The sequence below is a fragment of the Ranitomeya variabilis genome, chromosome 1, assembly GCF_051348905.1.
Source record: "Ranitomeya variabilis isolate aRanVar5 chromosome 1, aRanVar5.hap1, whole genome shotgun sequence".
Taxonomy (NCBI): Eukaryota; Metazoa; Chordata; class Amphibia; order Anura; family Dendrobatidae; genus Ranitomeya; species Ranitomeya variabilis.
The window spans coordinates 1,145,565,751-1,145,637,839 of NC_135232.1; positions in this window are offsets into that span (position 1 = coordinate 1,145,565,751).

Below are 72,089 nucleotides of genomic sequence, written 5' to 3' on the forward strand. Positions count from 1 at the left end.
ATACATGAATCTCTTTCCTTTGACTCGTAGTTAGGGATGCCAGAGTGTAACAACGTGGTATGTGGATCTTATCCAAGGCGCAAATAGATTCTCTCCACGACTTCCATTTTAGTTGTTTGTCCGCAGGGAGTGGTATATCCCAGTCCTTAATGCACTCTGAGAGTTGTCTCAGCAGGAGCTTGCCTTGTATAGTCAGGGGTGCGACAAACCCAAGTGGATCATATAGACTGTTCACCACTGACAGAACCCCACGCTTAGTAAATGGTTTTTCTGCACCATTAACCTGAAAGCTGAAGGAGTCCTTTAGCAAATTCCACCTCAGGCCTAGGCTTCTCTGTACTGGTGGATTGTCTGAGCCTAGGTTCAAGTCCCTAAATTCTGCGGCATGATCATTAGGGTGAAAGGCCTTCATGACAACAGCACTATTGGAGGCAATTTTATGCAATCTTAAATGAGCTTTAGAAAGCATACCTTGTGTCCGTTTGAGCAGATCTATGGCTTCCTCCGCGGTAGGCAGGGATTTAAGACCGTCGTCCACGTAGAAGTCCTTTTCAACGGACTGTTGGGCATCCTTCCCGAACTCTGCAGCACCATCGGAGGCGGTCCTACGTAGTCCGTACGTAGCGACTGCAGGAGAAGGACTGTTTCCGAAAACGTGCACCTTCATGCGGTATTCGATCATTTCCTTGTTGGTGTCGTTGTCTCGGTGCCATAGAAAACGGAGATAATTTCTGTGATCTTGTTGCACGATGAAACAATGGAACATTTGTTCGATGTCCGTGGTAATGGCGACAGGTTCCTTTCTGAATCTCATGAGCACTCCCACCAGGTTATTAGTCAGGTTCGGACCAGTGAGGAGAACGTCATTCAGAGATACGCCGTCATGTTTGGCGCTTGAATCGAACACCACTCTGATTTGTTTCGGCTTTCTTGGATGATACACTCCAAAGGAAGGTAGATACCAGCATTCTTCATCAGCTTGCAATGGTGGAGCTGGCTCTGCGTGATCATTGCGAAATATCTTGTCCATAAAAGCTATGAAATGTTCCTTCATTTCAGGCTTGTTCTTTAATGTTCTCTGCAGTGAGATGAATCTAGATAAGGCCTGTTCTCTGTTAGGAAGCCTGGTCCTTGAAGCCTTGAAGGGTAAGGGAGCAACCCAGCGGTCAGATTCGTTTTTGAAGAATCCACTGTCCATGATTTTAAGAAACTCCTTGTCTTCTATGGATAAGGCGACTTTGTTATCATCTTTTGTTGTGTGAAACACTGTTCTCCCTAAGTCATCACCGTAGGGAGTGGGAATGATGTCAGGCTCCTGGATGCAATCAGAGAACCTTTCTTTCACTTCGTAGTGATGAAGGCATGGCTTAAAGTGAGTTGCGCGACCATTTTGGAGCACATACGTTTTACAGGCGTTGACTTCGGATGCCTTATGACTCCTATCCAGACATACATCGCCCACGATTACCCAGCCTAGGTCGAGTCTTTGGGCGTATGGAGCATCATCTGGGCCGTTGCATTGTTGGCGTACCTTGTGGACCTTCAGAATGTCCCTTCCGAGTAGGATTAGAATATCAGCATTCATGTCCAGAGGAGGAATTTCATTAGTCAGGTGCCTCAAGTGGCGATGATGAAGTGCGGCTTCCGGAGTGGGAATCTCCTCCCTGTTATCAGGTATCTGGTCACATTCAATTATGGTTGGCAAGGGTATATGCACGTTTCCCTTGATTGAAGAGACTATGTACCCAGAGGCTCTCCTGCCAGAAGTCTCAATACGACCAGAGCAGGTGTTGAGGGTGTATGGAGTCGTTTGTCCCTTTATGTTGAAGATCTCAAAGAATTTGGGCCTTGCTAGAGATCGGTTACTTTGCTCATCTATTATGGCATACATTTTAGAGGCCTTGTCGGGTTGTCCTTCTGGATAGACCTTAACCAGACATACCTTGGCACAGCATTTAGGAACAATCCCTTCTCCACATACCTCAGTACATGAGGAGGAAACAGCAGTTGCAGTTGGGTCAGGGACTTGTGGCTCCCCGCCATGCTTTTGAGCAGGGTTGTATGCTGCAGAAGGTTGTGAGTTGTGTGGAGCTGGCGTGGGATGCATGGCTGTGACGTGTTTATCACTGCTGCATTCAGTGAACTTAATGGCGGCCTTACAGTCCTTAGCGAGGTGGTCTGAGGAGGTGCAACACTTATAACATATCCCTAGCTCCTAGAGGGTGTCTTTACGCTCCTGCAGAGTTCTTGCTCTGAATCCATGGCATTCTTTAAGTGGGTGAGGCCTTTTGTGGATAGGGCACATACGGTTACTGTCCATGACTTTAGGAGCAACATTATTTGTTTTAGTGAAGGCAGGTGTAGTAAGTGGAACGTCAGTCTTTCTCACAGATACTGTGTTCCTTGAATCTCTACGTTTGGCAATGTTATCATACCTTGTAGATGATGATGATGCTGGTGGAGTAGGCTCAGTGAAGTCGAAGCTGGGATCATTCTTCTTCCGAGCTTGGTCACTGATGAACCTGGAAAAATATGAAAAGGGGGGAAAGGACACATCATACTGCCTTTTATACCATGAGCCGTGGTCTGCCCATTTATCCTGCATGCCGTGTGGCAACTTGGACACTATTGGATTAACGCCATGAGCAGTATCTAGGTAGCTCAGTCCTGAAAGACGTGGGTCTAATTTTGCCAATTCTATTTCTTTTAGCAGGTCGCTCAAATCTTGAAGTTTTCTATTGTCCTTGTTAGTTATCTTTGGGAAGGTTTGCAGTCTTTTAAATAAGGAACTTTCTATTGCTTCTGAGCTGCCGTAGGTTTGTTCCAGTCTCCCCCAGGCTGCAATAAGACCTGCATCTGAATAGTCCACATGAACTGCCCTTATTGTCTTTATGCGCTCTGCTGATTCAGGGCCTAACCAGTTAACAAGCAAATCCAGTTGTTCCTTGCCTGTGAGATTAAGGTCTTGGATCACTGCTTGGAAGGTGGATTTCCAGGCTCTATAATTCTCAGCACGATCATCAAACTTTGAGAGACTAATGTTTATTAACTCCTGGCGAATCATGTATCTGGCGAAGTCAGACATGTCCGATCTCCCGGTCATTGTTGCAGGATGAACTTGTGGTATCCGTAGGGAATGTAAGTTCTCTGACTTATATGACTGCGACAAATCAGGATGAAATGATGTGGCATAAGGGTTAAACTGCGGTTTAGTCTCTAAAGGTTCTGTTGGCTGTTGCCTAAAGTGTGGGTTAGTGCTGGAAGTTACCTTGTCGGCAGTAGGTGGCGACATTTTTTGACTTGCGGGCACATCCGTCTTAGAAACTGGAGGTGGCGCTGGTGCAGATGTTGAATGTCTTAGCACGTAGTCAGTAGTGCGATCAGCTGCGTCCTCCATTTCTTCTGGAATAAGACAGTCCGAATTATCATCTTGTCCCAGTGCTTGTTCAAGGACCTTCAGTTTAACAAGGGCTGTTGCTTCTTCCCTTTCTGCTTGGAGTATTTTTAATTTCCTTTGAGCTTCCACTTCCACTTCAGCCTCCCTCTTAGCAAAGGAGCTTTTTACTCTAGCTTCTTCTGCAGCCGCACGGATCTCCAGTAGCTTGTTGGACAATGTTGACTTCCTGGAGTGAGATGATCTGGAAGACCGAGCTGTGATTTTGGTCGATGTTGTGCGATGTGACCTAACCTCTTGGAGGTGAGCGATGCGGAGTTCTGCTTTATCCTGAGCATCTCGGACTAATGAGGTCTTTTCTTGGAGAAGAGTTTCCCTTTCAGTTAGTTCTGCTGGGGCATCTTCCATGTCACAGTTACTCAGGAATGTGATGTACTTTACAGACAGTCTCTGGTAGCGATCATAGGCGGCAGATAAACTCTTCAATGTGGCGGTTAAACCTGCGGCGTCACTGTGATAGCGTGCAAGAGCTGCTAAATAGTGATCCACTCTGCCTCATAAATGTTCTAGGTTATCATGGAACTCGTCTCTAGTAGTCTCAAAGTTCTCTCTGGCCTTTTGTGTCGGCTTGGTTACACGTCTGGGTCGTACGTCCTGCTCTGCAGTAAGTGTGGACTCTGCTCCTGCAGCATCTATGGTGTCGGGAACCTGATGTGCTTCGCTTGCAGATGGGTCCACGGTGCCCTTTGTGGACATGTTTTAGCTAAGATGGCGGACGGTTAAGACTTGCTAGCAGACAATGCATATGCACACAGACACTGTAGACTTAGGTCTCTTGTTACTATTCTGCCACCGATATACGTGGGTGAGATGCGTCTGAGGGATGTGATCACAAATCGCTATATAAACAATGGCGGACAGCGTTACTCACTAACTGTGCTCCTAGTCCTTATCAGCTACGCTTGGTGATCCGGAAGGATGATGCAGTGATAAATTCAACAGGTTTTATTTACAGTACCTTGGTGAGATGAGATGAGAGTGAGGACTGTAGGTTACAGCTGTTACAGAATCACCAGATAGAGATAATAGAAGCTTCAGGTTAGAGGTAACAAGAGAATCCTTTCTCCAGCTCTGCAGCACATGTGAGATCTAAGATGGCACAGAGTACAAAACAGGAAAAGAAGGAAGAAGATAGGAGGAGCTAAAGACAGAAAGGTGTTGTGGGAAAGTACCATAACATATTACAGTGTGATACAGCGCAATGGCCAGTAGATGGCAGCAAAGTACAACAAATACAATAAATGGTAGAACTGAGTATATTACCATTACATAAATGTCCATGTATGGCTGAAAGTCTATCTAAATAAACTGAACAGCACAACTAAAATATCCCGTATATTGGCACTTCTCCGTGCTGTCATTAAAGGCTGCTCTGATAGGCATTTCCGTAACACTGGGTCAGTTAATAAAACCGACCAGTGTTTCTTCATGATGGATCGCATAAGATCCCATTTGTGATTGTATGTGGATACAAATCTAGGTTGACCGTCCCACTCTTTTCTCTTTTTGTTCCCATTTTTTCCACCAGCCAATAGTTCATCTTTTAGTTTTTTTGGCTCTTACATATCCCTTCCTAATGGAGCGACCACTATACCCTCTTTGTCTAAATCGCTCCCCAAGGTCCACAGCCTGCCTCTCAAATGAGAAATCTGAGGTGCAAATCCTTCGAGCCCGAAGGAACTGCCCCACGGGGATGGCTCTTATCGTGGAGGGTGGATGCGACGATGTGGAGTGCAAGAGGGCATTGACCGCGGTTTTCTTTCTGTACATATCCGTATAAATGAGGCCATTTTCTTGCACTTTTAACGCGATATCGAGAAAGGAAATTTCACTTTGATACATATAGGTGAGTCTGATATTGGAATCGTTGTGATTCAAGCCCACCATAAAATCTTGCAACTCAAAGACAGGGCCATGCCAGATGAACAGAACATCGTCGATATAACGATACCAACCGAGGATTTGGGGGGCGGCCTGTGCCCCGCCACAAAAAACGTCTCTCTCCCAAAAGCCCAAAAATAAATTAGCATACGAAGGTGCACAGGCCGCCCCCATCGCAGTGCCCTGTCTCTGAAGAAAATAACGATCTTTGAAAACAAAAAAATTGTGGGTTAAAATAAAATCCAAAAGTTCCAATATCAGCTCACGCAAATCCGGCTCCAAACTGCTTGCCTCAAGAAAAAACCTGGTCGCCCTCATGCCATCCACATGCCGAATACTAGTGTATAAAGATTCGACATCCACTGTGACCAGCAGCATATCTCTCTCCACGACAAGGCCATCAACCCGTTTCAAGAAGTCCGTAGTGTCCCTGACATAGGAGGGCAACGTCTCAACCTGTGGACGAAGGTAGTGTTCAATGAATTTACATGTCATATCACAAAGCCCCCCTATGCCAGAGACAATCGAACGCCCTGGTGGAGAGACAGGATCTTTGTGGACCTTGGTGAGGAGATAGAAGGTGGGTACTACTGGGTTCAGTGGAAGTAGTCCCCCCCAAGACCTTTTTGGTTATTATCCCCCTTTCAAAAGCCAACTCCAAAATAGTCTGAAGCTGGCTCTGGAATTTAGACAGGGGTTTTTATGCTAATTGGGTGTATGTCTCTTTATTTCTAAGCTGTCTAAAAGCTTCCTTTTCGTACCTCTCCACAGGCCAGATGACGACATTTCCCCCCTTGTCTGCAGGTTTTATAACTACATCATCCCACCTCTTAATTTCATACAGAGCTTGTCTCTGCTCCTTACTCAGGTTGTCTCTTTTTTTGTAGTTATTAATCCTTTTAAAATCTTCTGTCACCAATTTAGTGAAGATTTCAACCTGAGGGCACAAGGACAAGGAGGGAAAGGTGGTACAACTGGCTGCAATATTGGGTGGAGAGGTACTTACCCGAGTTAGATTGGACTCCTGCTCCAATTCTTCCAAATTTTGTAAGGCCTCTAATTCGACTGGATCCATAGTCTCCAACGAAGGGGAAGACCGTAGATGTAGTTTTTTAAGGACGACCTTCCGTGAAAACAGTTGGAGATCTTTTAAGGCTACAAAAAAAATCAAAATTATTAGAAGGAGAAAAAGATAAACCCAGCTCCAATACCTCTTTTTGTGGTCCAGAGAGATCATGTGCAGACAGATTAATTACCTCCAAATTGCTGGATTTTGATTTTTTATCCGCATGAGGTGAAGTAGTAATCTTCCGCTTGTTGTTGGACCTTCCATTTCTCCAATCATTAGTTCTCACATGATCTCTTATTCCAAAAGGATTTTGAGCTATCCAAACTCGATGTTCTCTCCTCAGCTGAAGACACTGATGACACAGATGTGGAGCGACTCCTTGGGACATTTTTATTGTATAGGGTGCGTTTCTGCCACCTATATACCCGATCCTGTTGTTGATCACCCAGATCACGTTGATATTTTTTTGTTTTATTCTGGACCAGTTCTGTCTCCCATTTTTTCAGGGCTAAATCAATTTCATTTTTAAATTTTACCACCATTTCTCCCGTAAGGCATTTATTTAGTTCATCCTGAATTCTCTTAAGCTCCACATCTAATTCAATCAGCTGTTTCTCATTAGATTTAGATAAAAGTTCCATGAATTTTTTTGAGCATAGAGATGCGGCGTCTTCCCATTGTTTAATGAAATCAGAGTCATTCACAGCAAAAGAGGGAAATACTTGAACTCTTAGGCCTCTAGGGATGAGACCACAACTCAAATATCGTTCTAGAAACGCTCTATTCCACCATAGACGAGTACGTCACTGTCCAGTTTATATATATATATATATATATATATATATATATATATATATATATATATATATATATATATATATATTTGATGTTTAATGTGATTTTATTATACATCGGATGTTTTTTCGATTAATAAAAGTAATTTATATATTTCTTAAAGTGGACTTGTACTCCGTTTTTTTCTGAGTTTATGTGATATGTAGGTGGAGTGTCCTTATATATGCCATGTGATCTCCTTAAACGTTCTGGTAGAAAACACATGATTATGAGCATGTGTGGGAGATCTAATATATTAGTATCCATTGTGGGATGTTTTTATTGTATCTGCTTCTATGTTTTCATAGCAACCACTGTGGAACAAATGGACTTTCTTGAACGCGAAAAAGCGTGGCTCACTCAGCTGGATAGTGTTCAGTGAGGGATCTGGGAGCACTGCTAATTTTAAATCTGGAGACATAAGTATCTTGACATCTAAATATAAGGAACTACTAAATAGACGTACTTGTCTATGGTGGAATAGAGCGTTTCTAGAACGATATTTGAGTTGTGGTCTCATCCCTAGAGGCCTAAGGCCATGTGCACACGTTAAGTTTTTTTCGCGTTTTTTCGCTATAAAAACGTGATAAAAACGCGAAAAAAACGCTTACATATGCCTCCTATTATTTTAAGTGTATTCCGCATTTTTTGTGCAAATGTAGCCTTTTTTTCCGCGAAAAAATCGCATCGCGGAAAAAAAAGCAACATGTTCATTAAAATGCGGAATTGCAGGGGATTCCGCACACCTAGGGGTCCATTGATCTGCTTACTTCCCGCACGGGGCTGTGCCCACGATGCGGGAAGTAAGCAGATTATGTGCGGTTGGTACCCAGGGTGGAGGAGAGGAGACTCTCCTCCACGCACTGGGCACCATATAAGTGGTCAAAAAATAAGAATTAAAATAAAAAATAGTCCTATACTCAGCCTCGATGTCTTCCCGCCTCCACTGCATGCTGTCGATTCGGTTCCTGTAGCTGGTGTGCGGTGAAAGACCTGCCGATGACGTCACTGTCCTGTGATTGGTCGTGAGCGGTCATGTGACCGCTCACGTGACTGTGACGTCACGGAAGGTCCTGTGCGCACAGACCAGCTATAGGAAGAGGAACAGACGCCGCTGAGGAGATGTCTGGGTGAGTATAAGCATTTTTTTATTTTTTTTATTATTTTTAAACATTCTATCTTTTACTATAGATGCTGCAAAAGCTGCATCTATAGTAAAAAGTTGGTCACACTTGTCAAACGCTATGTTTGACAAGTGTGACCAACCTGTCAGTCAGTTTTCCAAGCGATGCTACAGATCGCTTGGAAAAGTTTAGCATTCTGCAAGCTAATTACGCTTGCAGAATGCTAAAAAAACGTGAAAAAAACGGAAAAAAAACGCAAAAAAAAAATATGCGGATTTCTTGCAGAAAATTTCCGGTTTTCTTCAGGAAATTTCTGCAAGAAATCCTGAACGTGTGCACCCTAAGAGTTCAAGTATTTCCCTCTTTTGCTGTGAATGACTCTGATTTCATTAAACAATGGGAAGACGCCGCATCTCTATGCTCAAAAAAATTCATGGAACTTTTATCTAAATCTAATGAGAAACAGCTGATTGAATTAGATGTGGAGCTTAAGAGAATTCAGGATGAACTAAATAAATGCCTTACGGGAGAAATGGTGGTAAAATTTAAAAATGAAATTGATTTAGCCCTGAAAAAATGGGAGACAGAACTGGTCCAGAATAAAACAAAAAAATATCAACGTGATCTGGGTGATCAACAACAGGATCGGGTATATAGGTGGCAGAAACGCACCCTATACAATAAAAATGTCCCAAGGAGTCGCTCCACATCTGTGTCATCAGTGTCTTCAGCTGAGGAGAGAACATCGAGTTTGGATAGCTCAAAATCCTTTTGGAATAAGAGAGATCATGTGAGAACTAATGATTGGAGAAATGGAAGGTCCAACAACAAGCGGAAGATTACTACTTCACCTCATGCGGATAAAAAATCAAAATCCAGCAATTTGGAGGTAATTAATCTGTCTTCACATGATCCCTCTGGACCACAAAAAGAGGTATTGGAGCTGGGTTTATCGTTTTCTCCTTCTAATAATTTTGATTTTTTTTTTGTAGCCTTAAAAGATCTCCAACTGTTTTCACGGAAGGTCGTCCTTAAAAAACTACATCTACGGTCTTCCCCTTCGTTGGAGACTATGGATCCAGTCGAATTAGAGGCCTTACAAAATTTGGAAGAATTGGAGCAGGAGTCCAATCTAACTCAGGTAAGTACCTCTCCACCCAATATTGCAGCCAGTTGTACCACCTTTCCCTCCTTGTCCTTGTGCCCTCAGGTTGAAATCTTCACTAAATTGGTGACAGAAGATTTTAAAAGGATTAATAACTACAAAAAAAGAGACAACCTGAGTAAGGAGCAGAGACAAGCTCTGTATGAAATTAAGAGGTGGGATGATGTAGTTATAAAACCTGCAGACAAGGGGGGAAATGTCATCATCTGGCCTGTGGAGAGGTACGAAAAGGAAGCTTTTAGACAGCTTAGAAATAAAGAGACATACACCCAATTAGCACAAAATCCCCTGTCTAAATTCCAGAGCCAGCTTCAGACTATTGTGGAGTTGGCTTTTGAAAGGGGGATAATAACCAAAAAGGTCTTGGGGGGACTACTTCCACTGAACCCAGTAGTACCCACCTTCTATCTCCTCCCCAAGGTCCACAAAGATCCTGTCTCTCCACCAGGGCGTCCGATTGTCTCTGGCATAGGGGGGCTTTGTGATATGACATGTAAATTCATTGAACACTACCTTCGTCCACAGGTTGAGACGTTGCCCTCCTATGTCAGGGACACTACAGACGTCTTGAAACGGGTTGATGGCCTTGTCGTGGAGAGAGATATGCTGCTGGTCACAGCGGATGTCGAATCTTTATACACTAGTATTCGGCATGTGGATGGCATGAGGGCGACCAGGTTTTTTCTTGAGGCAAGCAATTTGGAGCCGGATTTGCGTGAGCTGATATTGGAACTTTTGGATTTTATTTTAACCCACAATTTTTTTGTTTTCAAAGATCGTTATTTTCTTCAGAGACAGGGCACTGCGATAGGGGCGGCCTGTGCGCCTTCGTATGCTAATTTATTTTTGGGCTTTTGGGAGAGAGACGTTTTTTGTGGCGGGGCACAGGCCGCCCCCCAAATCCTCGGTTGGTATCGTTATATCGACGATGTTCTGTTCATCTGGCATGGCCCTGTCTCTGAGTTGCAAGATTTTATGGTGGGCTTGAATCACAACGATTCCAATATCAGACTCACCTATATGTATCAAAGTGAAATTTCCTTTCTCGATATCGCGTTAAAAGTGCAAGAAAATGGCCTCATTTATACGGATATGTACAGAAAGGAAACCGCGGTCAATGCCCTCTTGCACTCCACATCATCGCATCCACCCTCCATGATAAGAGCCATCCCCATGGGGCAGTTCCTTCGGGCTCGAAGGATTTGCACCTCAGATTTCTCATTTGAGAGGCAGGCTGTGGACCTTGGGGAGCGATTTAGACAAAGAGGGTATAGTGGTCGCTCCATTAGGAAGGGATATGTAAGAGCCAAAAAAACTAAAAGATGAACTATTGGCTGGTGGAAAAAATGGGAACAAAAAGAGAAAAGAGTGGGACGGTCAACCTAGATTTGTATCCACATACAATCACAAATGGGATCTTATGCGATCCATCATGAAGAAACACTGGTCGGTTTTATTAACTGACCCAGTGTTACGGAAATGCCTATCAGAGCAGCCTTTAATGACAGCACGGAGAAGTGCCAATATACGGGATATTTTAGTGCATAGGCACTATGTGGCCAAGACTCCCAGTATTTTTGGAGTTGGACAACAGAAAAATGGATTTTTCCCGTGCGGGAGCTGCATGGCATGTAGGAATTTGGTTAGATCCACATCTTTCACTTCATCAGATGGCAAAAACTTTGAAATAAGGAAACATATTACTTGCAGTACGGCCGGTGTGGTATACTACGCGGTATGCACGTGCAAACTAATATATGTTGGATTAACGTCCCGTGAACTACGAATTCGTGTACGAGAACACGTGCGGGACATCATGGGTGCTCGGGTGGAAGATGTGGATAATTTAAAACCAATACCTAGGCATTTCCGTTTACATCATGATTGTAACCCCAAACATTTAAAAATCTGGGGGATTGATAGGGTACATACAGGCATCAGAGGAGGAGATCTGAAACGCCGTCTCGCACAATGTGAGTGTAGATGGATTACTTTGTTGAACACCATTGCTCCATTAGGGCTCAATGAGAGTCTGAGCTTTAGTTCCTATTTATGATAATTTTGTGTCTCCTGAATTCTGTATATGTTCTTTTTAATTGTGTGTTGTGTTGTTATTAATTTCCTTCTATTTTTGTCATTTAGTCATGATCTTGCCTTCCATCGCATTTGTGCAAATATTCTGTGGTGTCCGGAGTGAATATGTTGGATCCAGATATGACGTCGATCTCTGTTAGGAGTCGTTTCATTAGGTCGCGGACATTATGGGCTGTGTGGTCTATGGAGAACTGAAATCCCTCTGATTGGCAATATATATATGAGCACTTATTTTACTACCGGATATGGTGTTTGTTATGATCTGGTTTTATGGGGTTTATTACACATTAATATATATAGTGGGATATATATTTATCACATTTATCATATGTGTATTATATACATTTCTTTCACTTTATTATAATTGTAGTTGATTTTTCCTGTTCTCACTTTTTCCCTTTCCCCTCCCCCCCCCTTTTTTCTATTTATGAATACACGTTTGTATTATTTTGTTTATCACATGCCAATCTATTGGGGGTATTGCATACTGCGTATTGAGGTATGCATATAACAGATCGCCACACAGCACTAACCATAACGGGTAGATATCTTTGCAGTATTGTCGCTGGAAGTATCTGACAGCTTTTTCCCTAGTGCGCATGTCCGTTGTGGTCCGTACTTCGGGGCATCATGGGCGGCGCCTTTTTAGTGACGTCTGCGGTTCAGTGGAGTCACATGTACGCGACTGCAATTCCCGGCGTGATCAGCATGCAACATGCGCCGCAATTAGGGACACATGGATTCGGACTCCGGATACAATAAAAACCAGTCTAATTCAATGCACTGCACCGCCCCCTGATGAAGCCGATGCGAATTGCGCGTTGGGGCTCCGGTGGTATTCCCTGCGTCTCTGCTAGAATGGGTAAGAGGGACCTAACCAGGCACAGTATGGTACCAATTTGAAATAGACTCTATAAGGGGATCCCTGTAAATTTAATATAGTGACCAGTCTGGGTTTTCTCCCTCTGCCGTGACAATGCACTAATAGCACTTTACAAGCCCAAATTAGCAGAGGTAATTTGGGGATACTATCGCAGTGACTTTTTTCAGTGTTTTTTCCTAGCTTTCCTCACTGTCCAGTTTATATATTTGATGTTTAATGTGATTTTATTATACATCGGATGTTTCGATTAATAAAAGTAATTTATATATTTCTTAAAGTGGACTTGAACTCCGTTTTTTTCTGAGTTTATGTGACATCTGGAAGATGCGCCTATTCTAGCACTTGGCCACTCTCTTCCCACTCCCGTGTAGCGGTGGGATATGGGATAATGAAGGGTTAATGTCACCTTGCTATTGTAAGGTGACATTAAGCCAGATTAATAATGGAGAGGCGTCAATTATGACACCTATCCATTATTAATCCAATAGTACGAAACGGTTAATAAAACACACACACATTATTTAAACGTATTTTAATGAAATAAAGACACATGTTGTAATATTTTATTATACTGGTAATCCACCTGAAGACCCTCTTTCTGTAAAAAAGGTAAAAAAAAAAATCTTCCAGATGTGCCTTTTCTGGGGTGGCTGGGGGCAGATGTTTGTAGCCAGGGGGGGCAATAACCATGGACCCTCTCTAGGCTATTAATATCTGCCCTCAGTCACTGGCTTTACCACTCTGGCGGAGAAAATTGCACGGGAGCCCACGCCAATTTTTTCCGCGATTTAACCCTTTATTTTACAAGCTACAGCGCGCAAATTTTGCACATACACACTACTAACATTAGTAGTGTGGAATATGCAAAAAAAGGATATGAGATGGTTTACTGTATGTAATCATGTCTCATATCCTGTCGGGTTTGTGAAGGAGAAAGAAAAAGCCGGCAATTGAATTACCAGCTCTCCACATATCTTGCGCTGAAATAAAAATATATATATAATACACACACACACACACACACACACACACACACACACACACACACACACACACACACACACACACACACACACATATATTTAACGAACATTTGAGCACAAAAATCCATTAGATGTCGGTTTTGCAAGCCTGCAAGAAAATATCGCAGTACGGATGCACTGCGGATTACATACGGAGGATGCCATGCGCAAAATACGCTGCCACACCCTGCCTACGGATGACATACGGATCACTATTTTGGGAACATTTCTGCGTATTACGGCCGCAAAATACGGACCGTATTTACATACGCTGAGTATGACGCGGGCCTAACTTTAACTTAACTTTTGGCAGATATCTTGGATGGGTTGGGTCCATTCATTCTCATCAGATTGGTATGAGTCTGAAGTGGGCTCAGTGTGGAGAAGGCGCATCATGGGGTGGGACCGGAGACCAGCACTAATTGCCCAAAGGACCTCTTAGAAACGCAAAGTTCAATAGACAGGATTACGAATTTCTACTCACTGCATCCACTCGGTGCTCTGCATTCTCCTGAGCTGTGGTCTTCTAGGAGGTCTTTGTTTAGCGACTGGTATGGGGCCTCAGAACTGGGTGACCCACTGATCTGCTCAGAATGTGTGTAAAACCATAAAAGTATCCCAAAAGTTTAGATACTCCTTTAAAATGGATATCTCAAGCTTTAAAGTTATTCCCTATGCACAGGATGGGTAATAACTTTCCGCTCACTGGGGCCATGTGCTGTGGTTCTCAACGATCCTGAGGACCAGAAATCTGAAGAGCCCCGGTTGAACAGAGCAGAGGCATAAGCACTATTCCTCCATTCATTCTAATGGGAACGCCAAAGATCAACAGAGCGCTGCGCTCCGTAACCTACAGCACTACTATTAAGGCCTCTTTCACACGTCCAGATAATTCTGGTACCGGAGAAATCGGTACCGGAGTTGTCCGTGTGCTCACTTGGCACATCAGTGTGGCACACGGGCGGCATCCGTGTGCCGCCTGAGGACCACATGGACCGTGCAGGAGACAGCGCTACACTAAGCGCTGTCCCCCCTGCTCTGGTGCTGAAGGCGGCATTCATCTCTTCCCCCCGCAGGAGAGAAGAGATGAAAGATCAAGTTTTTGTTTTTTTTTCCTTTTTGTTAAAAATAAAGTTGCTGGGACCTCCCGCCTCCCATCCCCAGTGCGCCGCCTGGCCCCTTGCAGAAGAAATACTCACCCAGCTCCCGCGATGTCTCCACTCTCCTCTCAGCGCAGGCAGACTGTCCTGTGTGAGCGGTCACGTGGGACCGCTCATTACAGTGAGGAATATGCGCATATTTCTCACTGTAATGAGCGGTCCCACGTGACCGCTCACACAGGACAGGCTGCCTGCGCTGAGAGGAGACATCGCGGGAGCCGGGTGAGTATTTCTTCTGCAAGGGGCCGGGCGGCGCACTGGGAATGGGAGGCGGGAGGTCCCAGCAACTTTATTTTTAACAAAAAGGAAAAAAAAAAACTTGATCTTTCATCTCTTCTCTCCTGCGGGGAGAAGAGATGAATGCCGCCTTCAGCACCACAGCGGGGGGGGACAGCGCTTAGTGTAGCGCTGTCTCTCCTGCGGGCGGTACGTGCACACGGAGGAGAGTGCACACTGTTCTCCGTGTGCAGGACGTATTGCTGTACGTGCTGCCGGAGAAACACGGACATGTTTTGCACACGGACACACGGTCCGTGAAAACACGGAGACATGTGCATAGACCCATTCATTTGAATGGGTCTACGTGTGTCAGTGTCTCCGGTACGTGAGAAAACTGTCAGTCCACGTACCGGAGACACTGACGTGTGAAAGAGGCCTCAGAATGAATGGAGCGGTTGTGGATGATCGACCACTGATCCAGTTCTCGAACACTGTAGTCTGACCACTCGCAGTGCAGATAACTTTTCAATTTAAAACATCTTAAAGAAGCATTAATGCAGTTGTGTCTAAAACTACAAATCTGCAGTTTGTTTTAGCCCCAGATTTAACATTTTCATTCTGGGAAATGGGTAAGTTAAAAATGGCAAGAAATAGCAGCATGCCACGCAGCTGCTATGGGGCGCGTGAGTCAATGGGCCCACTCAATGCCATCGGAGCAGCAGCAGGCGACAGGAGGAAGAAGCCGGCTGCTGCGGCTAAAGCCTGTGCCCCCTGCTAAAGAGAAATAAATATTCGCTCTTCCTCATGCCCCATGGGCGTGGAGAGGGGTGAATATTCATTTCACTTTAATAGCGGGCTGCCGCCAACACTGCCCGCTATCAGGGCTGCAGATCAGGGCCCCCGCTCCCCTTGGAGCCCCCAGCCCATGCGGCCACTATTGGGCACGTAAGTCAGGGGGGCCTGGATCCAGCTCCTACCCTCAGTGCGCACTGCATTCAACTATATCGGCATCATGCATCATAGAAGCCAATACAGTTGAAAGCAATAATGGATGAGAGCATCATAACAGCAGGTACACGGCAAAGTGACGTAATTGCGCACCGGCAGTGTCAGAGGCAGAGGGAAATGATGGAAGAGGGAGCGTCAGATGACGCTCTCTCCTCCATTATTGCTTTATATATAAATATTTCAGTGAGTGAGTCTTGGTGGCCATAAGACTGTAGGACTGCAGGGCTAGATGATATTCTGAGAGTCTACTTTATATTCCATGGGGGGCTGCATTATACACTGAGGGGGCAGCATTACACTATATGGGGGGCTGCATTATACTCTGAAATGCTTTTTCATTATATATCCTATCATCAAGACGGTAAACTTGAATCCCTATTAGCCATTTATTCTAACACCCTACCAGGCTAGCCTACTTGACCACTAGCAGATCCCAGATTAACTACATCCAACAAACACCCTGGCATTTTTGTATAGCCACCATGCCACTTATCCCATACTATACTGCTGTACTCGCCACATTGTCCACCAGTCAAACTCGCTTATGAGCTGTAATATGTACACATTTCTAGATGTGTTCTTCATATTTTGAATATATTCTGTACATCCTGTGATACTTTAGTGTGGTGACTATTGTAAATAAATAATTCACTTTTTGCATTCACCCATGTGTGGCTGTTTTTTCCTAATTCTATACTGAGTGGGCTGCATTATACCCTATGAGGAGGCGACATTATATTCTGTGGGGGAGCTACCCCAACCCCTGCTAAATAATTAAGACGTGCACTACCTTATATTATACCCTGATATTAGCATGTGTTACTGCACAATTGGTGGTCTTGTATTTATTTCTATGTAGCTACTACATAGTGGCCCACAAGAATGACTCTCTGGTGGGCCCAAGGTGCTCCAGTCCAACACTGCTCGGGAGGGACAGAGCGCTATTGCCTATAGCTCTGCCCCTACCGAGTCTTGCCATACGACTAAGCAGTACTGTTATACAGGAGGCATCCTGGAGCGCAGAATTGTCTATAATGGTTTGCGGACTCCATATACAGAGCCCCTAGATGCTAGAGCATAATTCCCCCCACCCCATCAAGTGACCGCATCTGGGAAATTATACACCTTTAGGAATTTATCTAAAGATGTAGTGACGCTTTTGACGCCATGGGTGTTTTCCAGAAGCAAGCAGCAGTGGATGTGACCGGTACATTATGCCCAGCTCATGTACCTGTAAATTAGGCGGGTTGTCATTGCTACAGAAATGCCAAACATGTGGACATCAACAGTGGTTTAGGCACACTGGGGCTCAGAATGGAGGAGGTATTTAGATTCAGGAGCGCAGAGTTTGTTGAATTTCTTTTGGCGGGTGAGGAGCCATTTTGCTTTTCCAGAGCCTTTGTGCTACCAGTAATGGGGAAGCCCCCTATATTTCTGAAACGGTTGACAGATATAAGTGGGGATTGCTTTTTTTGTGGTTTGAGTTGAATCTTTTATTGGAAACATTTTACATATCATTCGGGATCACATTTATCTGGCGCTCTACGCTGAGCACTTGTTACGGATTTTCCCTTTTAAATCTGAGTGATGTAATTCAGATGAAACCCCCAAGGGATCCATTCACTATGAGGCAGCAGAGTTACTTTTTACTCTGTCTGGCCTCTGTTCAGCGGTGTCCGTCTTTTCAGAAGTGAACAAAACTCTGACCGACTGCACTTTTATGCAATCCTAAACTGATGGACTTCGCTGGATCACAGGTCCTATGGCATCCACAGTGCCTCCATCTGTCTCATTATAGGGAATCTTCAGCCAGAGGTTCTGTCTGAATCACATATTTCAGAGATTTACACAGAAATCCCGGTGTAAGTGCGCAGCGCAGAGTACAGGATAAATGTGCGCCGAGCCTAAAGGTACCGTCACATTAAGCGACGCTGCAGCGATAGCGACAGCGATGCCGATCGCTGCAGCGTCGCTGTTTGGTCGCTGGAGAGCTGTCACACAGACCGCTCTCCAGCGACCAACGATGCCGAGGTCCCCGGGTAACCAGGGTAAGCATCGGGTTGCTAAGCGCAGGGCCGCGCTTAGTAACCCGATGTTTACCCTGGTTACCAGCGTAAAAGTTAAAAAAACAAACAGCACATACTCACCAGCGCGTCCCCCAGCCTCTGCTTCCTGACACTGACTGAGCTCCGGCCCTAACAGCAGAGCGGTGACGTCACCGCTGTGCTTTCACTTTCAGTTTAGGGCCAGCGCTCAGTCAGTGTCAGGAAGCAGAGGCTGGGGGACGCGCTGGTGAGTATGTGCTGTTTGTTTTTTTAACTTTTACGCTGGTAACCAGGGTAAACATCGGGTTACTAAGCGCGGCCCTGCGCTTAGTAACCCGATGTTTACCCTGGTTACCAGTGTAAAATATCGCTGGTATCCTTGCTTTTGCTGTCAAACACGGCGATACACGGCGACCTAGCGACCAAATAAAGTGCAGACCTTCTAGCAGCGACCAGCAATTTCACAGCGGGATCCAGATCGCTGCTGCGTGTCAAATACAGCGATATCGCTATCCAGGTCGCTGCAACGTCACGGATCGCTGGCGATATCGCCTAGTGTGACGGTACCTTTACTGCGATCTTTGGGAGCCAGAATAAACAAATCAACAACATGTGAAGAATTGGTTTTATTTTTTTACACCATGCCTCGTGTGCTATAAGTGATTAGGCAACTTTATTCTTGGGTCCGTGCGATTACAGCAATACCAGATTTATATTGGCTTTTTGTTTGGCTGCTGTCACACACACTGAAAGACATTTTCTAAAAAAGAGGGAAAAAAAGTTTTTGCATCGCCATATTTTGAGTTATAATTTGTCAAATTGGTTTTTGTTTGTACCTTTTTCAGGCTCATGAGAAAATCTTGATCGCTTATCTATTCCTAATTTTGTGAGACAGAATAAACAACAAAAAATTCAGGAATTGGTTTGTTTTGGTTTTTTTTAATTCTGTTCCGCGTATGGTAAAATTGATAAGGCAACTTTATTTTTTGGGTCAGTACGATTACAGTGATATCCCTTTTTTACATTTAAGTTTTGCTTTTACACAAAAATGCTTTTATTGAAAGTTTGCCCACTAGCAAATATGGGCCTGGTCACAGGAAAAAATGTCGAAGCCAGGTAGCAAAGTCAAAAGGAATAGACTAGAGGGGCCTGTAGGGTGATACACAACCGCTATTCGCAGGGACAAGGACCAGGAAAATCTTAGTGTGGACCTCAAAACAAGGGAAGATAAGTCTGGGTATTGGTGGATAACCTGAAAAGCACATTTTGTTGTAAGGAGCAAACTCCTTCACCTGGTCTGTTCTCAGGCCTGTGGGTATGTAAAAAAATGTAGGGAACCAAACTCCTTGTGCTTCCTCCCTCCACTAACTGGATTGATCTGCCCAACATTGTGAATTACGTGTGTGGTTCTACCATTATTCCATAGCATCATGCCCGCTGCCTTGGGTCATTCTTGATTCTGAGCTTTAATTCACCCCCCCACATGCAATCACCGGACTCGCTCTTGTTATCTGCACCTTGAATTCTAGAAATGTTTTTGATCTTTTCTTACCTTCGACTTTGCAAACACTTACTGTTGCTCTTATTTTTTTCTCGTCTGGACTGTTGTAACTCTCTACTAATCGGCCTCCCTCTTACCAAACTCTCCGTGCTCCAACCTGTCTTGAATGCTGCAGCCAGGATCATATTCCTCACCAACCGTTACACCGATGCCTCTACCTTGTACCAGTCATTGCACGGGTTACCCATCCACTCTAGAGTTCAGTATAAACTTATCACTCTCACCCACAAAGTGCTCCACGGTTCAGCTCCACCCTACATCTCCTCCCTCGTCTGTCTACCACCCTACCCGTGCCCTCCGTTCTGCTAATGACCTGAGGTCAACATCCTCAGTAATCAGAACATCCCACTCCCGTCTCCAAGACCTCTCACGTGCTGCGCCAATTCTTTGGAATGCACTACCCAGGATAACTTGATTAATCCCCAATACTGACAGTTTTAAGCGTGCCCTGAAAACGCATTTCTTCAGACTGGCCTACCGCCTCATCACAATTATTTAACAATCCCTGTGTTAAATAAACGCCCATTCAAAATTTTCTTCCTAACCAGGACCTTCGTATCATGTCCTCACATACTTTATGCATTTAATAGCCCTCTGTGTCTACACATACTTGTTGGTAACCGGTTGATGCAGCATTACATAAACACCCGAATTTTTACATTTATGGCTGGTCCGAACAACGAAAGCAATTGTTACCATCCACCTCTCGTGTCTCCCCTTTTTCCTTGTAGATTGTAGCTTGCGAGCAGGGCCCTCATTGCTCTTTGTATCTGTTGTTTATGTGATTGTTATTCTGTAATGTCTTTTATTGCTTATACAAGTCCCCTCTAAAATGTAAAGTGCTGTGGAATATGTTGGAGCTATAGAAATATAATTATTATTATTTATCAGTGGCGTCCATCTGCTGGATCCAGATTTCAGTCTATGCTAGAAGGTGGAGAATCTGAAAGGAGAATATCATGGATGTAGTACAGGTTGTTACACACTAACCGGGAGTACCAGACGGCACAATTTATGATATGGATGAAGAGTACAGAGTATGTGAAGGGGTGGAAGGTATGGGTGATTGCAGCAGCTAGAAGATAAATGATGCAAATACATATGGTAAATGCATTATCAATCAGTACAAATGAACTGAGAGCGTTTGATTGTGCTGCTTGTCTTGACTGCCCCCTGCCCAATTGCCATGTTTAATTGCCCTGGGCCTTTGAAAAATATGGCACTTCAATTAAATCTACACAAGTGCCCCCATGCACTTACAGTAGGGGAAATAATTATTTGATCCCTTGCTGATTTTGTAAGTTTTCCCACTGACAAAGACATGAACAGTCTATAATTTTAAGGGTAGGTTAATTTTAACGTTGAGAGATGGAATATCAAAAATAAAATCCAGAAAATCACATTGTATAAATTATATAAATTTATTTGCATTTTACAGTGAGAAATAAGTAATTGATCCCTTACCAACCATGCAGACCAGTTATACGCTCCTAATCAACTCGTTACCTGCATTACAGACAGCTGTCTTACATAGTCTCCTTTATAAAAGACTCCAGTCCACAGACTCGATTAATCAGTCAGGCTCTAACCTCTACACTGGTGTTCCCCAACTCCACTCCTCAAGAGCCACTAACAGGATTTCCTTAGTATTGCACAAGTGATAATTGGAGTCCCTGCACAGGGAATAATTCCATCACCTGTGCAATACCAAGGAAATCCTGAAAACATGACCTGTTAGTGGCTCTTGACGACTAGAGTTTGGGGAACACTGCTCTACACCATCGGCAAGACTAAAGAGCTTAAGGATGTCTGAGAAAAGATCATAGACCTGCACAAAGCTGGAATGGGCTACAAAACCATAAGTAAGACGCAGGATGAGGAGGAGACAACTGTTGGTGCAATAGTAAGAAAATGGAAGAAATGCAAAATGACTGTCAGTCGATCAGGGGCACCATGCAAAATCTCACCTCGTGGGGTATCCTTCATCATGAGGAAGGTGAGAGATCAGCCTAAAACCACACTGGGGAACTTGTTAAGAATCTCAAGGCAGCTGGAACCACAGTCATCAAGAAAACCATTGCTAACACATTACGTTGAAAAGGTTTAAATTCCTGCAGTGCCCGCAAGGTCACCCTGCTGAAGAAGGCACATGTGCAGGCCCGTCTGAAGTTTGCCAATGAACACCTGGATGATTCTGTGAGTGATTGGGAGAAGGTGCTGTGGTCAGATGAGATAATAATTGAGGTCTTTGGCATTAACTCAACTCGCCATGTTTGGAAGAAGAGAAATGCTGCCTATGACCCAAAGACCACAGTCCCCACTGTCAAGCATGGAGATGGAAACATTATGTTTTGGGTGTGTTTCTCTGCAAAGGGCAGAGGACTACTTCACCACATCTATGGGAGATTGGATGGAGCCATGTACTGTAAAATCTTGAGTGTGACAACCTCCTTCCCGCCACCAGGGCATTAAAAATAGGTCATGGCTGGGTCTTCCAGCAAGACAATGACCCAAAACATACAGCCAAAGCAACAAAGGAGTGGCTGAAAAAGTAGCGCATTATGGTCGAGTGGCCTAACCAGTCTCCAGATCTTAATCCCATAGAAAACTTATGGAGGGAGTTGAAGCTCCAAGTTGCCAATCGACAGACTCAAAATCTTAATGATTTAGAGAAGATCTGTAAAGAGCAGTGGACCAAAATTCCTCCAGACATGTGCGCAAACCTCATCATCATCAACTACGAAAAGTCTGACTGCTGTGCTTGCCAACAAGGGTTTTGCCACCAAGTATTAAGTCTTGTTTGCCAGAGGGATCAAATACTTATTTCTCACTGCAAAATGCAAATACATTTATTTAACTTATACAATGTGATTTTATGGATTTTATTTTTGATATTCTATCTCTCAATGTTAAAATTAACCTACCCTTAAAATTATAGAGTTCATGGCTTTGTCAGTGGGCAAACTTACAAAATCAAGGGATCAAATACTTATTTCCCCCACTGTAGCTCTGTAGATCTAGAGGAAGGTTTGTACATGATCTAGATCTCATTTAACTCATTAACAATAAATCAACTGTTTATTTGCAGGTCAACATGGATTGTAAAGTCTTTGAGAAAGTGAGATGATTTTACAGCATCAAGTAACAAACCCAGTAGGTTAAAATGAAATAATATACCATTGATTGAGGCTTACAAAGATGGAAGTGCAGTCGCAGGCTTTAAATGGGGTAAAAACCCAGCAGATGAAATGATCATGGAACATGAAGATAGGGGAGTTAGATTAATGTCATGTATAACTACCCTGACATTCAGAAAGGATTGTGTCAAACGTGTATAACCAATCCACAGGGTAGATAATAAATGTATGATCCCTGGTGGTTTCGGGGATATTTAGGAGTTCTCAGCACTCAGGCATGTCCCAAAGTCCCTTGTATGAATGGGCATAAGTGAGCATGTGCAACACTCCATTCATTGTCTAGAATAGCGCTGGTCGCACATGCTCTGTACAACTCCATTTCATTGGGGCTTTAGGCATTTGTGGGAGTCTCAACACCAGGAGCCCATTGATCAAGCATGCAATTGCAGCGCCCCAGAGTCCTGGTCGTTGCAGTATTGTCGCTCTTCCACCAGGGGGAGTGATGGTACGTCTGATGGTACTAAAGAGTTCACCTGACCAGGTATCAGTCACACACTACACTTCACACTCCGGCCACCAGGGGGAGCAAAAGGTTCTATCTATTAGGCCACTCCTCACACTCGGGTAAAACTGGGGGTTGGATAGGAAGTTAGAGAGAAGCTACCTGGGTTCAACCCAGAGAAGACCTGCCAGGCAGACAGGGGGAGAAGGAGGAACATCTGAGCTGTAGACAGAGGTCCCTGTCAGGGGTGGGATCCTGACAGAGACATAGCAAGAGATAGAACGTTTTGGGAGCTGCGCCTGCACCTCATTGCGGCAGCATCCTAAGGAAGGACAAGAAGCGAAGTATATTGTGGAGAAGTGAGAAACGAGATCACAGCACAAGGAGATAATACCAGGAGGAGTCCTGCCTTAAGATCGGCAACATCCTTCTGAGGCGCGTAGCCGGTGGCCGGAACACCGAGGGAGTAATGGGCTCTACGCATTACTCCAGAACACGGCAGGACAGTTAATTCCAAGTTGGCTGCCCAACCTTTAACCTAATGGAGGCAAATTGTGGGAGAGGGGAATCACTAGGGTCCCTGTAAAATAGCTCCAGGCCTATTCCGTCATACGGGTCGTCCTATCCATACCATCTGGGGAACGGAGAGAAAGAACATCAGAAATATACACGAGAGTTGTGAGGACTATCCCGCAGGGAGGTACTACAACACCCAGGCGCTAGTAGGAAGGCTACTGATCTCCACCTGCAAAGAGAACTCTGGATGTGCCTTCGGACCGGCCAGACTCAGCCAGCCCTGTGAACGGTACTCTGGACTGTGGACGCTGAAGTCTTCAGTAAAAGGTAAAGAGACTGCAACCCTGTGTCCTCGTTATTCATCGCACCTTACAACATCCACCATTACCACCTACTCATCAAGGGAAGCCCTGGGGATACACTTCACCTGTGGGAAGGTATACCATCTAGCTGCCATTCCATCACCCCAGCGGACCCCTAGCAGCGTCGGTCACCCTGACCGAATACCACAGGTGGCGTCACGAACACTTGACAAACTATCACCTTTAATTGAGCGCCCCTTAGCAGGGCCACGGACCGGGTCGGGCCACCGTGACATCTCCAGAACCGAGATAGAGGGACCCAGTACCGAGTGCCCCACTGCCCTGCATCTGGGGCGATCCACAATTTTTTTTCCTTCTGGTAGTGTTTCTGGGACAACCCCTCTTACCGCCTTGTGCACACTGCCATAATAAAACTCAATTCTTAACCCATGTTGTGCCTCAATGTGGCCAAAAATGTTACGATTAGAAGTCTATAGGAGAAACAATGATGACGCTCTCTGGTGAATGCTGAGATATAAATGTATGCTCTTACTAGAATTTTAGCCTTACCGGGGTACTCGAGGTACCCAGGAGTCTACAATATGGGACCATATGGTCTCTGTGGCACCACATTGGGTCTGTGTACAAGACTTCTGAGCGTTTACAGGTTATAACTATCCGGAAAGCTTTAGGTTTTCATATCAGACATCATAAGAAGTTGGATTTCAATTCAGGATTATTATAAGAAGGGTTGTGGGGAGTTTTTCTTTTCCTACATCTAAATATTTTTTTTTCTGTCAGTAAATGAGGTCCGACTTTCTAGAGCCATCAAAGGTGGCATCTGCTGAGACTTCTTTAGTCAAAAATCGTGGTTCTTTGGTGAACAAAAAGATAACTTATTGATTGGTGAGGGGCCGCTGAGTCCCACGTCAATCGGCACAATAGGGAACTTTCCACCACATAACAAAACTGGGAGGTTGGCCGGTCAGATGCCCAATAGTCGCAATATTCTCTATGGCGCTGCAGAAAAAAGTGGAGCCCAGCGATTGACAGCTCGAGCACGCGTATTGCAGCTCCTTTCTTACAAAGATGACTCCCTTTCCGTCTATCAGTGGGGTGGTTCCAACAACCAGACATCCATCAATCAACAAGTTATCACGTGGAAATTTCTTGTTTTTACACTTTCTAAATTGATTTGTGACTTTTCAGCCATTGGGATATGTTACTAGGCTAATTAGAATCATAGAATGGTAGAGTTGGAAGGGACCACTAGTCAGAAAACCTGCGCCCCTTCATGACTGGTCAGTTTCTATTTGAAGCTAAATGTATTGTGCACCACTATGTGCCATCCGCCTGTGCAGGGCACGACATAGGGAAGGGAGGTGGAAGTGTGGAGAGCATCTTCCAGTATTCCGCAGCCCTCATTAGTGCACCCCCTGCCCCTGAGAAGGAGAGCGGCTGAAACCCATTTCCTGATAACTTTATTAATGAGAGGGGGTCTCATTCACATTCCAAGTGGCTTGTAGGGAGATGAAGGAGACATGGTCCTACCCTCTGCTCATGTGATTGTGACTGTAATAAAAGGGTCCACAAAGCTGCTGGACACTTCAAAAGACCCTAATAGATGCTAATGACCTGAATATGGAGCAGGAGCTCTTACAGGGGAAGAAAAGAGATCTGGTGGAAGGGCAGAGGATGCATTTTACAATCCCTCCATAGAAAGCTCCTGCTCTCCAATGAGTTTGCTTAGGATCTAGCCCTGGCTGCTGCTGCTGTCGCTTCCCTGGACTCCAAGACACCCCAGGGAGACCTCTTGTCTGGACTTGTGACATATCACACTTATCATGGGGAGCTATGAATAAAGTGATCTGACATCTGCCCCTGGAGACAGCTGTATTTCCTCCCTAGTAAGACAGCTCTGTCCAATAATGTAGACAGACTGAGGTTCCATCATTCTTGTATCACAAAAATTAATTCTGGGATCTTCTGAAGAACTATCAGTGTCACTAAAGTCATACACATTAGATGGCTGCCGACCGAGCGATGCTTCATCCGATCGTTCAACCAACTGCTAGTTCTCCAGACTCTCCCATACACCGGATCATTCATTGGGCCGAAAAAGCCACAGATGGACACAATAGCTTGTCTCAGGAAGAACAATGTGATCATAAGTCTCTGAATTCAGACATGCATAATAAACACCTAACTTATTGGACCCTATGATTGAACCCGCCGGTATCCGTGGGTTTGCCTGTCAGTAGTTGAACTTGCATTGGGGCCTTGAGCTGTAGTTTTTGACATTTTCTGAATTGTTTTGGGATCCATTTGTCATTTTTATTTGGCAGGCTGAGGTTTTCACACTTTTTTTTTTTGGGGGGGAGGGTTGTTTTCAATTTATTTTCCCCCAAAAAAAATTGTAATACAATATATGCATACCAATGTATCCTTCTGTACAACTCTTCTCTAGTGTTGGTCAATATCCAAAAGGTTGTGGTAGTAGTGGTATAGTCATATGAACAAGACGTGTGTTTTTAGGGTTTTTTTTGAGTAGAGTGTCCTTTTTGAGTGCCTGTACCTGGCACTGAGGCTCATCCCGTTCACACGCTTATGGTATGATACAACGATCTGCAGCACCAAGTGTGGTCACTAGAATTTGTACAATTCGATGAACAGCCCAGCATCCTATTCTGTAATCTCTAGTCGAAGGATGGGAGCTCTGAGAACAGTCTCTTTCCTGCCAGCATCCCCAATTCCTCCATTGATTAGGCGAACTGATGCGTGTATGGGAGAATTGGGTGAGATAGCTGCTCGACGAATTATTTTCTGAGCCTTCTTTTGGCTGACAGCTATTTGGAATGTATGGAGGTTCAAGTCACCCATATGGATAAGCTGTTGGGTCAATGTATTCCCCATTCCATGTTTAGAGTTCACAGAAGCGCTTGGGCCATTCGTTGTGGGGTTATGCTGGAGCCCCAAAGCTTATAATTACAAATAGAAATAAACAGATTGTCCAGGTTGGGACATATGAATCTATTATCTATTTTTTTTTTTTTTTTTTTTTTTTTTTTAAATCAATGGTCACCGCAATTGGGGATGTAACTAATGGGGTCCCAATGTAAAAGTACTACAGCAAGGGCCCCCATGTTCTTCTCTCACCGATGTCTTATGTGGCAGGGCCACCTATAGGTGTCTCAGGGTACAAGGCCATGGTGTAACTGCTAGCTCTGCACCTTTCTAGTCAAACACCTGGCAGCAATTGTATGGATTAATATGAACCCTAGGCAGGTGAGGACAAAGACAGAAGACTACTCCTTTCTAACAGGATATGGACTATTTCAGTTCAAGATTGATATTGCACCCATTTATGTGTCTGACAGAAGCTTCGTTCTCCTTTTGTAGGTGGAAGTGGACTTCCTCACATCCTGGGTCCCTGAGTGACTGCACAGGTTGCGCTAATAGCATGTCCACATCTGACCTTACTGATCAGGCACCATAGTGGAGGTAGACTGGAAAGAGTGCAGGATGAGGATGCAGATATCAATGTCCTAGTAACAGAAAAAATAAAATCAGAATCAAAGACTGCAGCTGATTCAAAACCAGACGGAAACTCAAGAGCCGTTAATAAAACCTGAGCGTGAAGCAGAACTGGGACTGTTATGGAAATATTAGGGTTGGATAAATTTATCCCTCTGTGTGTGCTGCGGCCGCTCCCAATTAGACTGAGTATTTTGAGCGCTCATCAAGAATGGACTGTACACAACTGTGACAGAACAACATTCCATCAATACTGAAACTTTATTGTACATACATAGTTTTATATTTTCACATAGAAAGGAGTGGTTAGGGGTTGTCAGGGGTGGTTAGTTAATTACCATATTGTCTAGCTCCTCTGTCATTGGTTATCTAAACATATATGGAATATTGTGATTAATGCTCATATGACTGCTGATTAAGCTGATTAAGCAACTAAACTTGAGTTCTGTATGTAGGACAGAGTTGAGACATCTGACACTGTTGGTCTGCCGTTTCAGCAAGATTCAGCTATATTCTAGGCATTATTTCAGACATCTGACCCGAGTTCCGCTTTTTGGGATGGAAAACCCCATATGATCTGTCTGGTATATCAGTTCGTGTCAGCCATTTTAAACCATTGATTATAATGTATATATTAGCTGTGAGCATATAAGTATATATTTGATTATAGAGGAGTATACATGCAAGTGAGATCTACATGATATATATATTTCTATCACAAGCCCCCCTTAGATATCACTTGCCCTAATCCTAGCCTCCTGTCCCAAAGCGCTGCAACTCTTTTGTGCTGTCGGCGAACTGACACAAGCCTAACGCCTGTGCCCCACTCCGTACAGACTTTTCGCAAATGGGCGGTCAGGAGATCTGTCCCTAACGGGGGTTCGTTGCAATCAGTCTCTTAGTCAATAGCAGGTGTAGTGAGCGATGTGCAGTCTTTATCAGGTAGGTCATCTTTTCGGTCAGGCCGCAACATCATTCTGGCTTGGATGTCATCTTCTGGTAGGGGAGCTTTCTTGCAACGCGATGAGTGGATCCAAGTGGGTCTTCCCTCCAGTTTCACAGAGTTTGGTGTCATCAGCAACACTTGAGCAGGATCATCAAATCTGGGATCGAGTGGTGTTCTCCTTTCAAACTTTTTCACCAACACCCAGTATCCTGGCTTCTAGGAGTGCATACCGGACACTGAATCTGGATCTGGCAATGAAGAAAAAAACTCGAGAATGGATGTTAGCAAGTTTCTTGGTGAGTTCAATTACATAAGCAGACAAAGTATCATATCACATAGTCAGCTGTTGAGGGAAAAGATACCCCTAACCTGGGACTAGACACAAACAAAATTTCATATGGTAACAGCTTTTCTGGGCCTCTGGGAGTGTGCCTAACACTGAGTAGTGTGATTGGGAGTGTGTAGGCCTAAGTCTGACCCTACTGCTGACTAGATTTCTCGTGTGAGGTTTGCTATGAATGCGGGTCCCTGGTCACTCTCTATCACTTCTGGGACCCCATAGCTGCATATCTCGTCTCTGAGAGTAGCTTCTTTGCAGTAGTCTCTGCTGACTGGTTCCTCACTCACTGGAAAGCTTCTGGCCATCCTGAGAACACGTCCACGACCACAAGGGCATATTCGAATCCTTCACTTGGCGGAATTTGGATGTGGTCTATCTGGATCCTCTGGAAGGGGTACAGTGGTCTGGCAAGACGATGTGTGGGAACTTTCTTCATTCTTCCAGGGTTGCATTTGCCACAGGTCAGACAGCTGTTTATGAACTTGGCTGTTAGGGTGGAGATTTCTGGAGCGAACCAGTAAGCACCAATCGGATCATTCATCTGTGTCTTTAATCTGTGTGTGGGCCCATGTGCCCACTGGACCACCATAGGGTACATGCTTCGGGGTAAACAGGGTTTGTAGTCCATTGAGTATACCCTTCCTTCTTCATGTGTTGCTCTCTTCTGCATCCAGCATTCCTTCTTGTCCTTTGGGGCTTGCTCTTGCAGCTTTTTTGAGCAGATTCCAGGATGTCATCTTGTCAGGTTTCCTGTCTTGAGCCGTCCTGTAGTAGCCGTCCGGCTCTACGACCTCTTCCACTTGTCCATAATGTCTTCCCTTGACTGTTTCTTTGGCTGCCATATCCGCCATGTTGTTGCCTCGTGCCTCTACTGTGTTTAGTTTTCCATGCGCTTTGACTTTTAGTACTGCCACCACTTTTGGAAGTTGAAGTGCGTTCAGCAGGTCCTTAATGGCTCCATGATGCTTCACGGTTGTTCTACTTGCTGTGATGAAGTCCCTTGCAGCCCGGATGGGTCCGAAGTCGTGTGCTATGCCATGCGAGTACCCCAAATCGGTATACATTTTCTCAGTCTTGTCTTCTGCCATCTGGTAGGCCTTCATCAGCGCTATCAGTTCTGCTTCCTGGGCTGACAGACTGGGCGGCAGACTTCTGGACCACAGGATCTCTTGATTGCTGGTCAATGCACATCCCGTGTGGAATCTTCCTTCATCATCTGCGAATCTGGAGCCATCCACATAGAGGATCAACTCTGGGTTGGTCAGTGGCTCTTCTGCCACCTTGGGTAGTCCTGCTGTTTCCTGTTGCATGATGCTGAAGCAATCATGGTCATCCGTCCGGAGCAAATTCAGATCCCTGCAGAAGCTATCATGCAGATTTTGATCAGGCTTTTTTATCTGAGGGTCCATATCTGTATCCCCCCTTGGGAGTGGGAGTAGAGTGGATGGGTTGAGGACTGTGCATCTGGAGATGGTGACATTGTCGGGCAGGAGTAGAGAGCACTGGAGGCGAAGATGCCTGGCGGTGGAGAGATGTTTTGGCGGGGTTTGGTTGAGGATTGCTGAGATGTCACGCAGAGCCAGGATTTCCAATGGTTTTTCCACTGATGTCAGTAGTCCTGTCCAGGAGGGCGTGTGCTGCAACTGCTGCTCTCTTGCGGGAGGAAGAGGCTCCCCTTGCAACTGGATCCAGGCAAGCTGAAAAGTAGTCCGAAAGTCTCAGTGTCAGGACTCCAGTAGCAAGGCCTTCTCTTCTCATCAAGTAGAGACAGAATGGCTTCTTGTAGTCAGATAGGCCTAGTTTTGGCGCTGAGACTACAGAGCCTTTTAACTTCTTGAACGAACTGAAGGCCACATCTCTCTGGAGGAACGGGGTCACGCTGACGTATTCACACAGAGGCTGCATTATGACGGAAGCATCAGGGATCCAGGCTCTGCAATACGAAACTAGACCAAGGAAGGCCTGTAGCACCTTTGGAGTTCTCGGAGGGACCATCTTCTCCACTGTGGTCTTCCGGTCATCTGGTGTTTCGCCTGGTGAGCAATACAGTGTCTCTGGAACGTAACTTGCTTCAGACACCACTGGACTTTGTTCTTTGAGATCTTGCAGTGCTGCTCCGCCAGGTAGAGTAGGAGATACAAGGAATTGGCTTTACACGTGTCAAAGTCAACTGCACAAAGGAGTAGATCGTCCATGTATTGTAGCAGGGTTACTTCTGCATGTTCTGCGACCCAGTTGGTGAGGACTGTGGACATTGCTTTGGTGAACTGTGAAGGGCTGTTCTGGGCCCACTTTGGCATCACTGTCCATGTGTGTTGTCCCCCCTGGTGCATTAAGGCAAACAGGAACTGGTCTTCCGGATGAACTGGAACACTGGAGAAAACGTTAGCCAGGTTGTTCACTGTGAACACTTTTGCTGTGGCAGGCACATTTGAGAGCAGAGTGTGCGGATTCGGCATAATTGCAGTTTCAAACACCGTGGCGACATTCACAGCTCTCAGGTTATATACCATTCTGAACTTGGCTGGCTCTCCTTTTACAGTCTTTTTCTTGACGGGGAAAAGCGGGGTATTGCAAGGTGATGTGCGAGGAACAATGATTCCTATTTCCAGGTAGACCTTCAGTTGGTCAGAGGCAGCTTGACTCTAGGCCTGGCCTGGGCCTTACGAGGGTACGGGGTACATGGCTTGAGTGACACCCGTACTGGGGCAACTTGAGGTTTTCTCATGTGCTGGGGACCCTTAGACCATAGACTTTCTGGTACTACATCCAGTACCTCCTTGGGTAGGCCTCATTGATTGTTTAATGTTCTTGTAGGGCCGCCAGCATGACTCTTCTCGGGTCAGGGATGAAGAAAGTGTCACTGTCCCATCTTCCTTGGACACTGTGGTTGCCTTCAGCTTCTGCAGTAGGTTCGCTCCCAGCAGGTTGAGTGGCAGGTCCTTGACACCACAAACTGGGACAGGATAGAGTGTCCTGGCTGAGTGCACACGCTCAGTGGCTTTGTAAGCTGAGAATGTCTGACTTGACCATCAATGCCCATGCGAGACACAGAGGATTCTGATAGGCAGGTGGGATCAGTGAGTTCCACAGGTGTCATCACACTTCTGGCTACACCACGTTGGATCTGACAACGCCATCCATTTTAAGGGTAATTTGAGGTATTGGTCTTGCAGATGAAGTTTTACATGTCAGGAGCGTAGTGTCTTGAGGACCTGGCTTGCTTGCCTCTGTCCTATGGACGGGGTACTTCACTGCTTTCTGCACTTCTTCCTTGACCTGTTTCTCTGGACCAACTCTTGGGTTGTATGGGTCCAGTTTCTTCGGGGGCGTGGGTGCTTTGCACTGGTTCTGGTAATGCCCAAACTTGCCACAGATGTAATACTTAACACGTTTTCTGTCTTTGTAGGGTGGTTGCGCTTTCAGGTCAGTGGTCACCATGAGAGGGGCGTCTTCTGCACTCCTGGTTGGGACTCGGTCCCTTTTGGCTACTGTGGACAAGGGCATGATGGGCACTGTAGCGGCAGCGGGGTCCGGCCTGCTGATTGAAGCTGCGGTGGTAAGATGGGGCCTGCAGGTGCGTCAGTGACGAGGCCCGGGGGTGCCATGAGACCGGCGGCTGCATCCAACCCAAGGTCTTGGGGCATTACAGGGGCTGTGGCTGCATCTGCCATCACTTCTTCCCCCTGCTCCAACATAGCTTCTCCCCTTTGCTAACCTTATTGAGGTCGGTGTCTCCTCTATGGAGTCTGCAGCGGTTCTTCCGGTGTGTTGATCGGCACTTTGCAGCATCTTCACCTCTGGCTCCCCTTCTGGTGTTCTCAGCAGCACGGCACCCTTTTCCTTCTTTGTGCTCTTTTGTGGTGCTATAATGGTGGCAATTTTGGTGACAATTGGCAATAAACAGTCTCCTAGGCGCACATAAAACATTTTTTCTGGGTCAGTCCACTGCTATTGACCTGTTCCTAGGCCTAGCCACTATCAGTGGTTTCCTGATTGGCTGTCTCATTCCATGCCCAAAGGCCTGTGTATCTGGTCATGAATGGTGAAGCCCAAGTCTTGGAATACTTGCATTACTCTGCAATGAAACTTCTTTACAGGCTCTGTCTTATCTTGGCTCATGTCATGTCTTGTCCTGCCAATCTGCCTTTGGCCCACTCTCTGAGCTGTTCAATTAGCTGTGGCCCTGACTCCCAAGCGTGTACGTCTGATTCTGCTGGAAGTTTGAATTGTTCCTTCATGATTGGCCAGAGTGCATCACCTGCTTCTATTTTCATTCATGGCCCAGAGATCATTCCAGGTGGCTGCATATGTACGCTGGTTCTGCTACTTTCTTCGGTAAAATGGCATGGGATGCATCCCTGGGTCTGGAAGATTGTCACCTGACTTGAAGTGCAGTGCACATAGTGTAATGGTGGTGCCTCTCTCTGCCCCTGCATTCTTGGTGCCTGTGGGTTTCTTTTCTAGTACTGGACAGCATGTATGATGTTCCCTCTTCATCTTCATCAGAGGAATAGTTGTGATAGCTTGTACTGGGGTCGTACACTGACTAATATTGGACTTAGAAGTTGCCTTTTTATGTGAGGATGTCTCCCCCCCCTTGCTGAAGCTATGATGGATTAGGCTTAGTTTCATGTTGGTGTGAATGTAGGCAGCTCTGACCGGTGCTGAAGCGGTACATTATCAATACATGGTGATTTCAAAGTTCACGTAAAACCTTAAGGGTTACAATATTGTTGACTGTGAAATGAGGTAACGGAGGATCTGTCAGTGAGCTCGTTCTGATATCATTCCTCCCCCCTCTGCCCCCAGGGCTGAGCTGTCTGCTACCTGATGTGTCTGGGGCTGCCCACTGTGGGGGGGGGCTTTCACCTTCTTTCCCCGATATCACAAATGGCAATGGCTGGACTGTGCCAGGGGCATAGAGGGAAACCTTGTGCTGTAAGCACCATATTGTTTGAATTGGGCGTTGGCCCAGCCGGCAACAAGGAGGAAAAAAGAGGAAGAAGAAGAGGGAGGGGTTGAGGAGTGAGACAAAGGAATAGTAGGAGGGGAGAGAGAGAGAGAATGTGGAGAGAGAGGGAGGAGAAGAGAGGAGAGAGAAGGAGGGGAGAGAGAGGGTGAGGAGAAGAGGGAGGAGAGATGGGTGTGGGGAAGGAAAAGGAGGAGAAAGGTGTGGTGGGGGAGTGGAGAAGGAGGGAGGAGAAGATGGAGGGTATGGAGGAGAGAGATAGAGAGGGGAAGAGAGAGAGAAGAGAAAAAATGTGGAGGAAGAGGGGAGGAAAGGAGAGAGAGAGAAGAATGCGGAGAGAAAAGACTGACAGAGAAAAAAAAGAGGATAGAGGAGAACAACAAGAATAATAGAGAGGAGCAATTATGCCTTCTCCCTGTAGGGAGAGACGGGGCGCGCCACATACTGTGCAAAAAATAACTACCTATACCATGGATTCTGCTAAAAGCAGACTGCGCAGATCCAATATTTCCCATCTTATACCCACAAAAATCACTTCCTGGTTTGCTCACATAACTTTCTGTACCACCTAAACGATGTAAGCTCTGCTGCTACTTCATACCATGTATTGGCATTCAGCAATCTAACATCAGCTAACTTCCCTTATTTTCCCTTCTACGTCATGCCATTCCGCAGCTTGAAATCTGCCATTCTAATGAATTTCACGTACTTTATACCTTCCAAAATCTTCACATACTTAACACCTTCGTGTCCTGCCACTATCTAGGGGCTGTTTTCACATCAGGAAGTAAAAAGACTTTCCTGTTGCTCGGCCACTTTATTCCCCATGGCAAAAGCAAAAAATGAAAAACACACAAAAATGAAAAAAACGGTGCTAAAAAAAAAAAAAAAGAAAAAAAACTTCTAAAAATGAGTATATAAAACTCTTAGAAAAACCCAAAACGATAAGAAAAACCATCAAAAATTTAGTTCACAACCAAAAACTCAAAACTTTGATACAAGAGTAAAGAAAAAAAACTTTTTTCAAAAATAAATAAATAAATAATAAAAAGGTAAAGAGATTGAAGATTGAGGAAAACTTAATTAAAAAACTTTAAAATGCCGCAAAAAGAAAAAAGACCCTTTAAGAGAGTAAAAAAAATTAAAGATGAAAACGGCTTTTCTCTTCTCCTTTTTTTTTTTTTAGAATCTCTGCGCTCAAATGCAGTCAGAGACACACTTCCTCTTTTTATTCCGTATGCTATTGCAATAATATCAAATGTCACTAAAATCATGTATCTGAAAACACTTATGTCACATCAAAAATGATAGATACAATTTAAATTTCACTTCTTCACAAAAAACTACACCTAGCCAGCATTGCAGCTGAAAACAGTCAGAAAAAAAACCAGATGTGACAGTTTGATTTACAATGCATATCTCTCTGCTAAACAGCACGGAGAAAGAGGAAGTTCGGAGAAGAGAGAGAGAAAAAAACAAAACAAAACTTTCTCTTACTATTTCATGCTCTTAAAGCGGCAATAGTACATGACACAAACAGAAACAGATAGACAATCCGAGAGATGCCCTTTTAATTTCTGTGACACATGCAGGTTGCGCTGGGAACAGACTACTGCCAATCGCACTGGACGCACCTACGCCCGGGCCGCCTGAGTGCCTGAGAAGCACAACAAGCGGGAAATCTACCACCCCGGTCCGGACGTCCTGACTGGATCGCCGGCACTACGGGAATCTGCAGTAGCCCTCTAAGTTATCACTACCCGTGCCTGGAACCTGGAGCCACCTGCTCCGGAACTCTACGTGTTCCTCCTATGCACGGGAATCCTGCAATAACTTATCGAGCGATTTGACCTCCTGCGGTCTGTTTCCCAGCAACCACAAACAAAAGTCACTTTTTCCTTCTTCTCTCGGATTTTACTCAAACACAAAACACATACACGGCACACAGCAGACACCTCCCAGGGTGGATTCGTGGCTACGGATTTTTTACACTACCTGGGAATTTGTGACCAGACCACACCTGACCGGCAAGAGGTATAGACAAGGACTGGGCACAGGGGACTTTCAGGTAAGATGATAACCTTTTCTTACCTTACTTATGGAGCTGCGCAGTCTCCTGCCCCTGTGCCAAGGCCACGGCTACAACTTCCGTATCTCCGGTTAGAAGGATCCCGTGCGTTTCATCCGTGCCTCGCTGTTGGGGGCCATTATGTTATGGAAATATTAGGGTTGGATAAATTTATCCCTCTGTGTGTGCTGCGGCCGCTCCCAATTAGACTGAGTATTTTGAGCGCTCATCAAGAATGGACTGTACACAACTGTGACAGAACAACATTCCATCAATACTGAAACTTTATTGTACATACATAGTTTTATATTTTCACATAGAAAGGAGTGGTTAGAGGTTGTCAGGGGTGGTTAGTTAATTACCATATTGTCTAGCTCCTCTGTCATTGGTTATCTAAACATATATGGAATATTGTGATTAATGCTCATATGACTGCTGATTAAGCTGATTAAGCAACTAAACTTGAGTTCTGTATGTAGGACAGAGTTGAGACATCTGACACTGTTGGTCTGCCGTTTCAGCAAGATTCAGCTATATTCTAGGCATTATTTCAGACATCTGACCCGAGTTCCGCTTTTTGGGATGGAAAACCCCATATGATCTGTCTGGTATATCAGTTCGTGTCAGCCATTTTAAACCATTGATTATAATGTATATATTAGCTGTGAGCATATAAGTATATATTTGATTATAGAGGAGTATACATGCAAGTGAGATCTACATGATAAATATATTTCTATTACAGGACCATAGCAGATTCAATATTCTAATCGCATGAGGGCATTAAGACTTATGACTAAGAAGGGCACAGGCTTGCCCCACTGATGGCCAACTCTACATGATGCTGAGAACAGGGTGATGGGAATGAAGCCTCTTATAAACCCATTGGTTTTGGCATTCAAGTGGGTGACTCAAGAAGGCTTCACCCAAAGTTGACCAGTTCACAATCATGGCGAGGAGGCTGAATTGTTTTAAAGACTAAAACTAACAGTTACTACTTTATTATTGATTGCCAAATTAGTTGACCTGATCTTCTAACCCCAACCACACAATGGATGAGATTTCCTTCTACTCCTCTTCATGCAAACAAAATGGAAGAGCTAACAAAGCACCTGATCCTGATCCTGCAACAGGTACAGCACGAGGCAAACTCATGATTCAACTGATCCAACAGCAGCAACAGCAGGGGATGTCAGCAGCAGAAAAATCATCCCAAGTCTAGGTGACAACTCACACATCCGTGAGATGGGCCATGCAGAAGATGATCCCGGGGATGATGTGGAAGCCATTCTCATGGTTTTCCAGAGGGTGGCTGGTCAGGAGAGACTTCCACCAGAGCAGTGTGCGGAGGTGCTGGCGCCATATTTGAAAGGTGACTCCCAAAAGGAGTATTATAACTTGACACTGCAGGATGCCACATAATACACTAAGTTAAATGAAATCTTGGCATGCCTGGGAGTAACTGTCAGTTAGAAACCAACTAGTTCACTTCTGGACATATGCTGGCGACAAGCTTCCTCTCTTACAGGTGTTTGCAACTACTTCTGTACTAGATTTAGCAAGTCAGTCTTCCACTCCTGCCTAGATGGTCACGCGTGTGGTGCTGGACAGATTCATCCACTCTCTTACCTTGCCGCTGCAGAACTTGGTTGCCTATGGTGCAGCGCCCCAGAGTCCTGGTCATTGCAGTAAGGTCGCTCTGCCACTAAGGGGTGTGATGTTACGTCTGATTGCACTAAAGGAGTTCACCTGACCAGGTATCTCACACACACACTACCACACACACTACACTTCCCACTCTGGCCACCAGGGGGAGTGGTTCTATCTAGTAGGCCACTCCTCACGCTTTGGTAAAACTGGGGGTTGGACAGGAAGTTAGAGAGAAAGCAGCCCGGGAGAGTTCGGGAGAGGACCTGTCAGGGGTGGGATCCTGACAGTGGCCTGGCGAAGAGGACAGATCGTTACAGAGCCATGCTTGAAGGATCTAGCGGCAGGCTTCTTAGAAAGGACACGAAGCGAGGTTTATTGTGGAGAAGTGAGAAGCGAGATCACAGCACAAAGGAGAATAGAACCAGTAGGAGTCGTGCCTTAAGATCGCGGCAACATCCTACTGAGGCGCATAGCCGGTGGCCGGGGCACCGAGGAAGTAACAGACTCTACGCATTACGGCAGCGGCCGCGGGCGCAGACTGAGGGGCACCTCCGGGCCCCACAGTAGACGCAGCCGTGGGCCTTGTATCACCGCTGGATGCCGCAGAGCTTGCCGCCCCATCAGCCCGCCGGATACCGCCGTGGCTACAGCAGCCATCATGCCCTTCTCCATGCCGTACCTACCTGGAGCAGCCTGGCTCACGCGATACTCTGGAGAATCCCATACATTAACTGACTTTAAGGAAGGGATTCGTAGCCTGCTCGAGTTTTATCCCTTGACGGAGCCTCAGAAAGTTCATATGATAACCGGCCAACTCTTTGGAGCGGCTCTGAGAGAAGTGAAGTCCTGGCCCGCCACGGATAAGAGAACTGCGCAGCAGGCCTTTGCAAAGCTTAAAGCCACCATTGACACCCGCACCGCTACGGAAATTAAATTGACGTTCTATGGGTGTAAGCAGAGGCCGCAGGATAGCTTACGGGACTATGCCCTTAATCTTCAGGAGGCACTCCGGGCCATCAAGCAGAGTGACCCAAACAGCATGCAAGATGAAGATAAACTCCTGAAAGAGCAGTTCATCGAGGGGCTCCTGTGCAGTCACCAAAGGGCCCAACTGCACTTCCTGGCCATACAGAATCCAGACCTGACTTTTGCGCAATTCAAAGATAAAGCCATCCAGGCGCTACCAGAGCGAAAGCTCAGCCGAGCCGTACCTCCCAGGCATCAAGCCCTCACGTACCACCAGGAGGTGGCGCCGGATGCGCCCGTTTCCGCTGAGGCCGATGCCCAGATCCTGGAGGACGACTCCCCTGCAGGACTGCGCCTCTAGATGCAGGAGCTGACCAAGAGCGTTGCAGCCCTAGCCCGGACCGTCCAATCCCTGCAGGAAGCCCCCAAGGAGAAGATCCAGCTGGCTTCCAGACCGGAGGATGTCCCCTGGCAGCGACAGAGGAGGGTTCCGTCGACCAGAGGCAGAGACGACGATCATTTTCATCGGGACGGACGACCTATCTGCCGCCGCTGCCACCAGGTGGGCCATCTTGCAAAGTACTATCATTTAAACGAGCAACCCCTGGGGGGCAGAAGGCCAACCCCCAGGAGTAGGACGGTCAGGCCCGCAAAATCGGAGAGCCAAATACATCGGAGGGCGGCCAGTTCTCCCCATCATGATCGACGGTATCCCCATGAACGCTTTGTTGGATACTGGTTCCCAGGTGACGACTATGCCTTACATCCTTTATAGACGTTATTGGGAGGACACCGACATTACCCGTGGCCCTGATGATGATTTCATCATAATAGCTAGTAATGGTCAGCCATTGCCACAAGTGGGGTATAAAGAGGTCACCATCAAGGTGGGGCGGGTAGAATTGGAGGCCCAAGGAATTGTCATTGTTGATATTGACCGACGTGAATGTAACCCCATGATGACCATTGGTACTAATGTCATAGAAAATTGTCTTGCAGAAGTTATTGTCTTGTTGCAGCAGGTAGCAGAAACAGCTGGCTACAATGAACAACGTGCCTTGCAGAAATAAATCAGAGCTATGATGCAGAGACAGCAGGTGGAGTTGACTGGTGGTGAGATTGGCCGGGTCACAGTGAGTGATTCAAACCCCATTGCAATACCCCCCAGAAGTGAAATGTTAATATGGTGTCGGGCAGCCATAGGTCTCAGGGGTAAAGACTATCAGGCCTTGGTAGAACCTGTGTATTCAGATCATAAGCCTACTCTCCTGACAGCCTGAGGGGTGGTTGATGTCCGCAAGGGAAGGGTGCCAGTACGTGTTCTTAACTGCGGGGAGGAAGAGGTCCACCTAACCAAATATGTCACACTTGCCAAGCTGTTTACTGTTAATAATAGTGTAATACAGGTACCCGGGCCCTTGGTCCCGTCCAATCCGGCGGAGAACGGCTCTGCAGGGCAGACGAAAGATTGGTGTCAGGAATTACACGTGGGCACTGACTCTACCCCATCTCATCAGAAACAGGGAGCCTACAGGGTGGTTCACGAGTATGAGCGGGTATTCAGTAAGCACCCCCTAGATTTCAGGCAGGTAAAAGGGATTCAACATCATATCCCCACAGGAGATCACCCCCCCATAAAAGAAAGATACCGTCCTGTACCCTCAGCTCATTTTCAGTGTGCCAAAGACATGTTGCGAGAGATGAAGGAGGCTGGGGTAGTGAGAGACAGTTGTAGCCCCTGGGCAGCTCCCTAAGTCCTCGTTAGGAAGAAAGATGGCATCATGAGGATGTGTGTGGACTATAGGCAACTAAACCGCATTACACATAAGGATGCATACCCCCTGCCCAGGATAGAGGAGTCCTTGGCTGCTTTAAAATCTGCTAACTACTTCTCTACCTTGGATCTCACTAGTGGGTACTGGCAGGTTCCCGTGGCAGAGGCGGACAAGGAAAAGACGGCCTTCACGACGCCGATGGGTCTCTGTGAATTCAACTACATGCCGTTCGGATTGTGTAACGCCCCGGGAACGTTCCAGAGGATGATGGAGTGCTGTCTGGGACACAAGAACTTTGAAACCGTGCTGCTATATCTGGACGACTTCATTGTCTTCTCTAAGACCTATGAAGACCATTTGAAGCACCTGGCCGAGGTGTTTGAAGCTCTGTCCAACTTTGGCTTAAAGGTGAAACCGTCCAAATGCCATCTTCTAAAATCCAAAGTGCAGTACCTGGGCCATGTGAGTGCTGAAGGAGTGGCCCCGACCCCGACAAGGTCACGGTGATCAAGGACTGGCCGACGCCCGGTAACCCTCATGAAGTCCGGCAGTTCCTCGGGTTGGTGAGCTACTACTGGAGGTTTATCAAGGACTTCACCAAGAAGGCCACGCCATTGCAAGACCTGTTGGTGGGCCAATCCAAGAAACCCAAGGGTAAGAATACCCCATGTGATTGGAACGATGGACTGGAAGGATCGTTCACCTGCTTAAAGTCGGCGCTGACGGGAGAAGAGGTACTGGCCTACCCAGAATATGACCAACCGTTTGTATTGTATACGGATGCCAGCAACGTGTGGCTGGGAGCCGTGCTGTCCCAGGTCCAGAAAGGCAAGGAAAGAGTAATCGCTTACGCCAGTAGGAAGCTTCGCCCTACTGAAAGGAATCCTGACAACTACAGGTTCTTTAAGCTGGAGTTCCTTGCCGTCGTCTGGGCCGTGACGGAGAGGTTCAAACACCACCTGGCCTCAGCAAAATTCACCGTCTTCACGGATAATAATCCGCTAACGCATTTGGACACTGCGAAACTCGGTGCCTTGGAGCAGCGGTGGATGGCCCGGTTGTCCAATTACGACTTCACCATCAAGTACCGGACAGGGCACAAGAATGCGAATGACGATGCATTGTCCCGAATGCCCCACTTGCCCGAAACGGAGGAAGATCCAGAAGCATTTGAAGAGGTAGAGCTGCCCGCTTTCCATCGCCCCAAGGCCACCCAGTGCTCCCATCAGGTGGAGCACAGGCGCAAGAATAAGCAGGGCGCCCGTTGAATCCCCTGCCCCATCACGTGTGGGCCGAGAACCAGGATTTTGCCCCTGCGGTCCGTTGGTCCGTTGGGTGAAAGCTCCTGACGCAGGCAGGTTTGCATCCCGGCCCGGATGATCCACCAGAGGCATTACAGCTGTGGAAGGAGAGGGGCAATCTGTTTATTCACGATGGTAAACTGTGCCGGAGAAGCATCGACCCATGCACTCATGAATTGGTATGGCAGATTGTGGTCCTAAGACAAGATGTGCCAATGGTCCTGGGAGCGTACCATGATGGGGCAGGACATTTTGGGTGGAGGAAGCTAGAGAGGCTACTCCGTGGGAGGTTCTACTGGATCGCCATGAAGAAAACCATCGAGAAGTGGTGTCAAGAGTGTGGCCCATGTAGCCTGCGCAGGAAGGATCGTGACAGCCAATGGGCTCCCTTGCAGTCCAACCTCACCAAACGGCCGCTCGAGCTGGTCGCGCTAGATCACGTGAAACTAACACCTAGCTGGTCAGGTTATATCTACGCTCACCATCGTGGACCACTACTCCAGATTCCTGGTAGTCGCGCCGGTCAAAGATCGAACGGCTAGGACGGCTGCCAAAACCTTCCAGCAGTACTTCTCTAGACCCCATGGGTACCCGGAGAAGGTACTGACCGATCAGGGGCCAGCCTTTGAAGCGGAGGTGTTCCAGGAGTTCTGCAATTTGTACGGGTGTAAGAAGATCAGAACCACACCGTACCATCCACAAACCAACGGGATGTGTGAGAAGATGAACCAGGTGGTGATCGACTTACTGAAGACCTTACCTGTGGAGGAACGAAACTTGTGGCCCACAAAGTTGCCGGACCTGGTGGATATGTACAACCACATCCCGGTGAATTCCACCAACTGCACTCCAGCATACCTGATGCGAGGAAGGTCTAGCAAGTTACCGGTTGATCTGGATATGGGGGTCCTGACCCCAGAAGATATCTCGCCAGATGCGGATTGGGATACAGAAAGGCAACAAAGGTACCGCGAAGTACAGGAGTGTGTGGAAAGGAGTCTCACTCAAGCCAGACAAAAACAAGAAAGAGACTACAACCAGCATGCTCCTGCGATTCCCTTGTCACCCGGTGAGCAAGTCCTCAAACGGAAGAGGAGACTACACAAGCTTGATGACCACTGGGAAGCGGAACCGTATACCATCCTGCCATCCGACTTCGACAATACGAAGGTCTGTCTCATCAGCAAAGATGGAGGGGAAACCTCAGCGGCAATATCCAGGGACCACCTTAAAATATGCCCTGACAAGCTGTGAGATGGGGAGACAGACCCCGGGACGTCTCCCCCCGTGGAAGAAGAGAAGATGATACACACTGTTCTTGGCCATTTTCCCCAGTCTTGGACTCAAATAAATCGGGCTATTGTGGTACCGGTCCTAACTTTTCGTCAACCAAGAATCAAACTCCCCTTCGCTACAAAACTTGGAGATATTAACGATAGTTATTTGGTTGAAAATGTTTGTGTAAATATCTTTGTTACAGGTTTATAAATGGACAATGGAGTAATGGACAGTGAATTGCTCCAAAACTTTCACAGGGACCCCTTTGTTTACCCGGGGTTCCTGCTGTTCACGGTTGCACCCACTGAACTGGGAGTCATGAACTGTGCATGACCAAACTTTCGCAACATTCAAGTGTCCTCACCTCCCATAACGGGAAGCCCTGTTATATTTACTTGTTCATAGCATTTACTTGTTTATAGTATTTCAAAATTTTGTGTGTTTTCTGCTAACATGTATTGTTGTTCTTAGTTTCCCAGTCCGGGAGTACTGGATTTAACAGGGGGGGGGGGGGAGTGCAGCGCCCCAGAGTCCTGGTCGTTGCAGTAAGGTTGCTTTGCCACTAAGGGGAGTGATGTTACGTCTGATTGCACTAAAGGAGTTCACCTGACCAGGTATCACACACACACACACTACACTTCACACTCTGGCCACCAGGGGGAGTGGTTCTATCTAGTAGGCCACTCCTCACGCTTTGGTAAAACTGGGGGTGGGACTGGAAGTTGGAGAGAAAGCAGCCCGGGAGAGTTCTGGAGAGGACCTGTCAGAGGTGGGATCCTGACAGTGGCCTGGCGAAAAGGACAGATCGTTACGGAGCCGTGCTTGAAGGATATAGTGGCAGGCTTCTTAGAAAGGACACAAAGCGAGGTTTATTGTGGAGAATTGAGAAGCGAGATCACAGCACAAAGGAGAATAGAACCAGTAGGAGTCGTGCCTTAAGATCGTGGCAACATCCTACTGAGGTGCATAGCCGGTGGCCGGGGCACCGAGGAAGTAACAGACTACGCATTACTTCGAACTACGGCAGGACAGTTAACTTCAGGTTGGTTGTCTCACCCGTTACACCTAACGAAGACAACGGAGGCAATTGTGGGAGAGGGGCGTCTCTAGGGTCCCTATAAAATAACTCCAGGCCTACCCCGTCATACGGGTGCGTCCTAGCCATATCATCTGGGGGACGGAGAGAGAAAGAACATCAGAAACAGACACAACAGTTGTGAGGACTATCCCGTGGTGCTCAGCAGGGAGGTACTACAACACACAGGCGCTAGAAGGTAGGCACTGATTTCCACCTGCAAAGGGATCTCTGGATGTGCCTTCAGACCGGCCGGTCTCAGCCAGCCCTGTTAGCAGTGCTCTGGATTGCGGATCCCGAAGCCTTCAGTAAACAGGTAAAGAGACTGCAACCCTGTGTCCTCGTTATTCGTCGCACCTTGCACCACGCACCATCATCACACCTTTCATTGGACGGCCCTTAGCAGGGTCACGGACCGGGTCTAGCCACCGTGACAACCCCAGGACCGAGACAGAGGCCCGGTACCGAGTACCCCGCGGCCCTGCGTCCGGGGGCGCTCCAATGGCAGCCCTCAGAACATGGATGACCTGGTTGGCCTAGCAGAGAGGTACCAGGTTGTTGAGAAATCCCTAGGGAAACAGGACATCATCATCTCCCTCATACTGGAATACCCAAAAGGTGGCAAGATCACCACAGAGAGGGTCTAGAGCCACAAATTTCCTCCAAATCCCACTGAGGGGCACTGGACGTGGTCTGTTGGCAATGTCACAGTCCTGCACATGTAGCTGCCCAGTGTCATATGTCCCCTGCAGAACTGCAATATAGGGTGGTGGTGTTCCTATTGTGCCTATCCAGCCCATAGCGTGGACTGTCAACCCAGCGAGGGGCCACAGGTGTGGGGTGTCAGTTAATGGCACAATGGTGCTTGGATTTTGGACTCCGGATGTCTGGTGACCCTGATCGGTGTTACATTTCCCCACCAGTTGATCCCTGATAAATTTGTGGCCAAGGGCTAGCGTGTGGCCAGAGTAACGAAGGGAACAGACTGTGGTACCAAGTCCCAGGGTTGTCAAGGACTTGATGCATCCAGTCATATTAGGGTGTAATTTTTTTTCCCCTTATTTTGGGACCTGTGGCAAAAGGGGGCCGTATGGAGTCTCTGTCAAAAGCTATATCCCTCAGCAAGAAACCCCTTCAAAATCAAAGCTGGATAAGTTTCCCCTGCGTGTCTTTGCCGGGGAGGAGGACAAGACTGTGACCAAGGAGCCTGACCTACCAGAGTTGAGTGTGGCTGGAAAGAACTTTGGGACTGCTCAAATTGGGTACAGTGTTACCATCTGTAATGGGGCTGCTCAAGAGCTGGGGCAGACATCAGGTTCCCATACTTTGCACTCAGTGGGGAGCTGTTATATCGGGTGACTAAACTGAAGGGAGGGGAAATTGTGGAGCAGCTGTTGGTTTCAGGTCCCTATCGGGGGAGAGTTTTAGACATGGCCCATTTGCATTTTTTGGAGGGACATCTGAGTGTAGAAAAACGCTCAGAGAATAATGCAGAGGTTCTATTGGCCCGGATGCTACAGAGAAATCCTAAATTAGTGTAGGTCCTGATCCACCTGCCAGGTAACCTCTCCCTTTTCCGATTTCCAATGTCCACTAGTCCTGTTACCTGTTATAGGGGTCCCATTTGAGAGAATTGCGATGGAACTAGTTGAGGACTATGCAACCTGTTATTCAGAGGTTGTACCACTAAGGAACTCTTCCGCCAATTGTATAGCCCGAGAGCTTGTCCATACTTTTTCTAGAACTGGCCTACCAAAGGTGATCTTGATGGATCAAGGGACACTCTTCATAAGCAAGGTGATGAAGGAGATGTGTAAGGTCCTTCAGGTTGCCCAGCTGAGCACCTCAGTATACCATCCATAGATGGACGGCCTAGTAAAGTGCTTCAATAAGAACTTAAAAGCTATGCTTAAGAAGGTCATTGAGAAGAGCAGAAATGGATGCAGATAGTCCCAGTCTCGACCATCTTTCTCAGTCAGCCTCCACTGGTTTCTCTCCATTCGATCTCCTGTATTGTTGACATTCACAAGAGTTCCTGGATATCATCGAGGAAACCTGGGAATCTGAGGTCAAGCCACACAGCAGCATCTTGGAGCACATCGCCCAGATGCAGGAGAGCATGTCGAAAGTGATACCTATCTTGAAAGCACATTGCCTCCAGGCACAAGATAAGCACCACGCGTTACACCACACATGATGATGGATATACCCCTGATGAAGCCATCGTGTGTGGGGCTTGACACTTTTTCTCTTTGCGATCCCACTTGATTACTCTGCTGAGCGTTTCCCCCCAGGTTCAGTCAGTTGCTAATCTGACCTTTATTACAGGTATTTATCTCCTGGACAGTCATATAATTATGCATACATGAATTTTCAAGTACTAACAGCTATTCCTTTATAAAGTATTTTATAATACTGCTTGACTGCTTCTAGTTATTGGATGCTTTTTGTGGGAGATTGCTTGATGTCCCTCCCTTATGATATGGATTTATTGTAGGTGGCTCAGTGGTTTCCCCCGATATGGCCACTTTTTTAAATGTTCGTCCCCTTTTTTTGCACTTTATATGCAATAAGTTTTTCACCACTTGCCTCTTTTATATGCATTTTTAATTGTGGGAATTACTAGGATCTTTGGTGCTAGTCCTATGCCTTTTTCTTTGTTTATACTTTCAATCTCTGGTATGTGGCACAATGGCCCATCCATTTATTAAGTATTACTATTGCGGTGCTACTCCAACTCCCATGCTTTTTTCAGATTACATCAGACCGTTAAGCGAGCAAGTTCGAAAATATTGGTCATTCAATGCTTGTTTCCCGGCCTCTTTACACCGCTTGAGGAAGAATGCTTGAGGAAGAATGATGAGCACAGAACGATAACTAGTAGATCCATCTGTCCCCATACAGTATCATGACATCAGCAGCATATCTGGAGTTTTTACCTGGTGAACTATCAGTCGATGACTAGGCAGCATTTTGCTCGTTTAGCATAAAGCGCCCCATAGACCTCCGTACGGTATAATATTCCTCCATACAGTATGACACTGCTCATAGTCATCAATAAAGCATAATGCATCCCATAATCCTCCATGTAGTATAATGCATGTCCCATATAGTAGATATAGTATAATCCACACCCCATAGTCCTCGACTGAGTGTGACACAGGTCCCCAACAGAAGTATAATGCCGCCCCATAGTCCTTCAGTATTTTGGCAACCACATACTCAATGACTTAAAAAAATAAATAAATACAATACTCACCACTCCTTGTTCCCCTTCAACTTTCAACTCTGGTCTCTGCAGCTTGTCTCCTCACCTCAGCAGCTCCACTGCCTGGCACAGCGTGGTGCGCGATGAAGTGACATCATCGCACTCACTGCAGCAGAGGGGGATAATGGGAGAGGGAGCGTCGTCTGACCCTCTCTTCTCCGTCATTGCTTTCATCTGTATCGGCATCTATGATGCTGATACAGTCGAATGTGCAATGTGCGGGGGGCAGTGGCACTGAGCCCCATAGCTGCCACATGGTCCGCCGCTGTTAGCAGCACACCACTGGCTGGGGGCCCCTCGGAAGTGATGGTCCAAGGCAAATGCCTAGTTTGCCTGCCCCTGCTGCTGCCTTTGGAGAAGCCCCATGGTCTTCTTTCTGAAGCCCGACGGTGAGTGGCGATTTTGGAACGACTACCGCAGGCTGAGTGAAGCATCCAAATTTGACGTGTAGTCGATGCCCAGTGTTGATTAACTCATTGAGTGGCTTGGACATTCAAAGTAAATGACCACCCTTGACCAGACGAAAGGCTGCTGGTAGATCCCTATATCCCAGAGTGCCAAGGAGAAGACTGCCTTTTCGACAACTGATGGGTGTCTTCAATATACCAAAATGCCTTTCGGTTTGCAGGGTGCCCCAGCCTCCATCCAGAGGGGCATGTATTGGATCCGCATAAGTATGCCGCAGCCTACCTCGATGACACTGTAGTCTTCAGCCCAGACTGGGTTAGTCTTCTATCAAAGGTACAGATTATTCTGGATTCTCTGAGAAAGGCAGGGTTTACCATAAATCAAGAAAAATGTGCCATGGGGAAGAAAAAGGCCAGGTACTTAGACTACATCATCGGGAGAGGCGACATTGAGCCACAGGTAGACAAGGTCGAGGCAGTCCAGAAGAGGCCGCAGCCGTTTTCCAAGAAGCAGGTGAGGGCGTTTCTTGGAATAGAGATATTACCAGTGGTTTATCCCAAATTTTGACATAAATGCCCAGGTGACTAGGTGGTTCTTAAGCCTCCAGGACTTTAGTTTTCACGTGGAACATAGACCCGGGAAGTTACTGTAAGGCTGCCATCACACTAGCAGTATTTGGTCAGTATTTTGCATCAGTATTTGCAAGCCAAAACCAGGAGTGGGTGATAAATGCAGAAGTGGTGCATATGTTTCTATTATACTTTTCCTCAAATTGTCCCACTCCTGGTTTTGGCTTACAGATACTGATATACAATACTGACCAAATACTGCTAGTGTGACTGCAGCCTAATGATGCCCTCTCCAGAATTCCCTGTTTGGTGTCTGAAGGTGCCAAACCCTCCAGCTTAAGGCATAGGGGGGATATATATATATCCAGGTCACTGGCAATATATGTGAGGGGAGAGAGGGGTATGGCGAAGATTGCTATCTTTCATGTGAAACCCAGAAGTTTCTCTCCAGCATGTTATGTGCTGAGGGGTTAATGGGCCATGACAGAGTTGGGTTTTTTGAGAGTAGCTGTAAGGGTACCGTCTCACTATACGATTTACCAACGATCACGACCTGCGATACGACCTGGCCGTGATCGTTGGTAAGTCGTTGTGTGGTCGCTGGGGAGCTGTCACACAGACCGCTCTCCAGCGACCAACGATGCCGAGGTTCGCTGGTAACCAGGGTAAACATCGGGTTACTAAGCGCAGGGCCGCGCTTAGTAACCCGATGTTTACCCTGGTTACCAGCGTAAAAGTAAAAAAAAACAAACAGTACATACTGACCATCTGATGTCCGTCAGGTCCCTTGCCGTCTGCTTCCTGCTCTGACTGAGTGCAGCCGTACAGTGAGAGCAGAGCGCAGCAGTGACGTCACCGCTGTGATCTGCTCTCACTTTCCGGCCGGCAGACAGACAGAGCGGGAAGCAGACGGCAAGGGACCTGACGGACATCAGATGGTGAGTATGTACGGTTTGTTTTTTTTAACTTTTACGCTGGTAACCAGGGTAAACATCGGGTTACTAAGCGCGGCCCTGCGCTTAGTAACCCGATGTTTACCCTGGTTACCAGCGAACGCATCGCTGGATCGCTGTCACACACAACGATCCAGCGATGACAGCGGGAGATCCAGCGACGAAAGAAAGTTTCAAACGATCTGCTACGACGTACGATTCTCAGCAGGGTCCCTGATCGCAGTAGCGTGTCAGACACTGCGAGATCGTAACGATATCGCTAGAACATCACGAATCGTGCCGTCGTAGCGATAAAAATGCCACTGTGTGACGGTACCCTTAGAGATGGGTGGGGCGACTACTCGCCTTATCTCCACCTCAAGGGTTTTGTTCAGCAGATTAAATGTCTGGCCACTGAGTTTTTTTTACCTCTGTATGTCTGGAGGCAAGAGCTCCAGGGAAGAAATTATGTAAAACTGGGCTTTACTGTGTACTCTGCTGTATGTAGGGCAGGCAGATCCCCGCAGACATTTGGACTGTACTATAAATTTGGTTTTCTTTTTGCCAAAAAGTCCATACGTTTGCTGAACGCTGCTCTGGATTATGCTATGTTTTTAAGTAAAACAGTGGAAGAAACTTTCCTGCGTCTACCTCCTGTGAGTAGCCGTAGCAGTATTACAGTATTCTATTATATTATAGGTAAAATACGGTTAAACTACTGTTTTATTGGACAGATATACAGTGGACTGTAAAAGTTTGGGCACCCCTTGTCAAAATTACTGTTAGGCACAGGGGTCTCTGAACAGTAGAACAATGTACCACAACTATAGTCTGTAAATCTTTCTAAAGGTCTTTTGCTGTCAAGTGAGGGTTCTGATTTTGCCTCTCTAGCAATCTTACGAGCAGTGCTCACTGAAATTTTGCTTGGTCTTCCAGACCTTATCTTGACCTTCACTGTTCCTGGTAACTGACATATCTTAATTTCGTTTCGAACTGAGGAAAGAATAACCTGAATGCTTTGCTATTTTCCTATACCCTTCTCCTGCTTTGTGGGCCTCCACCATTTTCAGAGTGCTAGGCAGCTACTTAGAAGAACTCACGGCTACTGTGTTGGCACAAGGTTAGAGGAGGCTGTTTTTTTATATAGCTGAGAAATTTGCACCTGGCCTTTCCTAACAATGATGGTGAACAAGCCACAGCAGACTAATGTCTGAAACCTTGGAGTTTTGTGTGCTCTGATAACTTTGACCAAGGGTGCCAAAACTTTTACATGCCACTGTAATACTGTTATACTATTGTGCTATAGCACAGCTTTAATACAGATATTTCTATGGCCCTAATACTGCATTACTGCTGCATTACTGCTCCCTGTAGTGCTGGTATCTCGGAGTGGCCGCCTGGTTGGGGACATGTATGGGCACATTGGGGGTTTCTGCACAGTATAATGCCTCTGTCCACTGAGCAGTTCTGTCACATTTCAATCAGACGGACTGAGGCTCAGTGGGGTAGATTTAACCACGTAACCTCATTAACCCTTCCCGGCTCAGTGACTTGGCTCCCCCTCTTACTGTCAAGAGGGTTCAGGAATGGGGTGAAGAGAATTGGAAGGAGAGGGGCACAATTGATTCCGAACTCCGCTTCCTTTACCTCGTCCTGTAGTAACGGTTTGTGAGAGGCTTACTGCACAAGGGGTCTATTGTCACTTTGATGTCCTAGTAAATCCCCGGCAATCGCAACGCTCCAAATGCCCGGGAAGGCGAGGGGATTTATCACTGATTATATACATGGCTAATACTGACCTGACTGATGTGACTTATCGATTATCTCTCTACAGAACACCACTTGACGAAAGTGCAAAAATTGACTTTTAATGGCTCATTGTGGTGACATTTCGGTTCATGGTGTGAACTTTTCTCAAGGCGTGAAATAGGATCACACCGGAAACATCGCCACTATGGACTATTAAAGTCAAATGTTTGCACTTTTTTTCAATTGGTGTCCTGGCTCCATTATATGTTTGCAAGGTTTGGTCATTGCCCTTTACACTTTACCAGATTTCATGGTGGCCATTAGATCCGATTTTGATTCCTACTACGTGGTGGCTGGAGATCAGGATGACCGTGGATTATCTTCCACATTAGTGGGGTGTTTCTCTAGGACCCCCGGCTCTGGCCACGTTATAAGTTTTGTAGGTGCAGGAAAGTCATTATGCACATGGTCTTCACTTATTCCCTAGTTTGCCCTTTCTATATCACTGTTTTCCTTATCCAATATGGCGTTTACATAGTTGTTACTACTGAGCATGTGCATCAACCAATTCTAAAACTTTTCAGTCATTTTCAAACTTTGATTCTGTGAAAAATCTATCTTTGTACGGAGTTAGCCAGTATATAGAAAATATTAACATTTGAGTCCTTAGTGGTTGATACCTTTTTAATGGCTAACTGAAAAGATGGTAACAAATGGCCAGATGCCCGAGACTTGAGTTACTCATCAATAGGTCTCAACCACCGAGGGGTCTCAAATTGTAAAACCTTGATTCATATGTTTCCATATTCCAATACAATTTTGCAATTTAGCTGAAGGTTTTCTCATCTGTGACCGATGTTATATGGGGTTCAGTCCTTGCACTATCCCCATATAACAAGTGGGCAGCGGGTCTCTCCTAACCAAGAGTTGGACATGATGAAATGTTGTGACAAAGTACATATTGGGGCTTATGCAAATTAGGTATTTGTCCAGTTGTGTCAAAATCATTGAATTCAGTCCCCTTGTCGGTGGTGAAAAATGTCCAATCTGTTAGAACCTGTCTCCTTCCTTTAGGAAATCTATAGCATCTGCACATCATGTAAACAATTTCAATAATTGCTCACATATATTTAATAGATTAATGAATTTAAAAAAAATTATATCTGTCTTTTGAAGAAACCGAGGCGAAATGCGTGCCCAGGTGCGGTCGTAGACAGCAGTGCAGTGATCTGCTAAATATTACTTATCTTGTTTAAAATGTTATACTTTATAATAAATCTCAGGATATAATGATGAATTGATCAATGTAAACTTTAGGCTATTAGAGGCAGAGACATAGCTAGAGGTTCAGCTCTGGGGATCGAAATATCTTAGTGTTCCCTTAATCAGGTGGCACATCCTAACCTTAGGCATAAGGGAACTTCAGGAGATGACTATGTGGTTACTGGAAATCTCTATGTAAAGATTGATATTACCTCCATATAGTGGTAGATACTAGTGCTGGGCGAACCCGGACACTAATGTTTGGGGTGCATATCGGAACCCTAGTGTCCATGCATGGACCCCGAACACTGACTCTTCCCAGAAGTCCATGTTACTGTTCAAGTTCAGCAGCCCAAACAAAGCTGATTGAAAGGCTGCAGCGCAACCAATAAACAAGCTTTTACTGTGTGCGCCCTATCATAGCCATGTCAAGTATTGGCATGGTTGTGATTGGCTGATGGTGCACAGCGTAAAAAAGTAGATGGAACCACATGTTGTTTTATTGATAACCAGCCAAGGTAAGGCTGACAGCTGAGGGCTTTACCTGCGCTGGTTAACAATAGAGGGGTCCCAACAGGTTTTTGTTTTTTTTTCAATTAATTAAATTTAAAAAAACTGTGTGAGGTCCCCTATTTTTGATAACCAGCCAAGCTAAAGCAGACAGCTGGTTACTGGTATTCTCAGAATGGGCCATGGATATTGGCCCTCCCCAGCCTAAAAGTAGTAAGCCTGTGGCAGAAAAAATGCAACCATCAGAAGCTCAAATTCTGGTGCATTGCCCAGCTCTTCCTACTTGGCCTGGTGTAGTGCCAAGTGAGGTAGCAGTTTTGGGGTTGATGGCAACTGTTTTATGCCTGCTGACATAAAGCCCAGAAGTTGGTAATGGAGCGGCATCTATAAGACACCCCCATTACTAACTCCATAGTTCTTTTTTTAATAATAACAAAAATAAAACAGCAAACTTCTCCTTTCCACTAACAATCTATTTCTCCCATGAGGAGGTCTAACGCTGCTACATCTGGATGCATTGCAGAGTGGTGGCATGATGCGAACCTCTCGGCCCAGCATCCAGGACACAGAGTGCAGCGTGGGATCTTGACTGCTTGTGACGTCAATAAGGTTACAGCCGGTCACACCTAACCGCAATCTTACCCGCTGCTCAGTATGTCCAGAATGCCAGACTGAGTTGCATCATGCCACCAGTCAGCAATGCATCCAGATGTAGCAGAGTTGGACCTAGCTGTAAGACAAATGGCTTATCAGTGGAAAGGTGAGTAAGTTTGCTTTTATTTTTAATTTTTGTAATTAAATGTGTAAAAGAGGGTCGGTGAGTTTTAGTTCAAGTAAAGGATTTTATTCTTGCAGTGTCTTTATTACAAAAGTGACTATGGGTTATTAATGGGCATGTCTTATAGACGCCTCTTCACTACAAACCACTGGGCTTGATATCAGCGGTCATAAAACAGACATCAACCCCAAAACTATTACCCCACTTGCCACTGCACCAGGGTAAGTGGGAAAAGTTGAGGATAGTCGCTAGAATTGGCACATCTATCCATGGCCCCTCTTTAGGCTACTAATATCAGCCTGCAGCTGTCTGTTTAGCCTTTACTGGTTAATGAATATAGGAGGGACCTCATGCTGTTTTTTGTTTTGTTTTTTTCTTTTGAGGATCCACTCCTTTTTATTAGGTAAATGCTACACAGACAGGCTGATGTTGATGTTCTGGGAAGGTCCATGTTTATTGCCCCCTTTCCAGAATAATAGCGCCCATATGTCTGCTTTCCCTCAGCTGGATAGGAAAAATAAGGGGGACCCTTCGTGATTTTTTTTTTTTTTTTTTTTAAATTCAGTAAATACGTGTACAATAAAATACACATGCCCTCTTATATATCACACACTATTATTATAATGCACAGGCGCCAGCTGATAAATGATACTGCTAACATCAGTATCACCCGCTCTTGCTTCTATCAGCGAAACCAGATGTACGCTGCTGATGAGACTATTAGGCGTCAGTGGACTCAGAAGCAGAGCGGCTCCAGAGGGGGAAAATGCTGGCTGTATTATGTAGATGACGTCAGCCATAGCAGCAGCAATTGACTTTCCTGACAATCGCCGCTGTTAACTTCTTAAATGTCCGAGTCAATTTCTGACTGTCAGAAGGCAGAAAAGACCTGGAATACAAGTCCGCTTTGATGTTCTTGTCTGCCAGATGGCAATGGAGGGCAAAAAAAACAAAGCACAGTGAAGAACAGACAACCTGGCTTGATGCGTATTTAGGCGCTATGTGGACTGCAAGTAGGCCAAGTTCTTGTGGTCCATATAGATAATCATAGGATCAACTGCTCCCTCAAATACAATGCGTAACTCCTCCAGAGCCATTTTTATCCCCAACAGTTCTCAATCACTTATTGAGTAGTTGCTTTCTGAAGCCGAGTAGAAACTGTAGGTCACCACATGGCTGGAAGGAGACTTCTGGGTGGGGTTGACTCGGACACCGGAGGAAGAGGCATCCACCTCCAAACAGAAGAGTCGAGAATAATTTCAGTGCCTGGTATTAAAAATACAAATTAGAAATGTTGTAATTTTCACAAGGATTGTGATATGAAAAATATATAAGAAAATATATATAACACGAAAACCTGATTTTAAAAAATGTTTAATAGGGTTTCATTAAAGACGCTTTTGAACTTTGCTTTTAGGTGTATTGACACTCTCAGTGCAGGAATGAATGTGTCGCATGGATTTATGTCTTTCTAAATCAATTAAGGAATTTGCTCCTCAGACCTTGTGGGGGCATCACCACACAAAACCAGACCCCAATCACAGGACAATAAAACATTCACACTCCTTATCTATGAACTGTTCCAATATTTATGGCCACAACTATTTATCACTCTCCCATAATGATAGTTCTGCTTCACTTCACTTGTCTTATCTATTGCATTATATTTCTGTGCTGTGTTATGTATAAATATGTGATTCTTCCGAATTTGTATTAGTCTTTGCCTGAGGAAGAGACCTGAGTAGTCTCGAAAGCTGCAATTTGTTACCATCTTTTCAGTTAGCCATTAAAAGGTATCAACCACTGAGGACTCTCAATTCTAAACATTTTTCTATCTACTGGCTAACACGGTACCAAGATATATATCTTTCCTGTATTTGGATCCATCACATTTATCTGATTTTTTTTTACATGAATAATCGCCTTCAGGCTATGAACATAAAAAAAACAAACTCACGAGAACAGAATCTTGTGTAAAAGAGAAAAAATCATATTAAAAAAGAAAAAGTACTCCATCACGTTCCAATGAATTTACTTCTATTATTCCTATGATTATGGTCTTATAGTATGACGTACCTAAAAAATAGATAAATTATCAGAATAATTATTACTTTTAAAAAAATAAATTTATAAATTAGAAATAATTTGGTTGAAAAACTGAGTAGCTTTTGTTAAGATGAGATGTTGTGATAAGATGATGAAGTTGCTGATGACGACCCACATCGATGTGATTTCTTACATTCCCTGTACACGAGCGTCGATGTAGAGAACACGGTAAATTTACCGGACGCTATTATGGAGTCTCCCAATCTGTGTCCTCAGGAGGATGAAGGAGCCGGAGGAGGAAATAATGACGAGCTGCACGGAAAGGAAATGTTCACACTGGAGTCACCTTAGAAACTACAACCCGGATTGTCCCTGCACTTGGTGGAACGAATATCCTTCACTTTATTAGGTAGAAATACATTTATTCTAATGACTAATGAGACTTTTTAAACTTTTTTAAGGAATCGACCATCATCATCATTAGCTAATGTAAATGACTAAGTGTAATGATCTGTTATATCCGGGGGAGAATAAACATTACTGATCCTTGAATACTATTTAAAAATTATGAACAATTTAGAATGGGTTTCATTATTTGTATTTCACTAAATTGAAGCCATCATATAGATTTTGGAAATATTGATGATAAAACTGAGTTCAGATTAATACACTTTATTAAATACATTAATATTTTGATAACTTAAAAAATATATTAATGTCATTCTCTTCATGATTAGCAGCTGGAATCCGGCGTGGCGTTTGCGTACTGTTTGGTATCATGGACCATTATAGACGGATATTACCTCCCCTCCCCCTTCGTTCTATATTGTTATGGTGTTATTGGAAGAGATATCACAACGAAACCTTTAATGTCACATTAATTAGGAGTCATAAACCTGCTCTCCATTGATGGTGCATTAGTGCATTCATGATGGGGTATAATCCCCACCGCTCCTTTTAATTATCTTTTCTTCCTTTCTCGGCTTCTTAGTCCCTCTCTCTGTAGTTGCTGTTGCTTTGTCCTCTCTTAATTGGGATGTTAATGAGTTGGAGAGTTTTCCTAGCAGGTTCCCAGACTCTCCGTGCCCGGGGCTAGACATCCACAAAGGGATCACAAGTTGGGGGCAGCCTGATCACATCAGAGATGGTTATCCTGGATTTCGGGACCTCTCTTGGCTTTTCCTAATAATACAAATATGAGTGATCAGTGAAAACAAGAAGGTGGGTGACACAAGCAAGATGGCATCTTGTACGACAGTAATCCTACCGGCCATACAAGAGCGCCAGACAATGGGGAGCTACAGGGGGCTTTAAGGTTAAATAACCTCTTCATTTACAGCAATAGTAATTTAGTGACATTTCATGGGGCTTTAAGACCCTCACATCTGGAATAATAAATAATTATAAAACACACATTTGGCATTTCCACCTCAACGTTCATCTTTTTCTCCTTATGATTCATTATATGAAGTAATAATTATAAACCATAGAGAACCTGTGTCAGATTATCCGAAATCAAGACCCCAGAAGAATGAGATGTTCAGGAAATCTGGAGACAGAGATGAGCAAATCTGTCAAATACCGGAGAAATGGATATACATATAACTTATTCAATGCAAAAAAAAACGTGTCCTGATTGCAGATAAAAGATGTCCCACCACGGTAAGTTTGTACCTGGTCCTCCACTGATGCCCAACCATAGATCTAGTACAGTAGTTCAAAATAGCCGTCCAATATGACTAACCAGAATCATACCTATTTTAAGTATAAATTATATTACCACATCACACAATTTACCAGTCGGTGCAGTAGATTCTAGGAAAACCACCAGACTCCACATTCATGATCTGTAGGTTTTTGAGTCTCTGTATTTGAATAATTAATTGAACGTGGGAGTTAAAAATAATAGCTATGTGGAGTTCAATTAGTGAAGTCCATCATTCTGTGAAGTAACAGGTGTGAATCAGGTGACCCTTATTTAAGGGTGAAGCCAGGACATGTTGTTCATGCAATTCTCATTGAAAGTCTCAGAAATATGGGTCTATGAGACATTGTTCAGAAGAACAGCGTACTTTGAATAAAAAGTTGACTGGAGAGGGTAAAACGTAAGAAGTGCAGACAATGATCGTCTGTTCAGCTAAAATGATCTCCAATGCTTTATATTGAAAAGCCAAACCAGAGAGACGTGGAATAAAATGGAAGACTACCATTAGAATGGATGGAAGAATAGCCAGAATGGCGAAGGCTCAGCCAATGATCAAGGATGATCACAGACAGTCTCACGTTACCTGTGAGGACTGTGCCAGAAGATGCCTGTGTGAAGCTAATATCTTAGCAAGAAGTTCTGACAAAGTAACCCTGCTAAAAAAAAAAAAAAAAAAATGACGTTCTGAAGCGGATACAATTTGCCAAAACACTCATCAACCGGCCTAAAGAGAAATGGAGAAACATTTTGTGGACTGAGGAAAGTAAAATTGTTCTTTTTGGGTCCAAGTGCCGCAGAAAGTTCGTCAGATGACCCCCAAACTCTGCATTCAGCCACCATAGAATCAGAAGACCGTGAAGCCTGGTGGTGAAGCATCATGATATGGGCAGGTTTCTCTTACTATGGTGCTGGACCTCTTTACCGCATACCAGGGGTCATGGACCAGTCAGCAGGTATTATAATACTTGGAGAGGTCATGTTGCCGTACGCTGGAGAGGATATGCCCTTGAAATTGGGATTTCAACAAGACAATGACCCTAAACACCAGTAAATGAGCAAAATCTTGGTTCCAGTCCAACACAATTGAGGTTATGGAACGACCGGCCCAATCCTCGGACCTTAATCCAATAGAACACTTGTGGGTGACATCAAAAGTGCAATTTCTGAAGTAAAAGCAACAAATGCCAAAAAATTGTGGGGTGTCGTCCGAGCATCCTGGGCTGGAATAAGAGGTGACAGAAGTTGGTGACTCTCTGCAACACAAATGTGAAGCCGCTCTAAAAAAACGGTGGGGTAACAACTAAATATCAGGTCAGTGATTCACAGGAATCATAAATCGTCATAAAATACATATTGTGAGTTTGTAAGGACGAATGCAGACACTGCTGTTTATTAGAACAGCCGAATGTTAAGTTTTTGCTATTTTCTGTAATTACGTAATTAATTACAAGTCATCTACATTTCTCTTCACGTTTTGAATCTGAAAACAGTGTACAATGTTCCCAGTGCATGGAAATCACAACTAGTATAAAGATTGTGTGATTATCTCATGCTTTTGATCACACTGCTATTGTTTTGAACACTACTGTATTCTTCTCTTCCGCTTTCACACTTTCGAGTCTCCGGCATTGACTAGGCCTCACTGGATGTATTGACTGACTGGATGGAAGGAGAACCAGGTGGGGAGGTGCCATGGCAAGAGGCGAGGTGAGCATAATCATTATTTTATTTAGAAATTAACCCTTTCCTGGATTCTAGAAGAATCCAACAAACTGACCTCCACCCGCACACCATTTTGATGGATTTGAGTGAATCGAACTCCAACAAATTCAGAAATTCATGGCAAGTGAATTACATTTTTTTTTCTCATTAATTTGCTCATTATATCTAAATTTTTAAGCGCCTGTACACGTTCACTATCTGTCAGCTGAACCCCTAGATTCATGGCACATACAGTTCTGCTGAGCCCACCTTGTATTCTCAACTGGAGGTAAGCGGCAGCCAAAGTACACTGGCGGACGATTATCTGCCTTTCGAGCAATAGAAGTACATGTTCAATTCCACCTTGCTAAACCTTTCCCTTACTCCCTGACATTACTTGTCGAGGGAAAACCATGGAGCACCCACACATACCCAGCGATTGGAGATTGAGCACCTTTTCTCCAACTATCAAAAGTCTCCAGTGGTATGGGTAGAGTTGAGAAGAAGGATTCACAGGACTCTGGTTCAGTGGCAACATTAATATCCAGCATCTGCCAGACCAAAGCCATGTGAATCTCCCCCCTACTTGCCACAATCCCCAACCTCTCTTCTGATTACTAGGCGTTATGCCTGTTTAATGTTACAATGATGACGTTCTGCCAGTCCTATTACTCAGAAGTGGTGCCAAGTAGGAGGAGCAGGTTCACAGTGATTTGGTCTGACGACCAGACTACCGATGTGGTCGCATCCTGCAAGTGTTTTTACTGGTGATGTCTACAGATAAAGTATCTGCCAGGCCATTAATTGTGATACTTACTCCCAATGTGAAAGGTCAGGTGCACAATACCTGACAACTGTCAATCACCGGCACCACTCCCCTTCCACTGCAGACACTGAAATTAGCCTTTCAAGGCTATAGTTCATTCTTAAAAAAAAAAATGTTGGCAGAATAGTAAAAATGATCATTGGTCTTGGACTGTAGTGACCATTTTTATATTTAAAAAAAGGCAATAAAACATGAAAAAAGTATTTAAATTTGTTATCAAAATATCCATAGTGATGAGCAGAGTAAAGTTAACGTGTCCTTTTTATCATCCAGAAAATACTGTAGAAAGATAAATAAAAAAAAAAAAGTCCAAACATAAAAATTGAAACGACATTGGGGTGCAAACAACTTTTATATTAGTAATAGCTAATGTTGCAAAAAGAAAAAAAAATCCTCCCGCTGCTCTGCGGATGGAAAAAGTTATGGATCTCAGAATATGATCGTACAAAACAAATGTTATTTTGTTATAAGAAGAAAGTTCAAAGGAAAAAAGTTAGATTTTTTTTTTTTTTTTTTTTTTTTTTTTTAAATCTTCCTGTAAATGTATTGAAAACCCCCCCAAAAAAACTCCATGTTAATGTTTATAATGCAAAAGAAAAGGTTTAGGAAGGGCAAAAATACCCAGCCACTTGTGATAATGGAGAAACCTGAGATTATGGATGGAAGTTCTATCCTGATGGTGGCTGTACAGACACAAACTGACAGATTCACAGATCTCTATGAAGCTGGCAATTTTGGTGGCTAAACTTGGGGTCAAACCAACATTTGCATTTGTGATAAAAGCACGCAAATGTGTACCCAGGATGGGTTTGGCTGAAACTGGTCCAAAAAAGTGTTTCGGAACAACTGCTGGCTTGTGTCGACAGTCAACTAGGTGATAAGTCCAGCTACTTAGACCCACTTTGGATGCCACTTCCTAAAGCATTTTCTTTTTAATTCTGCACAATTTAGTAGCTATGTTATTACTGGTGTAACTGTGAGTAATGCATCAGTCTCTTCTTCTCTTCCAATAAAAATCTTGGTGTTTGATGGATCTTGTTCTTGGTGCTACTTTGAACTCGCACCAAAAATTTTACTAAAATGCTTGAATTGTAAAAAGTGATGGTGGAGCGTCAGAATCTTTTTGAAATTCTGCCTATGGGACCAGGTTTAAAATGTGAAGGGAGAAGGGAGAATTTAGAGCGGCCTCGGAATACTAAATCTGAGCGGCTGAGCAGAAAAGCCAACGTCAACAGACCTAAGACATTTGCCTATCAGACTATAATTTAAGAATACATGTGATGTATACAGAACGTAGCTACTTTTTAATTTGAGGAAATCCATGTAATAGTCATATGTCCGCTCCTTAACTCCTCAGGATGACATCAATATAAGGAGAAGAGCTCCAATTCGAGAAGAAAAGAAAGACGTGAAGTGTCACGAGGCTTCCCAATGACTCAAGATCTTCTAAATTGCTTTATAATGAGATTTGCACTTAAAAGAAGCTGGAATCACCATTAAATGCTGAAATCCCAACATAACTATCTGACAGATGTCCTCTTACCAGGAAAAGCCAGCAAAAGCTCCTCCATCCATTTAACAAGATTACATGACATGGCATTGGCTTGGACTACAGACCCTTTAACCTCTCAGGTAGCCAAGAAAAATCCAATATGCTAAATCCGATCTTCTCCTGAAGACACCGGTCGTGGGCTTGAGACCAGAATGATCTGATGGGAAATGCTTTGAAATAAACTTGTATGGGAGGATGTCAGCGTCGCTCGTCTCTTCTTTTGATGTTGTCATTTTATGTAACGAGGGCAGAAGTATCTGACCAAATAATGAGTCTTCTATTGGATTTATTTACTCATATTCGGCGAATACATGGACTATGGGGAACATTGGATGCAGGTAGTAATGATGATGGATAACTTAAAGGGAAATTATCACCAGAAAATGACATTTAAAACCGTTTCAATAAGGTTTTTGAAAACCCTACATATTATCCAAAAGGTTCTTTTAGATTCACACTTTTCAACAAACTCATCATCATCAGAGGCAGAATTGCAATGATGGGTAACCCCTCTAACATCGTTAATAACACCGGATCCAACAATTACAATAAGTGAGGTCACTGTCCTCACTGCTCCCCTCTCTTCACAATGACCTTTGCACATGCTTATTAAAGGCTTCAACACAAATAGGGTCAGTCTGTTCATTATTATGTTGATGTGCATGTATTGTTTCCTAAAACACCAGGAAGTTAGTCTAAAAAAGTCCCAGTGGTCAGAGTGAAAATTCCAAGATTTAAATTTTTTTATTTTTAATAAAGATTGTGGTAGGAAAAAATCATTCAATACAAAAACACATTTAATCATTTTCCGATCCTATTTCTCTCTTCTTAAGGGGTTAAGGGGTTGCAGAAAATGAAATGCAGAATCCATTCTTAAAGAGCTTTTAGATGGGCTGAATTTGGCCCGTTATCAGATGTTGATTGACTATATACAAGTCATGCAGTGCTCTTTTACTGACCTGTTCACATGGAAAATGGTGGGGACAGAATGGTTGTTGATATAATCACAGGCCGATGCTTTGTCTGTAATGAGGATTTTTGCCTAACACCACTCTTATCTGGTTGATTGACAGGTCATTGACTCGGATACTCGGCTTCACGCTGTACACACTGTCTAGCGCCTCTCTCCTGTGGGTGATTGACAGGTCATTGACTCGGATACACAGCAGTGAATATGGAGCGCCCCCACACCGCCGCAGGGCCGAGGGGTACCCGGAGCCGGGCCTCCGAGTTTGTCTTGGGATTGTCACGGTGGCTAGACCCGGTCCGTGGCCCTGTCTGTCAGTGGGGGACATCCGGTAGAATAAGTGGTGGTGTAGCGGTGCAGTTGTGGGGTGCAGGTCGCGGTAAATAACGAGGACACCAGGTTGCAGTCTCTTTACCTCTTTACTGGAGATCTCTGAGTCCTCAGTCCAGAATATGGTTCACCAGGCTGCGCAAGTCCGGCCGGTCCAATGGCACTTCCAGAGTTCACTTCACAGGTGGAAATCAGTGCCTTCCTTCTTAGCGCTATGTGTTGTAGTCCTTCCCTGCTGTGCTTACGGAAAGTACCCCACAACTGTTGTGTCTGTTTCTTAAGTTCCCTCACAACAACTCGATTAACTGATCTTCTGCTAATCCTCCGTCCCTCCCTGTTGTTACGGTTAGGACGGCACCCGTTTGACGGGTAGGCTCGGAGCTCTTCCGGGACCCTAGAGACGCCCCTCTCCACAAGTTGCCCCCCAAGACTTCATAGGTGATTAAGGTGAGACAGCCCGCCTGTGACTGACTGTCCTGCCGCTGTTTAGAGTATTGCTTGAAGCTGTCTATTGAAATACTCCCTCGGCGTTCCGGCCACCGGTAATGCGCCTCAGTAGGATGTTGCCCCCTTCTCACAGCATCACCCCTACTGGTATTCTCCTTTTGCTTCGATCTCGTTTCTCACTCAGCACAACACATCTCTCTTCTAGTCCTTCCTTAGGGCACCGCCGCTTCTCAGTGCAGGCACGGTCCCGTTACTTTCTTTCCTGTAGCCAGGTCTCCATCAGGGTCCCAAACCTGACAGAGACCCTACCGAATCCTCTCCTGCAACACCCTGTGCCACAAGGTGTTGCCTGGTTCATATCCAGTCAGCTTTCTCTCCTAACTTCCTGCCTGACCCCCAGTTTACCCACAATGGTGGGAAGTGGCCTAGTGAATAGCACCCTTAGCTCCCCCTGGTGGCCCGGCTGTGAAATGTATTGGTGACTGTGATACCTGGTCAGATGAACTCCTTCTGTGCCATCAGACGTTCCATAGCTCCCCTTAGCGGCTGAGCCATAGTACTGCAACGACCAGGACTCTGGGGCGCTGCAAATACAGCGTGAGGCTGAGAAGATGTAAGTGCATCTCCAGACACAAATACAGAATTTCAAAATGCCAATTCTCCATGTTGGAGCATAACTTTTTGGGTCAAATTGCTAATTTTGTAAAGATCTATACAGTCATATAAATAGATTGGGGGTGTAGAAGTTCCTGACAAGTTCTCATTGACTTGTAGTGTTCAGCCCCATGGTTCCTCTGCACTGCAGCATTATTTTTTGCAGCACCCTAATGTGGTGACATCACTGCATTGTTCCTATAATTGTATTTTACCAATAGATGACATCATTAAATGTGTAAGGGGCCAGAGGCCGGTAGTCGTGGGTAAACCCCTGTTCCATGATGCCCTAGCACTTTACAGGAAAATCATGTCCCAGTGTGCCCTCGAGTGTAGGGTGCGCTACTCACTTGTGGGCCGGTGGCCTCCACTGTCTTCAGTGACATAGTCTTAATGAGTCTTCCTGAAGTTTGAGAACTCATGGAAAACCCACACACAGATCCATGGACACGCGGTTCGTTCCATCACATAAGTTTACGGGACAGTTCAAGTTCAGCAGATTGTAACACACAGTTTCGGGCACAACACTTCATTTATTTCCAACATCTTTCCATTGTATCTGGACTATTCCTACTTTAACAGGTCTTGTGAGCCACTATTCCATCCAGTTCCTCAGTATTGCCGAGATCCGTTAGTTTTCCCACACGTGGTTCCATTTCTGTTTTCCATTGTATGTAAGGGTTAAGGTGCTCTCTTCAGCATTTGTATTGAGTCTTGGCTCCGGACGTTGCAGGAATGTCCACAGACAATTTTGTAATACCTCATACCTCCCAGAACTACATGTACTAGTCCTTGTTTTCAAGCCAATGCACCTTGAACTTGACCTTGTCACTGTCGTTCACAAACTATATGACTATCTGATCTACTATCAGGAAGTGCACTGCTTTTACTGGAAGCTCCACCCCAGTATGGGCTAGTCCCAAACATTAGCTGCATCAGTCCCTAATTTACTACAGTTATTATCTTCTAACTGTATCTATATCCTAATAAGAGTTGTTAAACACATTATCCATGCAACAGTGCAACTGCTATAATCTATGTGCAGGGAATATTTAGCATGGCTATATATCACTCTCTTTCTCTCAAAATATCAGTATGGGAAACTGCCGCTGATACAACCGAAAACCTCACAAAAATGCAGTAGAAAATCCCATAAAAAGTGAAACTTTATTAAGTATTCATTAAAATTGAGCAATGTAATACATAACAGGTAACCGAATAACAGAGGGAAACACATGAAGCACTATGAGATGGCACAATACACCAAAGGACTCATGTCCACCTCACTGCAGCATACATATTCGCATTATTATGAGGGGCCCATGGCAATATATCAATGGATCAGTGTCCATAGAGTCATACATAGCTGTACCAAACAGCATAGCCTAAAGAACCCATAAATGTATATAATTACCTAATGCTGGTGCAGTGAGCGGTCCAGAGTCCACCCCTGTTTGGTACAGCTATGTATGACTCTATGGACACTGATCCATTGATATATTGCCATGGGCCCCTCATAATAATGCGAATATGTATGCTGCAGTGAGGTGGACATGAGTCCTTTGGTGTATTGTGCCATCTCATAGTGCTTCATGTGTTTCCCTCTGTTATTCGGTTACCTGTTATGTATTACATTGTTCAATTTTAATGAATACTTAATAAAGTTTCACTTTTTATGGGATTTTCTACTGCATTTTTGTGAGGTTTTTGGGTTGTATCTATATCCTCCAGTGCTGTACACTGCTCACACTAGCCATTACCTTTACAGGACTCCTACATCAGCATCATTACCTATGCACTATTAATCCTATAATACTATGTACGGAGCATATTATACCTACCATGGCTATCACATGACATCACTATCGCTGTGACCAATACTAAGCTGGGACAGACCACTGAGGGGCCCTGGATGGAAGAGGTTGATAACAAGGGAGTATGATCGCTCCAAGCCTCAGGTAACTGGTACCTTTAGCCTAGACAACCCCTTTAATGATTCACTATAGTGCTGTCATTTTGTTCAGACCTTCAATAGACTTTGTAATAGGGCTAATTCCACAAGCTTGGCTGCTTGCCCTGTTGGCATGAGCTGATTCACATGAAGGAGAAAGACCCAAGATGAGTCAATGAGCTCTTGGCTGGTTAATGGCCGGCTCGGAGCTGCCAGGAGCACGGTAGGCTTCTCTACTTTGAAGAGGCATGATGTTCAGGGAGAAAAGGATTACGGTGTGGAATGTCAAATGCTCTGGGAAAGTTTTCTAAACACTTTATGGAGTTTGTGCAACATTGCATGGTTGATATCCAGCATAGGTACAAGGAGACAGAAGGGGATTATGAAACAAGCAGATTATCAAGATAAACAGTCATCTGAACAGGTTCAAACGATTACACAGCCGCTCTTAATAACCGAGCTTCCATGGCCGGCGCACAGTAGGCTGTTGATTTCTCTAATTCTGGAGTTATGAGTGTACTAAATATACCACGTGGGACTGGCTGCTTGTAGAAGGGGCTGAGATGGTGAGGCTGGATATCCTACTGTAAGGGGCCAGATGTAGGTGAGCATAAGCATCTCTAGAGGGGAGTTTTCTCCTTAAAGAGGTTCTAACCTTTGGACAGTCTTCACTTTTAAAAAGGGTCGTTTGACAACAAGTAGACTGCAAAGTGTCCCACTGATCCAAATTTATCTCCTGTTATCCGTGGTCCAATGGTATTTGATTTTGCTGTAGCACCACCACAGGTGATAAACATTACACAGAGCCCATTTATATCACTGTTATGTCATGTGTAAAATAGAACGGATCCTCCAGAGTCAGAGACGCTCTACGTAACCGATCTTCACTCTGGCCAGGAGATGAGAACTCTACTTCATTAACTTAGAATTCCGTAAATTAGAGTGGGGGGGCTTTTCTAGAAACAGACAGTTAAATTTGTTATAACTGATAGCTGCTACCTTGAAGTTCTTTGCTCTCTCTACTTTTCATGGTTAGTCGAGGGTCTGATAACGTAAATAACTCCAGTGCTGTTGGACATTCTACATAACGCTAAAATATACCAGTAGTAGTATTCTAAGGATTTCCTTGTAAAGTCTCATTCTGTCTAGTCTGGACAATAATCGCATGTTCACAATTTATGTATAAGCCCCTATACACCAGTGGAGTCTTCAGATGCCAGTAATTTCAGTTTTACATTTTCGGAATTTGTATGGTCTTTCTCAAAGTAGGAGAACGTTCCCAATATTACCAGTAGCTAAAAGGTCCAGTGAAGTATGGTAGAGATGGGACGAATAATATTGTTAGTCCATTACAGATAAATGGCCTATAGATTTTATGCTTGTACCTGTGAGAAATATGATGTAAAGAAAAAAAAATGTATTCTATGAGAACAGACCAGGAGATGCTGGAGAGTTGTCGTACCCCTTCCTTCATATATTCGTACAGGGGGAAGTAGATATATCAGTCTGTTTTCAAAACAGTATCTTGATCCCGAATTTCTGGACTACAACAAAACATTTGAGCAGTCCATGCTCCTTCCTTGGCTGGTGGTTAGAGTAGAATTGAATTCTACTCGAATTTACAAAAGGCTTCATTCAGCATAATCCAGATTTTTTTTTTTTTTTTTTTTTAAGGGAACCCGTCACCCCCCCTCCCCCCCAGGTGTAAAGAGCCACCTTGTGCAGCACTAATGCTGCATTCTGACACGGTGGCTCTTTTAGTTGGTGTCAATTCCAATGCTGAGCTATTCATTTTTTAGTATTTGCCCCTCATACCTGTAGTCTGTCCGGGGGGCATGTCTTTTATCCCGGACACAAACACCTCCCAGCCATCACTTAGGGCCTCCGGGTGCTGTCTCCACTTCCTTCATTAATGTCCCCAGCGCCTGCGCTGTAAGTTTCCATCATGTGACGGTGCATGCCCGAAAAAAAAAAACTTACAGGCACTGGGATGTTAATGACTGCAGAGGAGGCGGCACCCGGCGCACGGAGGGCCTGAGAGATGGCTGGGAGGCGTTTGTGTCCGGGGGGGAAAAGACATGCCCCCCGGACAGACTACAGGTATGAGGGGCAAATTATAAAAACGAATTGTTCAGCGTTGGAAGGGACCCCAACTATAAGAGCCACCTTGACAGAATGGGGGGTGACAGGTTCCCTTTAATTTGCATGGATACAGTACAACAGCGGCCACTGAACTATCATAATGCTTAGAATCAAGAGAAATCCTTCTACTCCCCTCACTACTCATCTCACCGGCCTCTTCACCATTGCCAGTTCTAATTGCCATCGTGAGTGCTGACTACCTGGACCGCTTTAGCTGGGCCAAGACTTCCGGACTGTTCTGTGCATGGACCCACAAGCTTACAGCGCATACTGTGGTGTCTTAACCTCACATGAAATCTGCTTATTTTCAAAAAACTGCCCCTGGCATCATCAGAGCCGGAAGTCTCGGCCTAGTGTGAGAAGGCTCTGGGAGTCACTATTCACGGTGGGGATAAGATGTGACAAGGACCGGACCGGTGGCGGTGAGTAGCAGAGAGCGATGAGGTGAGTAGAAGGATCTTTTACATCCTCTGTTTAAGCCCTCAGGTCTGGAAAGAATCCAGAGTATTATAAGGCACATTAATTTCATGGAGAATAACTTCTCTGCAAATCGAATTTCCTGAGAAAATCTGAGCAAACAGGTGAATTAGCCTTTTGCCTGATACTGCTCATCTGTACTGGTGATATGTGGTGTCCTTATAGGTCTGCACTACTGAATTTTGTTTCTCACCTTCACAGACTCCAGCAATGGTTTCTTGACATCAGTGAATGCTGCACTCCGCCATGGCACTGTGGGCTCGGAGCATGATTAAGATGTTCTGTCGAAATGCGTAGGTCTGTGACCTCCTTTTTTTATACTGTCTAATAGTCTACTGGTTCTTAAATGGAGCTTTTTATATGGCTTAATTAAAAGGTACATTTTAAAAATATTTACATGTTTCCTCTTCCTAATTTTATGGTGCAATCTTCCACACTGCCCTCTCCTTTCCACACTAGGCCCCTCTTCACACTGCTCTCTCAAACTGTGTCCCCCTATAGTGCCCAGTCTCTAAACTGTGCCCACTCGCCATAGTCCCTCAGCATATTGTCCCCTTTGTTCTGTACCCTCATACTGTCCCCTCATTCCACTTCAGCTCTATTCTAACCCTCCCACATTACCCAGTCTCCATTCTGTGCCCCTTCACACTTTTTACCCCATAATGTCTCCTCTCACTATTCCCCTCAGTAGACACCTCCATCGTCTTACTGGCTGCTCACATATTCCCTCTGCTCTCCATTCTTTCTCCTCATACATTACCATTCAGTTTCTGCACACATTCTTTCCCACTCCTCATGCTGTTTCCTCACATATTCCACACTTCCCATACTGTCTCCTCACAGATCCTCCCCCCCCCCGCTCTCCAAACTGCCATATTGTCTCTTCACAGGTCCTCCTCACACCCCACACTGACATACTGTCTCCTCACAGGTGCCACTCACTCTCCATACTGACATATTGCCTCATCAGAGGTACCCCTTGCTCACCATACTGTATCCTTACCTTCCCCCACCTCTGCTCTTTTTACTGAGCCACTCAGCACCTAACCCTCTCAAAGTGTCTAAATCAATCCCAACCCCCGCTTCTCATTCTGAATCCATACCAATCCCCCCCTGCCCTTCATATTGTGTCCACAGCACCTATTGCCCCACTCCTCATATTATGTACACATTCCCATTACTCCCTACTCCTCATACTGTCAGCACCAATCTCCCCCCACACCTAATACTGTGTCCACAGAACCAATTTATCCCGCTCCTCATACTGTCTGTAGCATCAATCCCCCACTCCTCATTCTGTCTGCAGCACTAACCTTCCCTGCTCCTCATACTGTGTCCGCAGCCCAACCTTCCCTGCTCATCATACTGTGTCTGCAGCACCAACCTACAACTGCCCCTCATACTGCATCCGCAGCACCAATCCCCCACCACACCTCATACTGTGTCCGCAACACTAATCTCCCCACTACTGATACTGTGTCTGCAGCACCAATCCCCCACCACACTAGGCCCCTCTTCACACTGCTCTCTCAAACTGTGTCCCCCTATAGTGCCCAGTCTCTAAACTGTGCCCACTCGCCATAGTCCCTCAGCATATTGTCCCCTTTGTTCTGTACCCTCATACTGTCCCCTCATTCCACTTCAGCTCTATTCTAACCCTCCCACATTACCCAGTCTCCATTCTGTGCCCCTTCACACTTTTTACCCCATAATGTCTCCTCTCACTATTCCCCTCAGTAGACACCTCCATCGTCTTACTGGCTGCTCACATATTCCCTCTGCTCTCCATTCTTTCTCCTCATACATTACCATTCAGTTTCTGCACACATTCTTTCCCACTCCTCATGCTGTTTCCTCACATATTCCACACTTCCCATACTGTCTCCTCACAGATCCTCCCCCCCCCCGCTCTCCAAACTGCCATATTGTCTCTTCACAGGTCCTCCTCACACCCCACACTGACATACTGTCTCCTCACAGGTGCCACTCACTCTCCATACTGACATATTGCCTCATCAGAGGTACCCCTTGCTCACCATACTGTATCCTTACCTTCCCCCACCTCTGCTCTTTTTACTGAGCCACTCAGCACCTAACCCTCTCAAAGTGTCTAAATCAATCCCAACCCCCGCTTCTCATTCTGAATCCATACCAATCCCCCCCTGCCCTTCATATTGTGTCCACAGCACCTATTGCCCCACTCCTCATATTATGTACACATTCCCATTACTCCCTACTCCTCATACTGTCAGCACCAATCTCCCCCCACACCTAATACTGTGTCCACAGAACCAATTTATCCCGCTCCTCATACTGTCTGTAGCATCAATCCCCCACTCCTCATTCTGTCTGCAGCACTAACCTTCCCTGCTCCTCATACTGTGTCCGCAGCCCAACCTTCCCTGCTCATCATACTGTGTCTGCAGCACCAACCTACAACTGCCCCTCATACTGCATCCGCAGCACCAATCCCCCACCACACCTCATACTGTGTCCGCAACACTAATCTCCCCACTACTGATACTGTGTCTGCAGCACCAATCCCCCACCACTCCTCATACTGTGTCTGCAGCACCAATCCTCCCTGCTCCTCATACTGTGTCCACACCAATCCCTCCAGGGTTTCAATTGTACTTGCATCTGAAAGATGAGTACTATTGATTTCTGGGAGCCAGCACCTAGCTCCTTTTCTGAGATGTTTCAGAGTATGGCCAAATCCCACTACGAGGCATGGCAAAATGCAGTCGCTGGGGAGACACCTCAGACCACAGCATCAGGAGGCTCAATGGTGCCCTCCTACTGTGTGCAGCCAAGGCAAATGCCTTGCCTGACCCTCCTAGATATTCACCTGCACTCCATCACTGACCCTGATCCTGACCTTGTACCTTAGTCATTCCCAGATTTTTCTCCTTTCTTACCCCAGGTATTGGTCTCCTGATTATTGTCTTACTCTTGGCTTTGACCACTGCTCCATCCTCATCCCCTGGCTTGCTGTATGCTGATTTCTTTTCAGATGATGACACCTTGCTACATTACTGATTATGCTACACTAGCATAAGCGGGTCTACCAAAATTTGGTAACAATTGTGAACACCATGACCTCAAAATCCAGCCAGGAAATTCCTTACCTCATTTCTGGAGTTTACAATGAATATTTCTTAAACTACACACCTGTGTGGCCAGGGCTATACCATTTGCTGCTTTAAAAAAAGGGAATACATGGAGAATAAACAGATAGTTAGATGAATTCCCACCCATCTCCGCAAAGGAATATGGCTTGGTGACACTTCATTCTACTGCAAACAGAATAAAGGGGAGAGGCTCCTGCTGCAGCTTGTCTCACAGCTACACACACAGCAATGAGAAGGACATGGCTGCGATCCTGAGACGAATCGAGGATTTGTTTAAATATTTCTCCATTTTAATTGTAATGAGACTAAGAAGGATCAGAGTGTGTACATTTAAATTTTCTGTTCATTTTCTACATTGACTGTTGCTTCGAATTGAATTTTTTTTTAATTATCCCTTTGTCCCATTTGAATGTAGGTAAGCCAGAGGCTTTTTAGTGGATTGATGAGCTCTATTAAGAATGTTTCCCCTACTAATAAGAATGGCCCTGTGAGCCCGCCCAATTGATCATTTGTAAATCCACTTTCTTTCTGCTTGCCCCCCTTCTAGTGCCATCTCTGTATCATTCAATGCCATCCTTTTTCCAATCTGGAAATTGTGCCCCTATAAATGTAGATAAGGCTTTAACACGAGGAAAGCACAAAATAAGCACAGACTAAAGCGTACTTTTTATAAGGTCTCCTTTTGTTGAAGTTTTAGAGGTCATGTAGGGTTCGTGGCTCTATAACTTCTATCAGTAATGCAATGGAGATTTTATAAATGTCTTTTGCAAAATCAAAAGTTTCACAGTCAAAGATCTGTAAA